Genomic DNA, 60948 nt, shown 5'->3' with positions numbered 1-60948 from the left:
CAGGAAAATTAATGAGAAAAACGTCCATATTTTCAAAATTAAGACTCACTATACTTTTCTACAGCCTTTGCTAACAAATAGACGGGTGTATTTAAACATCCGCAGTGCCTAGATAAAAGGTATAGTGGATAAAACTCAGTTTTGAGTTCTTGGGTGTCCATCTTTTTCATTGTCATTAACTACCTACTTGTATCAATACTCATTCTACATAAAATTAATATTTACAAGTACTAATATCTACAAAAATTGGTTATTTTTTTTATTATAGGGCGACAGTGGCGTTGGATGTGGGAGTTTGCCCTGAAATCAAAGGATTGACGGTTCAAGCCCCGACTCCGACTTTCAGTGTCGTTGTGTCCTTGGGCAAGACACTTCACCAGCATTGTCTACTGATGGTGGTCAGAGGGCCTGGAGGTGCCAGTGTACGGCAGCTCCGCTTCTGTCAGTGAGCCCCAGGGCAGCTGTGGCTCCAATGTAGCTTGCCACCATCAGTGTGTGAGTGTGTGCATGAATGGGTGAATGAATGAATGAATGAATAAAGCACTTTGGTCAAGTCTCCTGACTTGAATAAAGGTGCTATATAAGTACATGCCATTTACCATTTGATAAGTTTTTTTTTTTAATTTGTTATTTCTCATTGATTTCACTGAAGACACCTAGATGACTTGCAGAGACATATAATTTTCTCTTTACCCAATATAAGACAAAATCTAGTTCTGAAAAGAGCGTGAATTATTTACTTATCGTCTTTGATGTTAGTATACTGATGTGTATAATTAACCACAAAAAAATAGAATGTTTTGAATATTCGACTTGAGAGTATTACTGCTGCCACCATCTGTGTTAGAGGGAAAAAAAATGGTAGTGGTCGCCACAGGGGTGGCCAATGAATGGTTAAGGGTGGCTGTGGCCACCCCTGGCCCGCCATCTAGCTCCACCCCTGTCTAGAAACCAACAAATTAAAGAAATATTTATATAGGACTATTTTTAAAATCTGTTTAAAAAAGTCAGGGTTTTCTTTCGGGATTTCTTTCACATTAATAAATGTACAGAAATGTATTTATTTTCTTATTTGTAGCTATATAATTTCCAGAGTTATAATTGTGCAGCACTGTGCATGCATGCAGGATTGGTCATTTTGCACAAAACAATATTAAATAAAAACCATAAACTGACTGCAGCCTGTATGAAGGTTACATCACTTGCAGTGCGAGCAGTAACCACCAGCAGCAGCATCCAGCAGCAGCAGCATAAAGGCCAATTTATACTTCTTACCCATAGCCTCTGCAATTGTCAAATCTGACTCTGTGCCCAACCATACCCCCCATGCAGAAGCTCTGCAACCGTCGTCGAGCACCTCAAAAAAATCTTGACTACACATTGGATCGTCGCAAACCCGCACAGACCTCAAGCGGAAGTGCGCAGACAAAAGCAGCTACTATTGGTCCTTGCTATGCCTTTCCGGCTGACTGTGTGGTCGTCCTTCTCGATTCGGTTATGGGGCGCGCCATTTTTAAAAACCGAGGAGTAATAACAACAATGGATAACCACAACAAAAGGTTGATCGAGGAGGTTCGGAAATACAACCACTTGTACGATGCCTCAGACATGGTGTTTTGGAACATAAACACTCCAGCCATTAAGTTTTCGCGAGTTCTTGAATATGCTCCCCCTAGCGCTTTGGCGGGAAACTGCTGTGTGTCCCTAGAAATTCCAGACCGATATTGCAGAAGCATACCAGCAAAACTGGTTCGCGACCAGAAGCAAGCTACATTTGATGTGCTGCAGAAATAAAAAAATGATAGGGGGGCCAATGATTGGCTAAGGGTGGCCATGGCCACCCCTGGTCCCCCTATTTAGCTCCGCTCCTGTCTAGAAACCAATGAATTTAGAGAAATATATACAAAGGCCTATCTATACAAAGAATCTAATTATTTTATTTTTCAAAGTCGGGGTTTGCTTTAAAGTGATTTCGTTCACATGATGTACAGATATGTATTTATTTCATGTAATTTTCTTATTTGTAGCTGTTTAAATTTCCACAGTTAAAATTGTGCAGCACCGTGCATGCATGCAAGGTTGATCATTTTGCACAAAAGAATATGGAATAAAACCCATAAACTGACTGCAGCCTGTATGAAGGTTACATCACTTGTAGTGCGAGCAGGAACCACCAGCAGCAGCATCCAGCAGCTCAGGAGGAGGGACGCACCAACCCAGCTGGCCATATTGCACAGCAGCTCCGCGCAAATCGGCTGCGTCACATCTAAAGAAATACGCACACACAGCAAGGCTGGAACGCTAAAAGCCAAGGGTTCAAAACGCGCCTCCACTGAGCTGGTGAGTGTTTGCATGCAGGAAAACCAACCCTTTTTTTTTTTCTTCAAATAAAACATCTAATAATCATAATGCAGCTGGTCCTTTTCATGGCGATTCCACTCTTGCGCTTTTGTTGCTCTCTGCCTTTTCCTCCTGGCCGCACAAAGCGCCTGACATCATGCCTAATCCTTTCTGTATTTTTTTAAATTATTTTCCATAACATTTCTCTATAATCATCCCTGACCGTGAAAACCAGCATTTCCTTTTTAGCATTAACAAGATCTAATTTACTGCCTTTTTTAATGTGCAGCGAAAAATGGTGAAACTGGGGAATAATTTCGCCGAGAAAAATAACGGGAAGGTGATTTCTGAGGATGGCTTTGACACCATCCCTCTCATCACACCGTTAGATGCCAGCCAGTTGCAGTTCCCCCCACCTGATAAGGTAAAATATAGAATTAAAATAAAGTATTTTACATATTTTCTGATATTTCAGTAATGTTTGGAAACCATTATTTCCTCACAAGATGCCCTTCTACTGCTGTGTGTGTGTGTGTCATGTGTTTGACCAGGTGGTTGTGAAGACAAAGGCAGATTATGATGGTGAGAACAAGAAAGGAAAGCTACGGTCCCCTAAAATTGCAGAGTTCTCCATAAGCATCATCGAAGGTGTCTCTGAGCGGCTCAAAGTAAGAAGGATGTCTCCTCTGTGGTTCTTCTGCCTCATTTCCTAAATCTCTCCCCACTCCCACTCGCTCACAGGGAAGACAGACGTCTGTCCCCTCCTCCTTCGGCTTGGGACATCTGTCCATCCAGCTGAAGCGTCTTGGTTCAGGCCTCATTAAAGTCCTCATATTGTACAGATACACAGGGAACCATAATGCATAATGATTCACTTAACCCCGCCCTGGGGCTCTCATTAATTCAGCTGCTTCCATGGAGATGGCCTCCACTTCTCTCCCACCTCCCCTTCTCCACCATGCACCGGTTCACACCTTCCAGTGCTACTTTAGTGCAGGGATAGCTGATGAAACAGGTGGAGTTCAGCTAAATCTGCACAGATCGGGGTTATTGAATGATTCATTTTGTTGTTTAAAATCAACAGATGATTCTAGCAGAACCGTGAGCTTCTTTTATGAAGTTTTAACGCTCAGATATTTGGAGGAGAGGCTGAGCTGTGTCTCAGAGAATGGGGCTTTGAACTGCAGCTGGCAAGGCTTTTATCACAGACCGGCTCCTGTTGCTTTACTTTCTGCTGTCTGCTCTGCTTTGCATCTGTAGGATTTGACAGACAGATAAAAGCTACCAGACTAAACAACAGGACCAGCATCACTAACTGCATCAGATACCATAAAAAAAGAAAAAAGAAACATTGTGCAGGAGTATATCATATATTTATCCTGAGTAATAAAAATCGTTTTAACGCCTATAAACAAATGATTTTCCCACTTCTTCTTCTGCAGCCCCGCTATCTAGTAGCTGTTACATAACCCTCCAGAGAGCTGACAGTTGAGCCTCACAGATGGCCACCGAAGCTTCATGCTGGTGGAAATAAACCACATGCATGACATGGAGCGCTAAACAGTTTGTTACCAATACAGTGAAACCACAGTATCCAGAAAAGACGTAAATACATAAAATGAGACCTGCTTTTAAGCATTTATTACAAATAAAATATGAAGTATGGTATTAGCAGCATTTGCCTGTTTCTTAAACCATCAGTCCTGAGCAGCTGCCATGGCTCAGTTGAAAAGAAGCATCCCACAGCATGATGCTGCCACTGATTGCTCTTGTCTCAGCCTGAGGACGGTCAGCAGTTTTCTACCACGCTTAGTGTTTTGCAATGCAGCAAAAAAAGCAACATTTTTAGTCGTATTTGATAAGAGGACTTTCTTTCACATGCTAAGTGTTTTTTCTCTGGTTGTTTTCAAAGACAGAAAGGAGCTTTTTTACAATTCATAACTGGAAATTAATCATATCTTCTATGGTTATAGGGACAAAAATCTAGTCACTTGAACAATTTTGATTTATTGTCTGAGCAGTAACTCAGAATTAGTGATGATGAAAAACTTATAAAAGGGTGATTTTATTTTTTTTGCATTGGCACATTAGTGATATAAATCACGCTTTATGTAACTTCTGTCCTGAAGAAACCTATTATAAACCTGTATTTCTAAGAGAACTGTAGTATTGTGGGTCTATGATTGCTTCATGAATTCACAGCTACCTAAAAACGAGTGTTTTAATTCTCAATTTGACTGTAATCGTGCTATTAACACAAAATATTGTGATACAATTTTAAGGCCATATTGCCCAGCCCTACTGTTAAACAATTATCTGACCTCTTGACAATTATTAAGGAGTATTAAAGTAAAGGAGTCTGAAAATCACTTTCCGATTTTAATGAAAATGAAAAGCATGTCATTATTTTCTTTTTGTTGGTCTGCTACATAAAATCCTAAAAAGGTTAACAAGATGAAAGCGTTGATTTATTCATACTTTTAATTTTCCATCATTGTCCTTTAAGAGTCTGTTTCAATATTACCTTTGATGTTATGAGACCAAACAGCCTATCATAGATATGAATGCTGAAATTGTAAAAAGATGGGAAGAAAGTACATATATGGTAAAAATGCTTGAGTGTTATCTTGAGATTTCTAAAGGACAGTGTGACTGATCCTTGACATGTGCAGCTGATGGTTTGGGCCCATTCTTAGAACTTATATTGCTTTTTTCTTTCTCCTTTTGCATGAGAAAATAACACAATAATAACAAACGTAATAACACAATTTTAATCTAAACAAAAAGAAATACATAAAGAAAACATTAACAATGGATAGGAAGTGAAATTAGCGGTAATACAAGGGCTTCATCTGATCTAAAGGCCTGGCTGCTGTGTTCACCGATTCACTAATGAATCGGTGAACACATGCACATGTTGGCTGATACATAAAAAATGCTAATATCGGCTGGACAATATATCCGTCTATCTCTACTGTGATCATCCCGGTGCGTTTTTTTATCAACCTTAGGCTCGGAATAACTTATGCTGAAGCTGCAGAAAGAATCCTATCCCACTCAGAAAGACCCTAATCAAAGGTGCCGCAAATGACAAGTTCAAAACCTTTGAAAGAGTGTCACAAAATTGCAGAAGACTTATTAATTGTAAAAAAAAGAAGGCTTTTGAACTTTCCATGGTAGCAGTGATCAATTGTAGTGCTCAGATGACAAAGAAAATCGAAAAAAATCTAAATAATAGTGAAAGCTGCTGGAAAGTACTTTAAAGTGTGAAATTTAAACTGGGGAACTTGGAGACTGGCAGAGTAACATAGAGACAAATTAGAAATTATGAGAACAAATTTGATTATGTATTTTATTATGTTGTGTTAAATTATATAGTTCGGAAAGCTATGATTAAATTTTTTTGGGGGGATGAGTCTTGTTTCCTTGTTTTACCCCTTTAACAGTTGGTGACGGTAAGGCACTTTGATTAGTTTGCCAACCGCCATAAAACAGTACAACAAGAAGAAGGAGACTGTTTTTACAAACATTTGTGAAGGAATGTGTCGCTCTCATGGTGGAGTGGAACAGTAAACGGATGCCACCTGTGCAATATTACACTTCAGAAGAAAATGGATGTGTTTGGTAAGGACACCAATCAGCCAAGAAGTGGTAGGTTACGTAAACTGATAGAGCAGGATCAGCTGAAGCCTATAGTGTGAAGAGGGCGCTAACTTTCTACAGTGTTAATCGCTACACACCTCCAGCCATCATGTGACCTTGAGATTAGCTGGAGAACGGTGAGCAGAGAGCTCCATGGAAAGGGTTTGCATTGAGGAGCAGCTGCATCCAAGCAATACATCACATTTAATGGAAAGTGTTGAATGCAGTAAAGTGTCACTGGAATGCAGAGCAGTGACAAATCACACTTCTCCATCTGGGAATCTGATGGGTAATTCTGTTTTTGGTTGCTAGTAAAACGGTTGTTGTTTGACAGCTTTGTGCCAAGTGTAAAGTTTGGTGGAGGAGGGGTTATGGTTGGTTTTCAGGAGTTGGTTTTGGGCCCTTAGTTGCAGTGAAAGGAAATTTGAATGCTTCAGCATACCAAGACATTTTGGACATGTTCCTACTCCCACCTTTGTGGGAACAGTTTGCAGCGGCTTCTTCATCTTCCAACATGAAGACAGGGAAGGCAGAGACTGGTGTGGGTTAACTAGCCTGACCTTCACAGAGTCATGACCTCAACCTCATAGAATTCAATTCAATTCAATTCAGTTTATTTATATAGCGCCAAATTCACAACACATGTCATCTCAAGGCACTTTACAGTTCAACCAGATCATACAGTCAAATTGATACAAAGTTTTCTATCTAAGGAAAACCAGTTGATTGCATTGACTCATTGACTCAAATACAATCCCCCACACTAAGCATGCTTGTAGCGACAGTGGAGAGGAAAAACTCCCTTTTAACAGGAAGAAACCTCCAGCAGAACCAGGCTCAGTGTGACTGGGGTTCAAGGAGACAGAAGCAGAGAATCAAAAAGTAGCTGTAAAAGGCGGCCCCGTCCAGGAAACACGCAGCCAGGCAGACGAGCTCCAAGGCAGCTCCCATGCCAGAGGACGAAGAGAGCACATCCACTCAGTCACGGTCAGAGAAACAGGACCACACTGGAAAACAGGCCGATCTCCAACATCTATAAACAAGGGTGTTAATAGAAGCAGCACAGCTGATGTTTCTTTCCAGGATGACGTCACAGCCAAACAGGAACAGACGAGGCAAAGCTACTCTGAGGAAAAGCAGAGAGAGCAGAAGGTTAGAGATTGAACTAACAGATTCTGCAGAATAGGAGAACAGAGAGAGAATGAAGCAGAATGATGAAATGGGGGTCCCTATGTCCTCCAGAAGTCTAAAACTGTAGCAGCATAACTATAGAGATAGCTCAGAATAACCTTAGCCACCCTAACTATAAGCTTTATCAAAAAGGAAAGTTTTAAGCCTAGCCTTAAAAGTAGAAAGGGTGTCTGCCTCACGGACTAAAACTGGTAGTTGGTTCCACAGGAGAGGACGCTGATAACTAAAAGATCTGCCTCCCATTCTACTTTTAGAAATTCTAGGAACCACTAGTAAACCTGCAGATTGAGAGCGAAGTGCTCTGTTAGGAACATAAGGAACAATCAGATCTCTGATATAAGATGGAGCTTGGCCATTTAAGGCTTTATATGTGAGAAGGAGGATTTTAAATTCTATTCTTGATTTAACAGGAAGCCAATGAAGAGAAGCCAGGATAGGCGAGATATGATCTCTCTTTTTAATTTTCATTAGAACTCTGGCTGCAGCATTTTGGAGCATAGAACACTTTCGGTATGATTAGAGAAGAGACTGAGCCACACCTTCTCAAGTGTGTGACCTCACCAATGCGCTTCTGGAAGAATGGTCAAAAATCCAAATCCCCATAAACACACTTCTAAACCATGCAGCCTCCCTAGAAGACTTGAAGCTGTTACTTAAACTCATATGCAAGTCAAGGTTTTGGGTTGGGTCCAGCCAATCCAAAATCTGTGGAACAGGTTAAAGGTTTTGGTAATGGCAAGGATGGCTTTCAACTTTAAAGAGTTGGAACTCATGGACAAACTAGAACTGTATGTCTGTGGCAATCAATTCTAAATTAAAAATAAAATCTTTTGGTCTAATCTGTACATATCCCTCCTTTCCCAGGTTAAATATACTCTTTCTTTGATTCTTAACCAAGCAGGTAGGAATGTCCTGCGCTGATGAAGGTGTTTCCGTCTCCCTCAGGTGACCCTGCTGGTGATCTGTGCCCTGGCTTTCCTGGTGTGTGTGGTTTTCCTGGTCGTCTATAAGATCTACCAGTATGAGCAGCCGTGTCCTGACAGCTTCGTTTATGTGGTAAAAAAAAATCTTAAAACCTTTTTCTCTGTTTGTTGAATTTTTGTTTGCAAACAATTTGTTTTTATTTATGATCCTGAGTTATTCTTGTAACCTTTGGGTTCAGGCTGAGCCACCAAATGTGAATTTGATTTAGTTTTAAAGTTGGGCAGTGAGATTTATTTCATAGTCCCTCCCATTTTAGGACAGAAATAGTCTAAATGAGTTCTGGTTTAATTTTTTAATTATTCTAACATATGATTTCTGTTGCTTCACTCTGGAGCAGCAAGGCCGCTGCGTGCCGATCGGACTTTACGGCAACTATCCCCCTCAGGGTCCCGGGGGACGTGGGCACCTCTTTACCTTCATCAACCGCTACAACATTGCCAAGCAGACCATCACTCGGTCAGTATCTCCATGGGTGACCATCATGTCTGAGGAGAAGGTAACCCAGCAAGAAATGGAGACGGCCGAGAAGCTGGCCTGAACCTTGATGGGATCAGGAGGCGGCCTTGGAGAAAAAAATGAATAACATGGCTGTGCCATTCAGGCAAAACTCAATTCCAGTCGCTTTATGTGGGTGAAAAAAATTAATAAAAAAATCAAACAACAAAAAATCCATCTCATCTTGCCTGAGGTGCTCTGCTGCCTTGTTGATGTAGTTTGGTCAGCTGATGTGTACAGTAGCTGGAAATCTATGGAAGTTATGAGCATGTTCTCAGCACAGCGAGGCCCAGTTTAATGGATTCACAATTTGTATGAATAGCATATGTTTATTTATTTATTTTCATGACGTAACAGCGTGGCTGACATGTAGAAAAAGGCCACAGAAACATGCGCTCTGTATTTGTACATACACATACATGAAGCAACTCACTTTAGGACTGAGATTGTTCGCCATTTCAGTCCGCGTCGCTTGTTTGAGCGCACAACTCGGACCCAAAAGCAGTCGGTTCACTTTGAATCTCGGCTTCGAGTTCTCACAAAGTTAGTGGCATCGATTTTATCTGTGCAGAAATGTTTTAATGTCATATTGTGAAACGTTCAGCCTTGACCTAACAGAAATGTACCAGCAAAAGAAATATTTTAAACGGTGTTTTCTTTGAGTCCACTCAAACGGACTGATTAATGATTGTTCCCATTATTTATGGACTCCTTATGCTTTTCTTTGCTGGCTAATGTATAGCGAATTCATTACTTTTAATAGCACATTTTTAAAGCTGTTGTATTGACTGTTTTCTTTCAAAGTGAAGACGCTGTAATGTCCGGCGCTGACCATTAATTGCCGTCACCACGGATGATGGCGGTCGGCAGCCATCACAAACCAGTTTTAGCCTGATGTAGTGGAACTATCTGAATTTAGTGGCTTGTGCTGTTGCTTTTCTTTTTTACCCCCCACCCCATCTTCTCTGTATTTGCATTTTGACTTGAACCGCCCCAATATATGTATCTTATTTTCCAAGCAATGTGATGACTACCATCAAAGTGCATTTGCTACATGAAAATGTATAATGAACAATTGAAATAAAGTGTTTTTATTTCAAACTGATTATCTGGTGAGAGTGCCTTTGTGGCGAGGAGAAAATAAGCCGTTTATAGATGAAGGAATGAAATTTATATATTTGAACCGCTTTAGTGGGGAGTTTCTCTGATCAAAACAGGGTTAACATGAAATTCACAGGCTCAAATATATACATACAGCCACAGCTGTTAGCAAGTTAGTGATAAATTGCTTTTGTAGTCCTTAGAGTTAAGGTTTGTTGTTATCTGGATGATTTAAACATGTCCTATAGTTTGTCCTGCAGGTTTAGGCCTGACTCGGTCCTCTTTCCTTACTCCACCCAGAGAAAAACAGCCCATCAGCATCATACTGCCAACACTATGCTCAAGTGCTGCTTTCTTAGAAAGCAGGACTGATGCAGAAGGAATGAGTTCATGCAGGTGGAGAAGTGCTGTGGATGACAGATGCATTTTAACTCGCTGATGCTGAAAAGCTGCTTGTGAATTTGTACTATGAATACGATAATTTGGTATGTGTGTAACTAAATACGAATCAGTGTATAGGATTGTGAAAATAGACATCTGAGGTTTTTTTGTGTCTAGTAAAGTGCATTTAGAGAACACCTGCTTAAAATCAGTTCTATATAAGTAAACTGAACCTTTTAGTTAGATCGGAAAATAAACTGAATTCTGTATCATAAGTTTGAAAACTGCCTCCTCTAACCTAAAAACCTTTAAAAAAGTAGCATTGAATTTGGATTCTGTTCAATAGGATATTGTTTTACATATATTAAGTTATTTAAAAAGATACAGTCTTTAAGATATGGAAAAGAAATAGATAAAAAAAAAAAAATCCTGATTATTTAATGTCACTTGTAGTGAAAATTAAATTCAAATGTTCTTTAAAAAAAAAAAAAAAACGTTTGTAAGAATGACATTAATATACTACAGTTAAAGATGCTTAGAAATGATTATTAGAGTTTATAATTCGGTAAAATCAAATATTGATTTTGAATTTTTGTCATAAATTAATCTAAGTTCTCTTTTATTTATTATTACTTTAGTCATTTTTCATTTATTTTACTGACAGCTGATTGCTTTCTGTTGTTAAAGGAAGGGTATGTAAACCTTCTATATTCAAAATCATTAGTTGGTGCTTAATCATTTTAAGCCACTATTAAGAGGCACAGTAGAGGCTCTAAAGAGCTGGTTTACTCCCGCTCACTCCATAGTAATGTATCAATCTGTTCACCGAGAACAGAGACACTGGTTACCCATTATCTTCCAGTTTAAGATAGACTAGGCCTTAGTGGTTACTGGTTTGCTTTCTTAACCTCCTAAACTGATCCTTTCATATTATTTAATGGTGAAAGTTTGGGTCCAGTGGATGAAACAGTTTCAACAATACACTGATAACAGAAAAATAAAATAGTTTTTTGGGATATAAAGTGAGATAAAAAATATTTGGAAAGGCTCTAAGAATTAATTTTGGGTCGCCAGACCCCCCGTACCACAAACTGTTCAATATTTATGCCATTAGACTTGAAAACAAGAGCTGTGGCGACTGATAACGTGGATGAGACAAACTGACAAAGGGACAGATTAAAATTCTTTGCTCTTTCCCAAAGTTTGGGTATAGTGGATGAAACGGTTTCAACAGGACACTGATAACAGAAAAATAAAATAGTTTTTTGGGATATAAAGTGAGATAACAAATATTTGGAAAGGCTCTGACGTTGACTCAAAGGCTGTTAATGCTGGGTGACAAAGATAGGTTAGGCCTGATTGCAAGATGAACGTGTAATGATGCTGAATAGCTGGGTAATCAGCGACACCCGGTGGCTAACTGTAGAACTTCACGTTCTTGAACAAAAAAACAAAACAGACCTGGTTTATAGAAAAAAAACTAAAATCCAGCCAAGGGTACTTGTTTGAAATAAAACTGGTGTTTATGTAGATTTGCATTAATTTGAAACACAGACATTTTATCATGTAGCAGGATTAGAAAAAACACAAAAAAAAAACCTGTTATATTCTAACAGTTTTTTTTGTGCAGGAAATATCTATCCAATAATCCCCAGATTGCATTTAATATGGAGACAGAGCTCAGTCCACAGAAGATAACTCATCTATCAAAGCTCCTCTTAAAGCATCAGACAGAGAAAATTACATCTGCAGAACAGACAGTGCGTTTGCTCTACTTAAACACAATCTTCATGAGGAACGACTTGTCCGCCAAGTGAAGCAGAGCGGGCTGAACGTTCCGTCCAAATGCTGTCATCACGTCAAACAACAACAGTACACTTTAGTCCTTTCATGGAGCCCTGTTAGCTGTCGTACCAGTCCAGAAATAAGAGAGAGAAGGAGCACATGACGAGGAAGAAGAGGATCCACACTCGGAAGCCAGCATTGTTTTTGATTGCCTTGGAAAACAGAACAAAATAAAGTTACTCTAGTTATATTTTCCTCCAGCACATAAAACACAAAGTATAAGATTAAATCTACCTCTCGGATATCCTCATTTCCTTCTTTGACGTTCTCTGTCGCTCCCACCACCAGCTGGTTAATATTATCTATGTCGCTCTCCTGTTTCAGGAAGCCAAGCGGATGGTAGCTTTATGCACAGGTGCATTTAAAGAGACAGAATGAGAGAATAAAAAAACATAACATCTTACTTGTTGGAGCACTTTTTCAGCAAAGATCTCTTGAAGTCGTGAAATCTCAACCACTTTTCCTTCAATTTGCCTGGTGGGTTTAAAAGGTAAGAATTAGAGACATGCAGTGTAATTCATATATAGTCTTTCCATTGTAAATTTCAGGATTAGGTAGCTTTCATCCATCTCAAATCACCCTAAATTAAAGTTTCCTTTTTCTGTTTTTAATGTAAAATGACTGTGTTCACATGTTAAATGTCCTGTTTTCTCCTGAGCTGAACCACCTGTTGAGTTCAGCAGAAAAAACTGACCTTACTTCATCCACCAGGCTGTTCATCTCACTGACCAATCTCTGGTTTTCTTGTTCAAACTGGATGGAAACAAAAAACACATCCACAATTATTTAAATCACATAAATTAAACACAAAGTTATGAACGTTCCTCGTCGTCTAAAAGGTAAACTTCCAAACCAATACAGCTGACTATTTCTGCAATAAAAAATAAAATTCACCCAGTTATGTTTTCAACTTTCTGTTCATTTTAATCTTATTACAGATGTTTTTTTTTTGTTTTTTGATATAATAGAATTGCTTTACATTCATATGACACCTGAAACCCATACAACTCTAACGTTTATATTCCTTTAGCTGGAACCAGAATGCTGCCCACCATCTGGATCTCCTCAGGAGAAAGCTCGTCCTCCACTCTGCCCTCCTCCCAATGGTTGATCCCGTTGACCCGAACTTCTGATACAGCCTTCTCTAAAACACAATAATTAAAAAAATTACTCAACATTAGAGCCATGCAATTAGTTTCAGCTTCAGCAAACCTAAATTGCTAAATATATTCGCAAAATATAATTTTCAAGCTATGTTTGTGTAATAAATCAAAGTAAGGCAGTATCATCTTCAATTTTTAATTAAACTCAATAAAATTAGATTAACTTCTAATATCTTCTTATTTCTCCTATTATTTAATATCAACTGTAATCCTGTAGGTTATGCTTATTAGTTATTATTTTATGTAAATGAGGGGAAGTTAATTTCCAACTCAGTTCCTCTTATCTGATCGAGTTTCTATGATTCAATTAAAATCTCTAAATAAAAAGAAGGATAAACTGCATTAAACGAATCAATATTTTCTTTAAAACATTAATGATAAATGTTTAAAGCCACACATAATACATCTTGAAGCAGTTGGTAATTGCATCTTAGTAAATTAGAAAAACACTAAAAGTTTCAGTAATTAATTTAAAGTAAAACAAATTTAAAGTTCCTTTAAAAAAAGCCTATGATGGATTTATTCTCAGTGTTTATTTTTATTTATGTTAATAATAATAATAATAATAAGCTGGATCTTTGAGCTCTTACTTTAAATCAAATTGAGGTCTTGGAAGTTTTTTTTAATAAATAAAGGCTTTTCTTTACAATCCTGTTAAGCTCGGGTCCAGCTGTTAGCACCTCTGTTGCTTGTGCACCTTTAACTACCACATTTTTTTCCTTCCACTCAACCTTTCCTAAAACAAGCTTGTGTTAATCCCTCCAAAACTAAAAAAAACAAAACTGCATTAAATTATAAAATCTTAATGGGTTTTCTAATTTATTGGGACGTACTTCTAAAGGCCTTCTCCCTGCAATCACCAAGCTAAGATAGTTGCTCTCTCCGCTCTTTGGAGCAGATCTCTGTGTTTCAGTTGGAGTTTGTTTTTCACCCTGTGGCTCAGTTCTCTCCATACAATCAGGATGTGATTTTGATTTGGATCTCTGCTAAACCTAAAAGAATCTCTACGGCCATCCTGCAGCATTTCACAGGTAAAGAATCCCATCTAAGGCTGTATTAGAAGAATCTTTTTGACAACTGGAATCAACAACTAGGGGGGATGAAGAATTAAGAGGTCTCCAGAAGCCTGCCGATGGAAAAACTTTGCGTTAGGAACAGTAGAAAAGGGATAAGAGGAAGAAATATCCTTGTTATCAATTAAGAAAATGATGTGGTAAAGTTTAACACTCAGCCTTTTTAAGTTACCTTAAAAAAAAGAAAGACAATTACATTCTTGTGACAATGAATAAAGGTTGCATATCCACTTTTCTTTCCTTTAAAGGCTTTAATCACATAAATCAGTAGATGAAGTTCAGATTGTGTCTTTGACCTAAACTTTCCTGCTGCTCACACTGTAAACAGATCCTAAATACAACACTGGCCTGTAGATAGATGAACAATATGGGTTTAGGTTATTTCAACCTCCACAAAGCGTGATGTTATCACAGCATGGTATCTCACCCCCGTCTTTGAGGATTTTGAGCCCTGGTTCTCTCTAACTTACCAGGACTTTCCTCCTTAACCACTTTCTCCTCTGCAGGCTCCAACTCCACGGTTTTCTTCACTTTACCAGGATGCTCTGGTGTCAATCTAGATCTGAAACCATTATATTTGGATTGCTTAAAGTTAGAATCCCTTAAATCTCAAGTTGGTCAATGTTTTTTGAACGAAGCACACATATACTCACAGCCTCTTCTTGTCCACCATTCTCTTGACTCTAATGGCTCTCTGCTCAGAGTAAAGCTTACACACTCCTAAAATCAAATTCCAAACACAAACATGATATAAACATGCAGGTTTGTTGCTAGGATCAGGGTTCAGTGACTTGAGGTGGGCTATGAAGCAATGAAACAGTTACAGAAAATTACCTTTCAGATACATCTCAATGAGGTCCAGAACCAAAACCCGGTGCTCCTTAATCTGAGCTGATGCCGCCTGCTTCTCCACTGTGATAAAAAAAATATCTTTATGCATGGACAAATACTAGCCTGGGTGCCATTCCGAACTTAGTCCCGCCCACAAAGTTTGAGGTCGGGGAAGTTCGGTCTGGCTCTGCTCCATAGTAGCGCGAGTATTATCGCCCACTGTCAGGCGATCCAATTAAATTGTCAGGGCGGGGTTTATACGATGATGGACAGATGACAAACAGTAACGTAATCAACCACGTGACCAATGCGCGCTTGGGTGACAACAATAATGGCTGCCGCTGGAGAGTTTAGGTGAGTAGATTCTGCTATTAGGTCTGTTCTAGAAGATATCGACAGCAAATTAATTTTAAAAGAGGAACAGAGAAACGCGATCAAGTCTCATATTCTTATTATAGGCGTGCAACTGCACGCTTTGATTTTTGTGGACAACAACTATGCCTCGCTTAACATACGTCACGCACTCCGTTGCTCTTATTGGTTGTAGATCTATCCAATTGAGTGCAGAGGCATTTTTTTTCCTGGTTCGTTCGAAACACGCCCCATAATCACAGCTCTATGGAGCAGTATCAGACTCATATTCTGCCTAGAATTGAGTCGGACTACGTCAGGCTAGACAAATACAGGGACTGTGTCCGAACGTCCACCCTAAATCAGTGATCCTCAATCACTATACAGAACAGGGTCTATATAGAGGACTTTATAGTGAACTCAGTTAACTGACCGTTTGGGACATCACTACTTTTTACTTCGCGTTGGCCACGTAATGCTGCGCCTTTGTCATCTTTGTTAGTTACAACAAATCCCATGATGCTTTGCGAGGAGAGCTCTTGTAAAGCATTCTGGGATATATCAGCTTGTCTATTGGCCATCAATGATCACTACTTTTCAAGGGACATTTTGGGAAATTTTGATTCTACTACATTCTCATCCACTAGATGTTCGGTAACTCATTTAAAATGGCGTAACCACTATATAGTGTCCTATGTAGTGATTAGTGTGGACATTCGGACACAGCCATGGGCTGTTAAAAAATGTAAAGGAACAAAAACATGCATTTAAAATAGGGCTGCAACTAACGATTATTTTGCAAATCAATTAATCTGTCGATTATTTTTTTCGATTAACCGAAAGCCCTGGGAAAATAGGAGAGCCCTATTCAACATCATCCATCTTATGTTTTATAACAGCAAAATTTAATAAAGAAAATTTAACTGAAGATTGGAAAGATTCAAAACAAAAACAACCTTGTTTTACTCAGAGAAGAGAAAAAAATAGCTGAAGAAAATGACCCCATTCCATTGAGACGCTTCTAATCGACTGGTCTCTAACATCGGTCTGGGGAACATTTGACTTGAGTTTTCTTGCATTTTCAGCTCATTTCGAGTTCACCACATCTTTTCACTAAGACTCAACCAAAAACATCCCATTCCTTAACTCTGAGTCAGTCCTCTGTGTGTTGGGTTATTGTCAAGTTGCAGAGTTCAGCTCTACTATAGCTTTAATTCTAATACAGAATATCTCATTTTTCTTTAAGAACCCTCTGATGTACAGAATAATTCATAGCACCAATTGTTTACATTTACATCTGCAATAACATACTTTCACTGTAATATGCAATTATCTTCCACTGCACTTTAATTTATATAACTTCTGTCCAAACTCTATTTATTCATTATATAGTAAAACCCATCTGTATATTATACTATTGTACATAACTGTAAAAACCTTTTTTTATAGTAATATCCACCTGTATATTATATTCGGTACATATGCAGCTGTAAATTTAGTTCATAACACTAGTGATCTATATATTATATTCATTATTTATAATAGTATTCATCTCTATACTTATTCAGTAGAAACCCATGTCCTGTATTTATGGAACCATTATTTATCCTGCACTTCCTGCTTATGCACTTCTGGTTAGACCTAAACTGCATTTCATTGCCTTGTACCTGTACCTGTGTAATGACAATAAAGTTGAATCTAATCTAATCTAATAGTGGATTATATGGAGGTGAGCTGCTAGGCTCAGCTGTAGCAAACTATCGGTAAATCATGACACTTCCACCTCCATGTTTCATAGTTGGTATAAAGGGAGTTCTAGTTGAAAAATCTATATTTGCTTTGTGTCAAAAAATGTCAAGATAAACTTGCTTAGTCAGTCAGATTTGACATGTTGAGCACTAGTTTCAATAAGTGACCTTTCACAACTAATATCAGACTCACAAGCGGCTACAATCTTTGTCTTGTCACCCTTACTGCTCTGTGGATCTCCCGGCGGTGTTCAGCCCAACATCAGTCAGAAAAAGAAAATTAATCTTTAAAGATTAAACAGAGCAAACTTCCTTCAAAGGGCTGAATAATAACTATATGTGCCGGATGTTATATAACTGTGTTAATTTAGCCAACTTAGGGGTAAACAAATACAGGATTTCCTACTTATCATAACCAGAAATAGCTTATGTTTTGTTTTCAACTTTTTTATAGAAGAAATTCTGTAGAAGAACTAAATCAAACAGAAACCTTCATTGCGAAGCTCCTTGATGGCTTCAGAACAGGTCCTCATGAAGATCTGAGCATCCTGGTCAATCTGGTCCCGTTCGCTGTCGGTCATACGGCTAAGATCTGTTGAGATAAGACTACAATAAAAACAAAACATATTCAATCATGGGATCAGAAAACTATCTAAAACATTACAATAATAAACTATCCCTCTAGAAAACGAGAGTTGCACACATTCATACCCAAACAAATACATTTAAAGACTTCCATCGCAGCCACAGAGGGAAAACATAATAAAATCTAAGAGAAAACACAGAAACATATTGCACAGACTAAAAGTGCTTATAGGTATAGTGGAGGATTTTTGCACATTTCTGAAAAGACCCGCCCTCTCCACTTTAAGAAACAATAGCCCATCCCTGCACCTGCTCCCGAGAGGGAACGTCTTTTAAACATTTGCGAGAGCAAACTCGAGCCCATTTCTCCTCGTGCACACTCTGTTTATAAGTTGCTGTTTGCGTCGCCCATACAAGCTTGCTTTCCAAAAGAAGATTTGTAATTTTTCCACAATGTCAGACTCACCACAGGTAAGTGAAAATGGAGACGAGCACAAAGGACGGCCTTACGTCAACTTATCACCAGAATGATTGACAATTAGGGGGACCACTTATTTAGATGATCCAAAAAAAAAGACTTTCTTATTGGATTGATTTCACCTTCTAATATACTTGTGCTGCTCCATAACAACAAGCCCAAAGGCCCAAGAACACCACAAGTTGTAAATAAAGACGGATGCAAAGCTAGACAAGAGAAAAAGAAGATGAATCAAATCTAAAGATTCATTAAGTTACTTGGTTTCATTCATTTGCTCTGGTAGAGCAAAGAGTAAAGGCTAATGCATGAAACAACCCTAACAAATAGGCAATTGTAATATGATTTTGATCCAGAATGCTGTCTAAAGGAACATTATTCCACCTACATGTGTTTCCTTCTTCCTTATAGACAACAGTGAGCTAAGCGAGTATTTCTTACAGATAAACAACTGAGAAGGTAAAAGTGTTCCTGGTTTGGCTCAATTGATGGCAAACTAAATAGAAATCTTACCAACAGTGGATGTTTGCAGCTATAAAGAGTTTTGCATCATTTCATATTTCTGTTTTTAAATTGTAAATCCTGGAATCAGTACAACTCTTTTATTATATTCCTTCACAGTGTTCAAAAACTTTATTTACAGGATCTATACAGGAATTATAAGTCTAATTTAATGATCTTAGAACAAACTACCCATGACTCTCATATATATATATATATATATATATATAAAACATGGCAAAATCCTTCATCTTTACCGCAGACAGGCTGCAGCAATGTCCCAAATTCCTCGTTTTTCAGCCACTTTTGTTGAAATATGCATTTTTCCTCATTCTCTAGCCTTTTCTCTGCCTGAAGCTTCTTTACCGAACATACAACTTTACGATCAAACGGAAGCAGTTCCGCGCAAACACGTGGAACATGATAGACACGTGGAACTGAAAACAAAATTTTTTTTTTTTTTAATAAAGCATTTTTAATGGCACGATAATCCCATTTAATGAATTTTAATACCAATTAAGACCTTAATTTAAAAACATAATAATTTAATGACTTTTAATGATTTTTAATGACCTGCGGAAACCCTGATTTAAACTATTAAATTGGAGGTAAAACCATGAATTGAGGAACGGTTAATGGCTTGAGATAAAAGAAACGGATCCTTATTTCTTTAACTTCGGCTGAAAGCTGCAGCACTAAAGCAACTTCCATTTCTACATACGTTTGGTAATGCTTTTGGCTGAGAAATTATCAACATATCTCTTAGAAGAGGACTACCCTCCACACTCAACAAAACAGAAAGCCTTTGAGCAAAGGAAAGGCTGGATTAGTCGCTGGGCGTGATTTGTTCTACACTTGGTTGAAGCTCAATTATTCCGGACAATTAGACTGGAGCCTGCCACAACAGACCACCCTCCTCGCTGCTGACCTTTTGCCAGCACTCACCGCTATCAGTACACACAGACACACACACACACACTAACAGGAGACATACGGCTTTATTTACATACACGTAACCTTTATTTCTCACTCAGTAACATTAAATGAGAATAAACTTTCTGTTATTGCTCATTTGAAATTATTTCTATACCCCAAATTCCAGAGCAATTAAAGGCAATTATTTATCAGTTTCTTCAAAAACAGGTGTTTAAACAATGCCATCAACACACATTTAAGCAAATTTTTGATAAAATCATGGGTTTTTCAGCCTCTGAAAGGAACAATTCACAACACTGGGGGTAAATAAAAGAACACCTGAAAAAGTCACCATCTCAGGCACACAGCTTCATCTGGTGACTTCATAGGAAAATTAAAGAGAAATCCGGAACTCAACATTTCCAATTCATAGTTAGGGACTATCTTAATGGAGTAATCATACCACACAGGGTTCTATGTCCTAGAGATGAACGTGTTTTAGTGAACGTCATGGCTATACACAATGTTTGTTTTCACAAACAGGTCCTGTAGCAACATGTGCTGAAAGGCCTCTCAGAGAGAAAAGGCAATGCTTTAAAGAAGAGGGCTTCAAGGCTGGGGTCAGGACCCTTTTAGGATCTGTGGATTTTTGGCTAATTAATTATTTAAAATGGCAAACACATTCCTCATTGCCTCTTAAAAGCAAACACTATTTGTACAGGTTTATATTCTGGAAGGGAAGAGACAGACAGACAGACAGACAGACAGACAGACAGACAGACAGACAGACAGACAGACAGATCCATCCTCGCTCTATATCCATTCCCCTATCTGACTGAATAACAAGGAAGACCTCTACTTTAATGCAATACGATAAAGAAAGACTACAGCTTTAAAATACATTTAAAGATAAAGGACTTATTACTTAATTTCCTGTGGTTTGATAAAACAAAAAATGAAGCGTTTGATATCAGATCGTTATCATAATCTGGAGGGGAAACGGAAGGAACATACCCTGATAAACCAGACTAAATGTGAGATTAAATGTGTAATTTAGTCTGGCCTCGATGAATGAGACATCGGAAGATTGTTGATGAGAACAACCCGTTGTCTTTCAAAACCGCTATCTGCGCCTACTGGCCTATGCTCTGACCAATGTGCGCAACTAACTGTGACGTAGTAAGCGTGACAGAAAGCTGGTGGGGTAGTGTAGACAAACAGCCTGTCAGTAAAACGGCGAATACGTCCTTCTTAAAAATCAATGAGCGTACAGCCTCTTCCTGCTCACGTTTCAACGAAAACCCCAAGTCTAATCCTTCCAAAACTGATTCCAAAGCTGAGTCAAACGAGAACTGTTCAATAGTTGTCGCCATCTTCCTTGTTGTGTGCAGCTTTGTCGTCCTGCCCTCATCCAAAAATTCAAAACACATCTCTGCGTTGTGAGGCATTGATCGAGGCTAGACCAAACACGAAGGCAAAAATTATTTTGGCCGCTGGCATGTGGGGCTAGTTTACTAGGCTAGGAGGAACAGGCAAAACTGAAGAAACCTTCCCAATCATAAAGTACAGGACTTTCCTTTACAAAGAAGAAAGGTTAACTTGAAACTGTGAAGCAACATCTGAAAAAAGACGTGAATGGAAGTCAAAGCTTTAGCACCAATGGGTCTATAAAACCCATATTTAAGATTAAATTAGTTAAGAAGTGGTGGGAGGACACTAAAGTCAACGTTTGGAGACGCCATTACAAACCGTTGGTCTCTGTTTTCTATAAAACAAAGGGGAAGATTTGCAATCGACTCATACCAGGAGGAATTGGTTAAGATTCCAGGAAACTTTAGTGAGAAGCTTTTGGAGGGACACCCTATATATTTGTTAGAATTGCCTTTAAACAAAATGATAGGAGTCAAACTTTAAGTCATTATTCTGACTAATTTTCATGACATTTATAGATCTGGTTGTAAACCTAACTAAATACAGCAGTTTATTCTGATTCAATGTCAGACAGTGAGAGAAGGATTTGTTTTTGTTTTTTGTCTAATCAGCAGCCGACCTCTTCAGGGGTCAGCTTAGGGATGCTTTAATTGACTGCAGAAGCTTACCTTCCGGCGCTCACGTAGTCCTTTCGGTGTTCTAGCAGAAAGTCTTTGAGCTTACTGATGTTCGTTATCTGCCAAGACAAAGGGAAAAAAGAAGCATTGATAGACCTCAGTACCTCCGTGTCAATAAGCCTCTTTGAACCGTGCCCAGATTTGCTTCAGAGGGAGTTTTTTCTCATCCCAAAGGGAGCGATTTTCTCCAGGCTACATTCAGACAGAGCTAGAGTAAAGCATCATTCAGTATACATCCAGGACCTGACAGGTAACCTAATTCAGTGCATCTGACGTCTGTTTGACTTCCCAATATTTACTCACAGCAACTCATCAATTCCTGAATATGAAAAAAACGCAAACCAGCAATTTCCTCAATTAACAGCTCTCATAAATAAAAACATGAGCCTCTGCATACATAGCACTGACAGAGCGATCACTAATAAGAATTTAAAATTATGATCCATTTATCACAGAGAAAATGTCTGGGTTTATGTATGTGTGTGTGTGTGTGTATATATACAGGGAAACCAGAGGAAACTTGCTTCACGCCAATATTTGCTGTTGCAATTTTGGTTAAATATTAAAAAAGACAAAATTGCTTCCCTCGTCCGCAGAGCTCCCCTGGCAGGGTGAGAGTGGGTTTGAATGCACACACAGTGGGCTCTGTTGGGTCCAGAATACAACAAGCGCTGGATTGAAAAATGACACAATGAGTTTGACTGTGACAGCAGCCACGGAGCGGTTGGTGGGGAGGGTTGTATGGACAGCGTGACGGCGCTGTCCCCAGCCTTCAGACTTCTCACTCTAACAACCTCAATTATCAAATTGCCTTGGCTGCTAGAAGTAACCTGGCACCTACGTTTAATTGAGGCTCTGAACATTCATTCCTCGCGACACTCTGACTCGGAGAGGATTTATTAAAGCCGACGTCTGTGAAAAGAAAACGTTTACCCCAATCCGGACAGAAAGAAACAGACAGGGGTTAACGAATTTGTTTGCTTAGAAAGATAACAGTGATATAAGGTTGTTCGGCTGGGGGAGGGGGGCACGCTAACACAGGCAGGGACAGCTAAGGTGGCCTATCCTTGTAGTAGCACCATTATTTGAGGTCAGAAGCTAATTGTAGCTCGGTGCCACACAGCTCAGAGGGGGTTCAAGGAGAACAGAGCATTTCCTGTGGCTCAAATTGTCAGCTTGTAGCTTTTCTCAGCGGATGAGAGGAAGGCTCATTTCTTTAACCAAAGAGCCTGACGGCATAAAGCAGGCCACTTCTGCTCCAGGATTTACTGCCCTTTAAGGTTGTTTTAGTAAAAGAAGTTTATTGTCTGGATAGTTTGAGTGTTCACTTGCACAACCATTAGTCAACTGAGGAGCAGAAATAAATTTTAAGGCAAACTGTAATCAGTTATCAATGGCGGTTAGTTTTTCTAAATTACATATTTCCATTCACTCTAAAAGCAACAAGCCATAAATTCAGTGTTGACTTTATATTTATTAAATGTAGAGTTAGGATCTAGATTTAGGTATAAAGTAATGTTTTCATTTTACCAACATATTCTTTCAGATAGAGTAATATTTTCAAGAGGTCCATCCAGAGCCCCTACATGAACCTGATATATATTGCTGATTTTGCAGGTTTGCCCACTTACAAAGAATGCAGCAATCTACAAATTTAATCATATGTACATTCTAACAGTGAGAGACAGAATCCCAAAGAAAATTCCAGAAACTCACATCATATAAATTTTGAATTTATAAAAATTGATAACCATCTGATGAGGAAAAACAAGTATATGACCCCCTCCCAAACAGCAAGTATTCTGGCTCAACAAGCCAGTTAGCCTTTCTTTAAGACACAGCCCCAATCCCAACCAATTATCTACATCAAATACACCTGCCTCACCTCGTTAACTGTATAAGAGAAACCTATCAACACCCAAACAACCAGCATCCAACATCACCACCATGGGCAAGACCAAAGAGCTTTCTACGGACATCAGGGACAAGATTGTTGATCTGCACAAGGCTGGGATGGGCTACAAGAGAATCGGAAAGCAACTTGGAGAGAAAAGATCAACTGTCGGTGCAGTTATCAGGAAATGGAAGAAGCACCACAACACCGCCAACCTCCCTCGGTCTGGGCCTCCACACAAGATCTCTCCTCGTGGGGTGTCCCTGATCATGCGAACGGTGAGGAATCATCCCAAAACCACAAGGGGGGAACTGATGGATCAACTGAAGGCAGCTGGGACCACAGTTACAAAAGAAACGGTTGGTAACACACTACGCCATCATGGATTGAAATCCTGCAGCACACGCAAGGACCCCTGCTCAAGAAGAAACATGTACAGGCCCGCATGAAGTTTCAGCAAGACACCGACCCTAAGCACACCGCCAAAGCAACAAAAGAGTGGCTGAAGAAGAAGCACATCAAGGTTCTGGAGTGGTCTAGCCAGTCTCCAGACCTGAATCCAATTGAAAATCTTTGGAGGGAGCTTAAAATTCGAGTTGACATGCGACAACCTCGGAACCTGAAAGATTTGGAGACTGTCTGCAGGGAGGAGTGGGCCAACATGTGCTGGCCAATAATGGCTTTTCTACAAAATATTAACATGCTGTTTGGTAGGGGGTCAAATACTTATTTTTCCTCATCAGATGGTTATCAATTTTTCAAAATTCATATGATGTGAATTTCTGGAATTTTCTTTGGGATTCTGTCTCTCACTGTTAGAATGTACATATGATTAAAATTGTAGATTGTTGCATTCTTTGTAAGTGGGCAAACCTGCAAAATCAGCAAGGGGTCAAATACTTATTTCCCCCACTGTAGATGCTAAAAATGATGGTGATGAAGAGGACACCTCCCTATGTTTAAGCTCATCAAGAAAAAAAATGGGAAAACTCCCACTGAAAAAATGGTCAGCAATTAAAAAGAAGGCTCCACTGATTATTTAGAAATACATCAACAATGATGGCATTTTTATAAATTCAAAACTAACACCAGTTTGACATTATTATTATACATTAAATATACATTATACATATACAATATACATTATTATACCATAAACATATTTCCTGCTTGAAATAAAAATAAAAAGGTAAAAGCTTGGGGGTTTACTCAGTACTTTCACTAATATTTAATGGAAACCACAGACTATATGTAACGATAAATGACTTGCTGTTTTAATTCTGACTACTTTTTTATTAGAAATATTTGTTATAACTGGTTAAATTCCTTTATTTAAATTGGTTTATAGATTTATTTTTTGCATAGCTTTGAGTAAACATCAAGCCTCCTTTATCCTTGCCATTATAAGGAAGTCCTCCCTCTATATTTCTCAATCCAATTTTTGCAATGCCTCACTGCCACTGATAGTAAAACTGTCCCAGGGTATAATGCTGCCACCACCATGCTGGACAGGTACAGTATGCTCGCTTTTTAACAGTCTTCTAATCCCCTCTGGCCATAACACCTTCCTTCTTAAAATAAACTACATATTGATGATTAAAGCAGAAACATTTTCTAAGAAATTGAAGGCAAAGCTTTAGGAATAGATGCTTTTTTACCTTGGTCATCTCCCAGTCTGCGATAATGTTAAAGTAGTGTCATCGTTGTCGGTGACAATATTAACGCCAGAATTTAAAATTTTCTATCAAACTTGAGCCTTGGTAGTTCCCTGGTTGTTCTTGATTTACATTAAAGCCTGGTCCAAACAAGGAACCGGCAAATCTAAAAAACAAAATCTATCATTCATGCTAAGAAAATTGGTCACATAAACAGACAGAACAATTTTTCTGTAAACAAAAGTCATGTGACTTCTCTAAAACCTTCGAAGGGTCATCTACCCCCAAACACAGTGGAGGTGAATGTATATATTTGAACCAGCAGGTAAAAATTACAACTCTGTTTAAAGAACAGAAAACATGTAATCAATCAAAATCTCTGCGTCCTGATTTTTTTTAAAGGTTGAAGTTGTTATTTGTAGTATTTCTCTAGTTTTATAAAGAACCAACATGAACATGAGTCTAAGAAAAGTAACTGGAGGTGTAAACAATCATCTTCCTTAACAAATAAATAGTATTTAAAAAAACATCAGCAAGCTTTTGGATTTCCATGATGTTTTTTGCATTGCACAAGACGGAAAATACAACTTTATTATGATATGACAAATTAACTTCAACAGTAAACCCTGCTTTCAGTTTACAGAAAGCAGAAGTTCTTCTTGATGTGAAGGCGGAGAGCTGTAGTGCCGTTTTTAAACCAGCAGGAAGTGCTAAGTCCTCAGTGTTGAGACTTGCTGAATCAGAATTCAAACAAGCAAGCACAGACCATGTGCATTAGTTTTTGTGTGTGTTGCATGGAAGGCAGGGAGTATGAAGCCTGCTGCTCTGGGGGCTGAGCAGTCTCCTATGTGTATACATTGGAGCTCAGATTCCCGAGCACGACCTCGAGGGTTTGCAGGGGGTCAGAGGGATCAATTGCTCTTGTAACATAAGACCTTAAAGAGCAAGTAATTCCTCAACAATGAGGAAAGGGGTGGCCTTCTGCATGTGGCTCACAATATATGTGTGCAGCTAAGCGTATGTAACCGTACGTGTGTTTGGGTGCAGCCGAAAGATGGTGGGTGTGAGGCAGGGCTCGCAGTGGAGGCAGAAGGAGACAGTCTGCCGGGCTATATCTAATCTCGTCATCATCAAAGACCCCCACTTTACCTCCTCACTTTCTCCTGCCATACTGCTCCCCCTCCAGCCCTGACTGAGCCCAAACAAACCATCAGGAGGGATTATTATGAGGAAGAAAAGAGAAAAGGCTTAGCAAGCAGATTTCCAAAGAGCCTGAATGACCTTTTGGTTTTATTTAATGCAGGTAACTGACAGAATCTGGCGATGACCGCACAGCTTTGGTTTAAGATCCTTACTGCCTGTCCTGACCGTGGGCTATCCGTCCTGATGCCACGCCATGTTGTGTTTAAATATGCCATGGCATTTTGCAGGGAGACGCGCTTTAGACTGGGCCACATGTTGACTTTATTATCATGTTTATGTCTGACTAACAAATGGGCTGAGTATGTTCTTCTCAAGTGTACTTGGTTAGAGGGCTTCAGTCAGTTTGATAAACAAACAAAATGTAAACTGAATTATGGTTGTTGGCTTATTCATAAGTGGTGAAATTAATCTTTTTGGATGCAAATTGAAACTGTGTCATTGTAATACTACTAAAATGAATTCATTAGATTAATAAAGGCAGAGGGATAAGCGTACCTCTAATCATGGATTAGTCTTTCAATTTACCTTTATTCTAATAAGGAGTCTGATGTATTTTGAGGGTGCTATGATTGAATGATAGATTGCATTCACCAGTTTATTTTTCACCAGTTAAAAAAATTACATTACAAGTTCAATAATTAGTATTGTACAAGTAAAATGTGTCCCTGATATGAAGATTTATGCTTAAATGGCCTGAACACAAACATAGTCAAATCAAAATAAAAAACAAAAGCTATTTGCTGTTAGGGCAAAATTATTCAAATTATTGTTTAAAAGGTTTGCTTGCTTTGCTTTTATAACATGTATTTATCATAGAGTGACCATATTTTGACGTACATGAAAGGAGGACACTTGACTCACCGAAATATCCCGACTTAGTGTCTGGGTGGGGTTGGTGATGAAGCTCCAGTTAGCTTGAAAGAAGCCATCTTTTGAGGTGGGAGGTTTGAAAAGTGATATTTCTGACTACAACTTCTCCAATAATAAGATTAGTTAGTGTTGCAGTGCTTACACATAACTTTGGTTTCAAAATAACTTCCAATCGAAAAAACCACTGTCATTCATCAGTTGAAAAAATCTCTTTTCTCAAGTTAACCTTGATCTGAACATCGTCAAATGCTGTCAAGCAATTGGCATTTGGCCTTAGACCAATTTTAATCCAAACTTAATTAGTGCTTATTTTTAGCATCTCCCCTTCATAAATTTAAGGTGTGCTTATGTCGTAAAAGTACCCAAACATCAACAAAAATTAAACGGAATATCAGGTTATCTGCAAGTTTTAGCAATTCATACAGTTTGATATTTTTTAATGCTTGTTATGACTGAGATTTAAGACCAACCTAGGTCATCAAAAATTATTTGAAAGTAATAGTTGCAACTTTCTCACTAAAGACAATTTATTTCTCAAGAATAATACTTCCTATCTAAAGTGGTGCAGGATAAACCTATTTATTTTACTGAAATAAAACACTGAATAAAAAAGACGGCTTTATAAATCTTGATGTGTTCAAATTATATAAATATAGACTTTGGGTTTTGATGCAAACATTGATAACAAAGGATTTTGTAACAATAGAAATAGTAGGTTAAAGTCAAGCAAGATGGAGCTCAGGCATTGCCAGATCCTAGTAGCTCTTTCAGAGTTTAACCAATGGAGCAAAAAGAAGGTGAACTTTGGTTAAGTTTCTGAGCGTCGGTGTCAACTTAAGGAAGCAAAGTGGATCAGAAGCCACACAGAGGTTACTGCTTTCCTTCCAAACTGGTAAGGGTAAATGTTTTGTTTGGTTAGCATTAGCAGACCTGGCAAGTGCCTGAGAAACAGTACAGAAGGAAAGCAATGAGGGCGATCACACTACTTACAACCACACTGTAGTCAATGTTAGGTTGTGTTAGGACCCAATATAACAAGAAAGTTAACTTCTATTACCTAAAGGAACAACTAAAAAAATAAGGAACAGAAAGTTTTCATAGTGAATATCAGTGTTTTTTAGCCTTGCCTCTCTCACACACAATTTAACTCCTGTAAAGTAATCTGAATTTATGCAATATACTTGTACAATTAGCCAATGCTTATTTCAGTCCAGATTCAGATTAAAACATAAGAAAGATAAGGATAAAAAAGCTTTAATCATGATTATTTAGAATGCATGTTCCTAGTGAGGGTGGTACATTGGAAAAACTTAAATGAAAATCTCAATGGATTTCTTGAACAGTTTTTCTCTACCATTAATTCTCAAGTGCTCTATGATGATAATCAGCTGAACAACCGAGGCAAGACAAAGAATTTAAAATGGCTTAAGAACAGTTTTTTTTTTACCTTAATGTAGCTGAGGGTAATAAATGTTACATCCTTTACAAGGGAAAAATCTAGAAAATGTCCGTTTTAAGTAGAAATGTTTGTATAAACCGAACTTCTAAAGCAGCAAAGAAACTTCTGCTTTAAGACTAGCAGACAAGAAATATCTTCACCTCAGTTGGACACAAAACCAAACAATACTCTTACCTTTAAATTAAACATTGTATGCTACAGTTTAAGAGACTGTATTGTTGATTTTTAACATTTTTAAAGAACAGAACCTATAAATAATTTTAAGTGTTATAGTCTGACAAGATAAATTACTATATATATATATATGGTTAACATCGAGCCCTGATATATATATATACCGTATATATATATATATATATATATATATATATATATATATATATATATATATATATATATATATTAGGGCTGCAACAACGAATCGATAAAATCGATAAAAATCGACTTTTAAAAGCGTTGGCAACGAATTTAATCATTCGATTAGTTGTGTCGCGCGATTAATGCGTCATCCGCCGCCGCCGTCATCCCGGGGAAGAAAAAAAAATATGGCGGAGCGAGTCAGCGCCGCAGTTGCAGTGTTGCCAACTCAGCGACTTTTCAGACCCCTCCAGCGACTATTTTTTTAAAAAGCGACTAGCGACAAATCTGGCGACTTTTTACGATGTCACTGGCGGCTTTTGGGGACTCTTACGTGAAAGCATGTATCGTTCCTACTCTTGTCCTCCAGCGGCAGCTGCTGCCGTGGGGCGCCTCCCCCATCCCAACGCCTTTCTCCCTCTCCCACAAGAATCCCTCTCAGCGCTGCAGTCCGAGCCGCAGGATTTTAGTGAGGAGTTTACCCTCAGCGTCCAGACTGCAAATGAAGCGCGCATGCCCCGGGATTGACGGCGCAAATTGATCACAATAATTAAAATAGCCTGCGCTTTGTAAAGTGAAAAAAGTCGTAACATGCAACTTTTGTAAAAACAAATAAACATGGCACGGAAGCACCACTGTTATGACGCAGCACCTGAAAAGAAAACATGTTGGAGCCTTCAATGGCAGTGAAGATAGCTGATCAGCAGGATGAGTAACCATGTTTGTTTCATTTTAAAGTGGGGAAACGTAACGTTAGTTTCTCAGGTAGCTCATCTGATGCTTTCCTTAGCTTGTTAGTAGGTTACAGACAGTGATAAGGTTGGCTTCTTATTTTACTTTTAATTTCATTTGAATTAGCTTAAGCAGCGTTTATATTTTCTTTATAAATAAATTAATTTGCAAATTATGAGGGCAAGGCTTTTAAAGTTTAAATCTTCTGGCAAAGATAAAGTAAAGAAGATCCTGCAATTTATGGAAGTAAAGCAGAATAAAATCCAGCAAGATCAGTAATATGTCAATTAATTATATGCCACATTCCCATGTAAATATCTGTCTTTGGAGGATGTGTTTTTTAGCACCCCTAGTTCTCTCATTTTTATTCCAAATACAATTTATAATTTGAATCACAGGGCTATTTTTATCTCCATGGTTCAGTATTTTCTCAAGTAGCAACTTTAACTGCTATACTTTCCTGTCTTAAAAGGCAGAACTCTTCTAGTCTAAAAAAAACTCATTTGTTGAAATGGGGGGGCCTATTGTTTGAACCCCTTAGGGGCTTTAAAAAACAAAAATGCCTGTCTCTTTTTGCGCTTTATGAAACAAAGTACCCTATATTTTGTGGATGTACAGCTACATTTCTCATGTAAGTTTGCGTAGTTTTAAAACAAACATTTAATTTTTCATATTGCACCAGTACAGTTAATGAGCAACCTGTACTTGTGTGCTTGTTTGTTCTGCATAAAATGTTTATTTTGGAATAAAGAGGTTAATATAAAAAAAATATTTTGTGTCCGATTCATCGATTAATCGAAAAAATAATCGGCCGATTCATCGATTTTCAAAATAATCGTTAGTTGCAGCCCTAATATATATATATATATATATATATATATATATATATATATATATATATATATATATACGGTATATATATATATATCAGGGCTCGATGTTAACCATTGCCCGATCTCCCGGGGCAAGTACTTTTTATTGTTGGGAGAGTACAAATTTCATTGCATTTGCCCGCCGGGCGAGTGCAGTGATCACAAAAAAAAAATTATCACACAAAATTACTTTAAAATCACCAACTTTAGCTGAAAACTACCCAGCCGGTGCCATTTTTGTTGTTTTGTACACATTCTCGTGTGATTTGAAAAAGACGCGAGATTTTCCGCCAGATGGCATGATTTTTGTCAACCTAGCGGTAATTTTGATGTAGTTACCAAAACGACAAACAAGCTAGAAAGCGCCATCATATAGCAGTCTTCTGTACAGTGGTCATACATTAAAAAAAATTTAATTACGGTAATTTTTTTTACTCTCAGACATTGGAGAGGTGCATTTAAATGTTATAGAGCTAAACATGTTAAATTGGTGACCTGTTATGTTATTCTTATTGTCTTGTTGCTGCATTTATTTTGTCAGGGAAAACTAATCCTGAGTCAGTTAAAAGTCAGGGAATTCTGAAATTATGTAAGACTGTGGAAACCCTGTATAAAATAACTGTATAATGATTCTCTAGAAAAGTCACATTATATTAATAGTATTATCTTGTATAAACATACTGTGACTCTAAAATAAGTTATTCATTTGTGACATTGACTTCTATCTTATCTGATTTATCTGAAGGTTTTAACCTGTCAAGTTTTTTTTTTAGATTTTTAACATTACGATTTGTATTTTTCCCAAGCACACAACAGTTTAAAGCAAAGATTAGTTTGAAAAGAATGTGCAGGAAGGATTGAAAGGCATGTTAACAGGAAATGTAGGCTTGAGTTCATTATCTGAGGCATGCATATACACACCAGGAACTTGTAAAATTAAAAAATACTGAATTACAAAAAACATTTAAAAAACAAACATGTTTCATTGATATATATACAAAAATGAATATTAGGAACTATATTTATCAAACATTATACTGGGCAATTAAAAATTGTTTCTGGGCAAATGAAATGTGAAAGTCGGGCAAGTGGTAAAAATCCTTAACGTCAACCCCTGTATTTTATATATATATATATATATATATATATATATATATATATATATATATATATATATATATATACACTCACCAGCCACTTTATTAGGTACACCTGTCCAACTGCTCGTTAACACTTAATTTCTAAGCAGCCAATCACATGGTGGCAACTCAGTGCATTTAGGCATGTAGACATGGTCAAGACAATCTCCTGCAGTTCAAACCGAGCATCAGTATGGGGAAGAAAGGTGATTTGAGTGACTTTGAACGTGGCATGATTGTTGGTGCCAGAAGGGCTGGTCTGAGTATTTCAGAAACTGCTGATCTACTGGGATTTTCACACACAACCATCTCTAGGGTTTACAGAGAATGGTCCGAAAAAGAAAAAACATCCAGTGAGCGGCAGTTCTGTGGGCGGAAATGCCTTGTTGATGCCAGAGGTCAGAGGAGAATGGCCAGACTGGTTTGAGCTGATAGAAGGGCAACAGTGACTCAAATAACCACCCGTTACAACCAAGGTGGGCAGAAGAGCATCTCTGAACGCACAGTACGTCGAACTTTGAGGCAGATGAGCTACAGCAGCAGAAGACCACACCGGGTGCCACTCCTTTCAGCTAAGAACAGGAAACTGAGGCTACAATTTGCACAAGCTCATCGAAATTGGACAATAGAAGATTGGAAAAACGTTGCCTGGGCTGATGAGTCTGGATTTTTGCTGCGACATTTGGATGGTAGGGTCAGAATTTGGCGTCTACAACATGAAAGCATGGATCCATCCTGCCTTGTATCAACAGTTCAGGCTGGTGGTGGTGGTGTCATGGTGTGGGGAATATTTTCTTGGCACTCTTTGGGCCCCTTGGTACCAATTGAGCATCATTGCAACGCCACAGCCTACCTGAGTATTGTTGCTGACCATGTCCATCCCTTTATGACCACAATGTACCCAACTTCTGATGGCTACTTTCAGCAGGATAATGTGCCATGTCATAAAGCTGGAATCATCTCAGACTGGTTTCTTGAACATGACAGTGAGTTCACTGTACTCAAATGGCCTCCACAGTCACCAGATCTCAATCCAATAGAGCATCTTTGGGATGTGGTGGAACGGGAGATTCGCATCATGGATGTGTAGCCGACAAATCCGCGGCAACTGTGTGATGCCATCATGTCAATAGCATGGGGTACCTAATAAAGTGGCCCTAAGAGTATATATATATATATATATATATATATATATATATATATATATTGTATATCATATGGTACAGATGATGAATGAGAGTAACAAAATAATGATTAACCAGAAAGGCTAAAAACAGATCTGCTGTTTACATTTTATATTTATTTGTACTATCTAATAAAAGCCCAAGTCTACCAGTCTTGCTCTGCGGAGTCTTTGATGTAATCCTTTTAATAAAACAAAAACCAAACAGATTGAACTGAAACAGCAGATCCATAAAACCATCATGTAGATTGTGTGGAAAAATTACAAATTAATAGGATGAGTCATGAGAAATACCCTTATACACCCCTTGATTAGACAGCTACATTATCCATGTTAAACCTCCATAGATGGCAGCCCTGAGGATTAAATCCTTTAAAGGAAAAGTCCGGTCATACTCAAAATTAAAACTTCTGAAAGTATTTCAAATATGAAATTATCACATACTGTTCAATAAAAGATAAGTGTTTTTAATTAAGAGTGATTTTGAATGTGCCTTACAGGAGACATCCATGTTTGTCAAAGATCACTACTTTGTGACGTTATAGTGCGGTATCGGCTGTTGATCAAGTCCCAGTGCTGTATCTGGTGTTTGTCACAACGCGCTATTATCCAAGTCATCTTGAAAAGATTCTTCTTCCAAATGTTGGCTACATATTACGTGTTTTTTCTCTGGCCAGAAGTTCGATGGCAAATCAAATCCTCCCTCTTCAAGTTGGCAATCCAACGACGAAACCGTGGAGGATCAGGGATTGGAAAGGTGAAATAACAAATTTACCCTATGTATGCATTCCAACATCCAGCTGCCATGCACGAGGCCATTGTCACTTTAACTATAGCTCACGCAAATTTCAATGCTGAACTCCTCTTGAAATCTTCAATAATTGTTGTTGATTGCAGATGTGTCTAGTAGCTCCCATTGATTTTGCCTGTGAAGCGGGGAGAATGGCGCTAGGCTTACCGCACCGTGACGTCACTGCTGGAAGATATCAGGAGTGAGGTGTTACTATATTTGGGCAAAAATGGCCGGTCAGTGATTTGCAAAGAAAATTGTTGTTTTTATTTTTTTTACTGATTAATGCTACATTCATTAAATCACAGCAAACATAATAGTTTTAGGTATAGATAGTTATCCATTGATCATTCCTTACTGACCGGACTTTTTCTTTAAAATGAACCCAACATTTTCCTGTGGTTCTCTTAACAATAACCTTCCCTTTTTTATTCACACAAAGTGCAAATATTCTGACACAGCAACAAAAGCTGTTATTAAATGACAGCTTTATAACTGGTGTCATTTAGAATCATAAGTCATATATATTTATTTTTCTTTTAATCCAATAACCTATTAGCTGTTACGTTTAGGGTTGGGCATCTTTTTACTTTTGAATAATTCCAGTTTGGATTCCTTGTTTAGATTCCAGCTGAAATGCTCTGGACTTCTCAATAAAATGTAATTCCTTGGATGTCTAATTTTGTGTAAATATTTCTAAAATTATTACATAATTTTACATGATGTCAAAACTACACACACAGTACACACAAAATTGGTGGCACCCCTAATTTAATGAATGAAAATCAAACAGTATTCATAGAAATAACTTGAATCTGACAAGTGAAAAAGTGAATGTAGTAATAAATAAAAGTTCTATGAAAATGAACAAATCAAAGTCAGACTTGGCTTTTCAACCATACCTTACTGAATTTCCCTTCAGCGATTAATAAAGTATAACTGAACTGAATTTAACAGAATGATGCTCCTTAAACTTGAAACCCATCTTTAATCTGTTTAGAAGTTTTTCTGGGCTCTTGTGTCAATATTCATATTATCAGTCTCCTTTATTTGTCATCAGTTTTCATCATCAGGTTTGCAACAGTCCCATGGATCCTAATTTTCTGTATAACATGTGCAGCTGTAGTCATAGGAGCATCAAGCTGCTGTGAGATGGTCTTATAGCCTTTACCTTTAACATGCTTGTCTATAATTTTATTTTTAATCTCCTGAGGAAACTTTTTCTTTCTTTCCTCTGGTCCATGTTGAGTGTGGTACACACCATGTCACCAAACAGCTGCCTGTAGCTGATTATATCCCTTTATATAGCACACCTTGACATAACATGTCCCTTTGGTCACATTATTTTCAGTCTTTTCCAGGGGTATCATCTTTTCTGTGACCATTGTGGGTCATTCTTTGGATAAATGAGTGCTATCAACAATCTTTTCCACATGTGCAGATTTACACTTTCCTATGGAGCTTTCTTTTAAAAACCTAATTGAAAAACATTTGCATATACCTTTTTTGAATTATGTAATTTATTAGATAAAAAATAATAATTTTATTTCTCTTTGAGATTAATACATGATTTTTAAAAATTGAATTGAACTGAGTTTGATGAAATGCAGTGATACAGGATGAGAGTTAGAGCTGGAGGATCTATCGATTATCTATTCCCGATGGCAAACATCAATTAGCTTCCTGTTTTGTTACATTTTATGGACATGCATTAATTCAATAATATATAAGAAAATATTATTTGTTTATGCAGTCAGTGTTTAGAAATTGTTAAAATTTATAACACTATTTTTTTTATTTAGCATATTGTAAAAAATGTAGCTCTTCCCGTTATCAAAGCTTGATATAAAAGACAAACTGAGGTCTTGAAGAATATGGCCGCTAATCAATAACTTGCTAATAGATCGATAAGATCATTTAACTTTAGATTAACTTAGTATTTGGTAACTTGCTTCCTTACTGTTCATGTTTGGACATTTGACTATATGAATCCCTTAAACCCTTTAATAAAAATGTATTTCTTTAGGAGCCAATTTGTAAAAGAAATGATCTACTGTCATAAATTTGAAAGTTTGACACAGAGCTAATATATTTCTAGGACTGCAGCTGTCCATCATTTTAATATATCAACAAACCTAAATATACAAGTGTTTAGTTAAAGAATTTAGCATTTTAAATCTATTATAAATTGCAAAAACATAAAGAATTGCTCAGAAATGTCACTTTAGGAGTGTTTTTTTGATAAAAATGATTAAAATACTATGATGAGTTTTTTTTATAGATTTTAAATGTCTAGTACATACTTCTTGTGCAGCTTTGGCTTAATAACTGCTCTAAAAGGCATGTTTTAAAGTTTGTAAACTAGAGTAAACCCTTATTTGGCCATTCAATTAAGCAAAGAATATTTCATTAATATATATGTATAATATTTAATTTATCGATGAATCTGATGATTTCATACTGATTGAGTAAAATTACAGCCTTTCCTATGGTTTTCTGACTGTATATTGACATGATGCCCTTTGGTGGCAACAATTGTAGCTTGGATGAAAAAAAAAAGTTTTGCATGCAGGTATTTTTTTCCTTCCACTGATACAACATATGTTTAATCAAAGTGAAAAGTATATGTTTTTTTAAATAGCGACACTGTAATAGAGATTAATTTAGTAACACATCTTACATCTTTACAGATGTGTAATCTAAACGAGTCTTAAATCTAAACGTACTTTAGTCTCCCAGTTTTGCTGGAAACATCAAAAATAGTCTTTTCTCACAAATTTGTATTTTAAACAATAAAGTTAGGTTTAACATCCAAATATTCGGATTTCATGTTCACAGATTCTGTTTAGTGAGGCAATAATTATTTGATCATACTTGAACCGACATCAAATCATCCTTAAAAAATGTTAAGTAAACTAGATTGATGGAAATGTTTCAAAAGTATAAGTATGCTGTTTTAGTATAGATGGAAGAGGATAGTATCACAGAATACTTTTAAGAGCTGGCTGCTGGCCACACTTTTCAGTGTTTCAAAGTAAACACGTGAGGAGGAACAGCAATACTGACGGCACAGTGGGGAGCCCAGCGCTGTTTTCTACACCCAATTTAGCAATTCCAGAGTGACCTCCACTATTTAAAGTTGAGAAGGGCAACATGCTGTGGGGAGGGACGAGGTGAGCGGTGAAACGGAGATCACAGCGTTCCACTGCGGCCCCTGTGAGCTAAAAGAATCCTCTGACAAAACCTCGTAATACCAAAACTGGCTCTCTCATTAGCCAATCACAACAGGTTTTTTGAAATCACTTTGAAAGGAGCAACATTTCCTCTCTTGCTGTGCTGAATCCAGAGTAAAAAAAAAAAGGGAAAGTCTCATAAGACCACTGTGTATTTGTCAACTTTGATGTTTCCTTTCTATTTCTGTGAGCCTTCAGTGGGAACCTCTGGATGGAGAGTTATGCATGTCTTGAAGGGCACCCACATCTGTTGTGCATTAGGTGCCGGCCGTCAACATTGTTACTGGGGACCTAATTTAATATTTTCTCTGTTTTGATCTTCCACCTTTAATCACTGGCTCTTGGGAGGATCAGCTTTCCTCAAAAATTGTTTGAGAGCCGAAAGAAAATGTTATTGTAGAATGTTTATGGAATCATGCATGGGAAGAGACGACTCAGGCAAGAAAAAAAAAAAAAAAGAAACGCTGCACATGTCAAGCAGGACAGAGAAGAGTAGAAAGGTGAATAGGGGTAAGGTGGCTGAAAACCACCACATAACTTAAAGCAGTGAAGACATTCCAGACTAGCAATTTCAATTTCGCCCTGAACCTTCCACTAAGATGATCAGAGATGGTATCTGATCCGAGAAGCAGACAGCAGGATGAGGAGTTGGTTGGGTCGGTGGCTGCAATAGGCAGGCACCACAGGATAGGTTCAGGTTTCTTTGGAAGCAGCAGCGGTGCTTTTATTAAAACTCCATTTCCAATATCAATATAGCAGAACATAACAAAAACCTGACTGTGCAGAGCTGAAGCAGAGGGGCTCATGTTGGCCTCAAAGTGATGGTCGAAGCTGCAGAGAGCAGCTGGACCAACTCTGACTACAAAGGGACAAGTGAAGTGGTTCTTCATAAATGGCTTCGAAGACATCTTTGTTTGTTATGCACATTTGAGGACAAGCAGCAAAAGAAAGACAAATGGAAAAGAGTCTTTAGCTGTGAACTCACCTTACTGCCCACTGTAAACAATGAAGGCAGTTTACACCAAATTAAGATTTAATCAAATCTCTAGTTTTAGGTATAAGCCCAACACACAGTACCAGTTCACAATGTATTATAAAGCTCCTGGGAAACAAAATGCATGAATGACTCTTGTTTATGTTCCGAATGCACAAAAAAAAAAAGAAAAACAGGTTCTGATGTCATTCTTTTTTTTAAGATGTTAGAAGAATTGTTTGACTAACAGGTTTTGTAGGGACAGAGCACTATCCCACCTGGAACTGTTCACAGTCAAATAACAGGCTGAAAGAAACGCTGTAGACTTATCATTTTTACAAGTGAAAATGTTTGAGGTCATTATTAACACAGAACGTCATGATGAGGAATCTAAAAGAGGGCTTAGAAAGTCTTAGAAATATTAATTTCATTTAAAACAACAGTTGAATAGACTACAAGCTAGGGATGCACGATATTGGGATTTTGGCCGATATCCGATATGCCAATATTTTAAAACTCATGTAGCCGATAACCGATATCGATGTTAAAGCTGAACAAAAATAAGTAGTCATTGAAAATAGCAGTTTTGTTATCCATTTCTGACACCTAATAATAAATAATATACTCAAATATATTTTCATATAGTGATATCAAATTGATTTTTAAAAACACGGTATCGTACTCGTACTCGTCGTCTCCCGCCTTATCCGGAACCAGGTCGCGGGGGCAGCAGACTAAGCAGAGACTCCCAGATTTCCCTCTCCGCAGACACCTCCTCCAGCTCAGCTGGGGGAAGCCCTAGGCGCTCCCAGGCCAGCCGACAGACGTAGTCTCTCCAGCGTGTCCTGGGTCGTCCCCTGGGCCTCCTCCCGGTGGGACGTGCCTGGAACAACTCCCGAGGGAGGCGTCCACGGGGCATTCGAAGAAGATGTCCGAGCCACCTCAACTGACTCCTCTCGATGTGGAGGAGAACCGGCTCTACACTGAGCCTCACCCTATCTCTAAGGGAGAGCCCAGCCACCCTGCGGAGGAAGCTCATTTCAGCCGCTTGTATCCGAGATCTCGTTCTTTCGGTCATGATCCAAATTTCATGACCATAGGTTAGGGTAGGAACGTAGACCGAACGGTAAATTGAGAGCTTTGCCTTTTCGCTCAGCTCTCTCTTCACCACGACAGACCGGTGCAGCGTCCACATTATTGCAGCAGCCGCACCGATCCGTCTATCGATCTCCCGCTCCATTCTTCCCTCACTCGTGAACAGGACCCCAAGATACTTGAACTCCTCCACTTGAGGCAGGGACTCTCCTCCGACCTGAAGGGGACAAGCCACCTTTTTCCGGTCGAGAACCATGGCCTCGGACTTGGAGGAGTTGATTTACATCCCGGCCGCTTCACACTCGGCTGCGAACCGCCCCAGCGCACGCTGTAGGTCTTGGCAGGAGGGAGCCAGCAGAACTACATCATCCGCAAAAAGCAGGGACGAGATCCGCTGTTCCCCAAACCAGACCCCCTCCGGTCCTTGGCTGCCCCTAGAAATCCTGTCCATAAAAGTTATGAACAGGACCGGTGACAGAGGGCAGCCCTGTCGGAGTCCAACATGCACCGGGAACAGGTCCGACTTAATGCCGGCAATGCGAACCAGGCTCCTGCTCCGCTTGTACAGAGAACGGATGGCCCCTAATAAAGGGCCCCGACTCCATACTCCTGGAGCACCCCCCACAGGGCAGCACGAGGGACACGGTCGAATGCCTTCTCCAAGTCCACAAAACACATGTGGACTGGTTTGGCAAATGCAGTATCGATCTATTTTACTTTCAAAATCCCGTGAAATTTCATCGTTCTGTTACAATCTCTCGTGATATTTTGCAAATTCTTGTGAGATTTTGTTCGTAAAATAGATCGATACCGCGTCAATATATCAACATATAAAAAATATGGCAAAATTTTGTGAATTTTCGGGGGATTTCGTAGCATAACAATGACATATAGCAATATTTCATTAGTAAAAGAGATTGATATGGTGTTTTTAAATGGCAATATATCAGCATATGAAGATATTGTGATATTTTAATGTATCAATATTTTTTCCTTCGTCTTTAGAAGTTTTTAAGTCTGTAAAAAAGAAGTTTTTGAGGAAGAAGAAGTAGTATTATCATTCTTAAAATAATATATATAGATAACATTATAATGATTGTTATGTTTTATGTATCAGAGAGAATAGCAAAGCTCAAATAAAAAAAAAATTGGTAGTGAGTGAATGGAGATTTATCAGATAGCACAACATCCGGAGAACATTTTGTTCAAAGAGGACTTATTTAAGGACAACAAAATATATATGAGCTCCAGGAGCAGAGTATCAAAGGAAAAGCCTTTGGGTGTTATGCTAGCCTGACCTTGGTCTCCTCTGTCAGCTGATTAAAACTTGTAAAAAATTTAATGAAAAGAAAGAGCCAGTATGAGTTAAATATGGAAGTAATTGACACATAAATGACCATTTACCAACCAGTCTAATCATTGGTATCTATTGGTATTACTGTATCAGACCATAAGATCCTACAAGATCCCACTCCTGTTCCCAGTGTTCAAGCAGCTTCTAAGCGTAAACAGAACATGCAGCAAAAGACCAGTTTGTCCCTGCAGTAGCTGGCTTCTAAGTTCCCAAATTCATCCTACTTTGCCCCATTAAAATTTACAGGAACTAACTTTATTATCTGGCTCTTTTATCTATCCGAATCAGTGCCAGTGCTGTGCCATATTTGAACATATGTGAATAGTTGTTTAAATTTGTAATGGTGCGTTCACACCGAAGGGGGTGAAGATGGGGATTTTCACGAGCCCAACAGGAAATTCCCTATGCTTGCATTTCAGATCCAGTGTTTACACCTGCATCTGGGCCAACCATTGGATTAATCTATCAATTATTTTTCAGATTAATCGATTAATAATTACATAGCGAAAAGTTCTTTAAAGAAGACTGCTTACGAAATTAAACTAAAACTTTTCCACTTCAGGATTTTTGGATAGAACATATTGACAGATGAAAAAGATTTTTCTCCTAAATTAAAAATGTTTACACATTTTTTTCTTGTTCACAATTTTGGTATAATTTCTTCACAAGGTGGGTTGCTTTATTTTTTTTATTTGGCAAAATCTTCATTTGATTTGTGTTTATCTGACTGTGTTAATTATTATTCCCCCACTAAATGAAAAAGAAATTATTTATTTTTATCTAGAGACTATTAATAACAGGAGGAGAAAAGCAGCTTCAGACAAGCCGAGCGTGTGGTGACGTCACGAGTACGCTTCTGTTCCAATTGACCCAGATTTATGCTACGTGCTCCAGTTCTCACAGAGTCCAGACTTTCCTGGGTTCTTCTCAAGAACACACTTGGTGAGGACACGAGTCCGAACTCATGTTCTTATGAATTGAAACCAACCAAACCAACCAATGCGCAGAAGGTGACCCTCTAAGACTCACCCCTTTCTCATTTGCATAATGAGGCAGAAATGCATACAGAAATGTAAAAACGATGGGCAGAAATAAATAGCACTGAAGAAATAAATGGGTAAAAAAATACAAAGGCAGAATAATACTTACAAAAATATTATCACATGCACATCAATAATTATGTGCATGTGCAATATTTATTTATGTTAAGATAAATACTTAAAATAAATAAATACAGTTGAAGATTAAAACAGACAATAGAAAAGAGATATATACATTTATGTCTCACTGTATAATTTAATTTCCACATACATATATTTGTTTATTGTATTTTTGGGGGCAATTAATTGTATGCTTATTTATTTATTGAGAATTTATTTATTTCTGTATTTATCTTTAAATACGGCACAGTTGGTCCTCCATATAATACTGCTTATGTAGTGGACATTAGTATCTGCTAACGCCACTTCTCTTTTAGAGTGGTTTAAACATTTTCAACCAAGATATTTTCCTTCTTGTTATTTTTTATCCAAAGTATAAAAACGGAGATATATCTTTGGGGTTTATTTTAGGTTTGCCTTAAACAACGGAGATGGTTCTAAATCATGTTATAACTTCAGTGGGGGGAAAAAACGTAGCAGAGGCTCTTAATTGGAAACAGCTGACACCAACTGCATTAATAACTTAACTGTAAATACGCATATTTTCTTACACTCATTAGACACAAACAGCTGCTTTAACCAAGGCTGCAGGACCGGGTTTCATTACAGTGGTCATGTTCTTCGCTCCACCTGGATGAACAGCAGATGCTAAAGCTAAAACTAGCTTTGTGAACACTCACCACTTCTTTGGCTCTTAGCGAGAAGCCGCTCTTCGGTCGGCTCTTCTTAAAAATCTCATCTTTGACAGAGTCCACGCTTATTCCTATAGCTTTGTTCCTTGTCTTTACTGTCTTCACGCTGGCTTTGAACAGTGATGTTATATCCACAGCCATGTCTAAGCAGCTGCAGGGCTGTAAACAAACCGACACGTCATCGGGTAGTGAGGTCATCATCCTGCGACGATTCAATTCAGTGAAGAATCATATGGAAAGGATTAGGTTGTTAAGTGTCTAGACTCTAGTCTAGAGGATGTTTTTTTAACATACAACGCTACTTATCTTAAAGTGCCTTAATGGAATACTTAATTTATGTTATATTAAAAGACATTCATATTTGAGACGTTAAAATCTGGTTTATTACACTAATCCCAATAACCACTATGAAAAAATTTACTACTAAATTTACTAAATTTACTTTATCCTAAATAAATCCGTAGATCATTTCAAGTTGAGACAGAGAACTGTCGTCTGTGTGAGGCAGCAAATTCAGCCAAATGATTATCCTACAATTTAAACTTTATATTCATAAATGAATATTCAAATCAGTTAATATAATTCTTCTGTTTGTCAATTACCTAAGACTTACACAGATTTATTTTTTCATTTTTGTATACACGAGTGTAAACAAAAATACATTTCTTTAGACAATTTCATTTTTTAAAGTTCTGCCTTGTAAACAGTAATAAATACATTAAAACAATTGTAATATAAACATATGACTATATTTACAGTTCTAACATTACATTTTTTAAAAATAAATAAAATAACCCATTTTACACAACATTCAGCAATCTAATGGCACTGGGGAAGAATCTGTTATGGAATCTACTGGACCTGGAGCGGATTCTTCGAAGCCTCTTCCCAGAGGGCAGCAGGGAGAACAGTCCATGGTGGGGGTGTGAGAGGTCATTTATGATGTTACAAGCTCGGGACACCCAGCGCTGGGATGAAATGTCTTTTATGGAGGGAAGAGGAGCCTAGATATTTATCTGTTGTTCTTACTACTCTTATGGTTATGCAGCCTCCACACCACACAGTGGGACAGCTGATCAGAACCCTCTCTATGGTGCTTCTGTAGAAGGTGGTGAGGATGGGTGGGCGCAGGTGAGCTCTCCTCTGCAGGAAGTACAGGTGCCTCTGTGCCCTTTTGACCAGTGGGTTGGCGTTTACATTCCAGTAGTTGGTGTCTGTGATGTGCATCCCCAGGAATTTGGTGCTGTTGACCATCTCTAGAGCTGAGCTGTTGATGAGCAGTGGAGCGTGGTTAGGCCGGTTCTTCCTGAAGTCAATGATGATGTCCTTCATCTTCTCCACGTTCAGGATCAGGCTGTTATCTTTGCACCAGCCCACCAGCTGCTCCATCTCATCTCTGTAATCCTGGTCGTTGTCGTCTCTGATAAGGCCCACCACCACCGTGGTGTCGTCTGCAAAATTCACGATGTGATTGGTGGTGAACCTGGGGACGCAGTCATGTGTCATCAGGGTGAACAGCAGCGGCCTCAGGACGCAGCCCTGAGGGGAGCCTGTGCTTAGGCTGATGACATCAGAGGTGTTCTGTCCGCCCTGTACTGACTAAGGCCTATTGGTGATGAAGTCTAGCAGCCAATTACAGAGGGGTGTATTAAGGCCCAACTGTTCCAGTTTGCCCATCAGATGCTGTGGGATGATAGAACAGCATCCGCACGCGAGTGTTCTTCTCCTCCAGGTGTGCCAGGCTCAGGTGGAGAGCAGTGGAGATGGCGTCCTCAGTGGAGCGGATCCATCAGTAGGCGAACTGGAACGGGTCAAATGTTGGCAGCAGACTGGAGACGATGTGTTCTTTAACCAGCCTTTCGAAGCACTTTATCATGATTGGAGGCAGTGCGACAGGCCCGTAATCATTGAGTGAGTTGACCTGAGGCTTCTTTGGTACTGGAATAATGGTGTCAGACTTGAAGCATGCTGGCACAACGGATTGGTCCAGCGAGATGTTAAAAATGTCTGTGAGGACACCAGCTGATCTGCACACCCCTTATACACCCGCTCAGATATGTTATCAGGCCCTGGGGCCTTCCTCAGTTTGAATCTTCTGAGTTTTCCTCACTTCAGCTAGGTCCAGGTTTAGTGCCTCCTCCCCCTGGTGTGGAACAGCTTTCACTGCTGGAGTGCTGTTTAGTGCCTCAAATCTTCCAAAGAAGTTGTCCAGTTCATTTAGGAAGTCAGTGTTTGCTGCATCCTCCGGGGGGGAGGGTGTGTTTTAGTCTGCGATCATTCGAATGTCTTTCCACATCCTCCTGGTGTTGCAGTCGGTGTGGAAAATATCCTGGATTTTCTGGCTGTGGTTCTGCTTCACTGATCTGATGGCACGGTTTAAGTTGGCACGCGCTGTTCTTAGTGCCTCTTTATCACCAGATTTGACAGCTGAGTTCCGTGCTTTCAGAAATTTCCCAATTATCCTTATATTTATTATATTTTTTAACTATAAAAAAATGAAATACTTAAGTTTATTGTTGAGAGAAATACCTTGTTGGTTAGCTTCTTTATGCACAACTCCTACTTCACCAAGAATGCCAAAACATGTACCGGTAATAAAAAAAAAAGAAATTCAAGGTGTCAAAGTCTAGTTTGCAGAAAGTAAATAATATCTAATCTGATAGCTTTTGCAGCTGTCTAACTGATGTCCAACTGATGTGGATCAAATGTATCCTGTTTGTTTAACTGACATAAAAATAAATTAGCCAAGAATGTATACATCTTAATATAGTTGTTTTTCTTGTATCCTGCCTAGATGTATGCCTCTTGTTATACAAGTATCTGAGTGCTGTTTTCACTTTGAGGGTTTATAAAGGGAAGAAAACATGCTCCTTCATTTTTTTATGTCATACTTCAGCCTTTTAGGTGATCAAATAAAACAAAACGTTTTTAAATGATTAATGCATTTATTAAGGTTGAAAACATTATTCCAGCAAACCTAATCAGTGGTTTTGCAACTGATCGGCTGCCCAAAGTGATTTCCATAGTTAAAGGCCCGTTTAGGTTATGCCAAATAAGCTTAGATGGATTATTCCATCCCAAAACCTGAAATTGGATTTTCATTTGAGCCATGCTGCATACAAGTGCACTTAAGCTCAAGTTTTCTAATAGAGGACAGAGTCTTTGGTTTCATTTACCAGAAATTAAAGCAGTCCCAGATCATGATTATACAGCCACCATGTTTGATTGTTAGAATTATGTTTTTCTGTAACACTGTGTCATTTTAAAACCAAAAACGCAATGGGAATCCCAATTTTAGGAAGTAATATTTTTATCTGGTCAGTCTACAAAATATCTTTGTGTCAAACTTTTCTCTGTGTGTGGATGCTAAGACAATAGCCTAGAAATAGCTTTAAACCTTTCCAGGCTGATAGAAATTCATGACTCTTTGCCATCTATTTTTAAATTTGTTTAGATTGGGTGGTGATGATGAGTTACCTCTGCTCCTGAGGTTTTCAGGTTGTTCATTTGTCATTACAATGGTCATCTATTCCTATCAGTGTTAACACCAAGGAAGAGTTTAAGGAACCAGCATTTTACAGATTTACAGATTCCTTCACTTTACTTCTGTATTGAAATTTTGAAACTTTTATGTATACACATATACCAGTGAAGGCTTTCATAAAAATTAAGGCTTGCTTATGTCAGCACAAACAAAGCTTGAAGTCTGCCTTTATGAACAATCTAGACATTTTTGTTTCCAATATTCCTTATAAATCTGTTTATTTGTAAGTGACTGAGGTTGGCACCAAGAAATAAGCAACGAGGGCCCAGGGTGTGGAATAAAACCTGTTATTTGCTGTGTGGTTTGCTCATTTCCTTTGTTCGTGTTGTGCCAGACTCTATTACAGCTGTGTGGAGAAACTGTCCCTCCTTTCTTTACTTTCCTTTTCTTTCCTTTCCTGCAATTTCAGCATTAACAGCTTGCTCTTTTCTCATACTAAGCTTTGAATGTGGGAAAAAAAAGCCTGAAACCCATGAATGCTGCATCAAGATTTTCTGATACATTTGTTCTCAAATCACTATCATCATAAAAGTTTCTGTATTAGTGGACACATTTTATGAACCTTGAGGTCTATTTCACTGTAAAGTTTTAACATATCCTAAAGCTTTTTATTTTATCTGAAGTAAGACAGTTTAAAGGCTGTCAAAATACACTTTTCCCCCCTCTGCAGATATTGTAACTCAGATTGAAATGTTCTGTGCATTTTTACTCACTATGTTTAAACACCTAAACAGACCAGTTTATTCTGTTTTTGTGTTGATTGGTCAGAACTAGTAACTCAGCTGCTCTTACTATTTATAAAACAGATATTTAGAAACATTTGGTTTGATATTGACTTTGTTGTTTCCAATAGCTTGTTTAAAGTAATGTTAATGAACTGTTCCCTAATGCATCAGATAAATGACAGCAACTCAGTCAAGAAGTGGCAGCAGGGGCGGATTTACCATTAGGCAAAACTAGGCAGTTGCCTAGGGGCCCCATGTTCCGGAGGGGCCCCATAAAACTCCTTTTACATATATGGTTAATACAGCTATTACATATTTGTGACATTAATTATGTTTTTGATAAAAATACTTTTGCTAAAACGCCATCAGAATGTTAATGGGTCTGTTCTATCTGTTGTCTTCTTAATTCAGAGGGACCCATGCCTGTCTACAGTATGCCTAGTGCCCCAGATATCCTAAATCCACCACTGAGTGGCAGGCCACATAAACTGACAGAGCAGGCTCAGGAGATGTGCATGTTGCAGAGAGGAGAACTTTCTGCAGCGTCAATCCCTAGACTCCTGTAAACTTCATGTGGCCTTCAGGGTTTGCATAATGGAGCAGCTGCATCCAAGCAATACATCACCAAGTGTAACATAACGCGTCAGATGCAACAGAGTCTCTGGAGTGACAATTCGGGCTTCTTCAAAGGACGTCTGAATCTGATGGAAGAGGCGTGGCTCAGTGTTGCTAGAAAAACAATTCTTGTCTGACTGCATATTCCCAAGTGTTAGGATTGGGGAAGGGGGGATCGAATTATGATGGATGGTTGATTCTCAGGAGTTGGGCTTGTCCCCTTCGTTCCTTTAAAGGTTTGCATCCTCACTACCAACTCGTAAAATATTGATGTATGGTACCCCGCTCATCATTTATTGATATGGTGAGTGCATGACGGATTGCAGCAGGAACTCTGTAAAATGTCTCTGTATTGCAAAGTAAAAAGACCTAAGAGTAACCGATCCCTTACCCCAAACTCCAAATCTAAATAAACACGCATTCATGTTACCATAAACTCCTTAAGCTACAAAGTATAGATTTGTAGGCTCAAATAAAAAAAATAAATGGTCATGTGCATGCGTGACACAAAGTCTGCTACCTGTCATTTATGAAGAGAGGGGTATTCCGGTCGCTTCACTATGTGACACGTAGGGAGCTTTGGCTAAGTGTCAGTATTTGATGAGTTGAGAGTTAGAATTTGTTGGCATACCAAGACATTTTGGATAAGACGCTGCTCCCAACTTTGTTGGAACAGTGTGGAGTTGCCCCTTCCTCTTCTAACATGACTGTGCATCAGTGCACAAAGGAAGGTCCATAGCCATCCAAGACATGGATGGCAGGATGAACTTGACTGACCTACACAATGTCCTGACATCAACCTAATAGAACACTTTTGGGATGGATTAGAGAGGAGACTGAGAGCAAGATTGTCGCTTCCAACATTAATGTGCGAACTCACCAATGCGATTCTGGAAAAATGGTTAAAAAAAAAATGGTAATAAACACGCCTCTAAACAATGTGGACATCTTGAAGCTGTTCTAGCTGCAAAGGCTGGACCAACCCCTTATCAAACTCCCATGGATTAGGAACGGGATGTCACTTAAGCTCATATATGAGTCAACTTTGACTTATACAACCTTTGTTTTCATTTTGTATGCAAAGAGTGTATACAAAACTAAATTTCTTTTTGTACAGCTCTCATGACATTTCCATTTATTTAGTGCAGCAGTGATCAAATGTAAACAGTGTGGGAGAAAAAACCATGGTGCAAAAAACGTATTGATATGTAAGTCAAGGCAGGTGAACAAATCCTTTTGGCAGAATAGTGTATGTTCCAATTTTTTTACCTTGTGTGACATCATCTGTGAAGACTCCCTTTATCATATAAAGCATTTTTGAAAAGTAAGGTTTTCTTAGTGAAAAACTGTGAATTTGCTAAAGGTCAGTATAATATGGCTTTATACATCTGGTTATATCTATGTAATGTTGACCTTAAGGGGTTGTTTTACTCCCTGGTTGTTTTTTTCTCTTATTTTTTGGTTCTAAATCACAATTACTCACAATAGTGTTGGGATGATTGTATTTTAGCCCTTAAGGTTATCGGAGGAAATGTGCATATCAAATCTCTTCTTCTGACATGTTTTTCTAAAATATATTCCATTTCATCACGGCCAAATAGACAAGAACCACAATGAAAAGAGAAAATTGTTTTTCTGTAAGGCCCATTTTCAATAGTTTATCTTTTTTCTTGTAATTTTCTATTTAGGAATGTTTTTGTTCAGAAACTTGTTTAAATTTGCCTTCACCTGCACTTTTCTTTCTGGTTTTGTATATTTGGGAAATCCTTCAAATATACAAATTTGTCAGTCTGTGTGTGTCATTTGATTATCTGTGATCAGTCCAGATAGCAATAACAGGTACAGTAGAGAAACTTGATCCCAAGGGATACCTTGGACAAAGGGAATATTTTCTTCTCGTTAGTTTTTGATCTGCCCTGGGATCTTATCCCAGTGGCGTGTGCTCAGTCCCCAGAAAACACCTAAGGATTAGTTATGCAGACAAACACTTGATCCTTTTGTCCTCTCCTGCTACATAGAAACATTACTTATAAGCGATACACCTAGATTCTTAAACTTCTCTGAGACAGAGATTGAGCCCTGTGTCAGAGTAACATTTAATGATTTTCTGGTTTAGAACCATAAGCTGACTCATCTGCAAACAGCTTAATGCAGAGAAGGTCATGGCCTGACAACATGGCTACACCTTCCCAAACCAGACGTCAGTTTCTCCATTACTATGATTTGAGGTGATTTCCATGAAACCCACAAACAGGATTAGGAACAAGACTATCCCAGGCAGAGTCCAACTCAAACCAAAGAGGTTAGAGTCTGAGACAAGAATTTGGACAAGACTCTTGCCTTGGATCAGATAGGCCTTAAAATAGACCCAGGTACCCAAGATTCCTAAAACAGCCCCAACAAATATGGGAAACAATTTTAAGTCTTCTATAGATTCACAAAGAATAGTATGGTCTGAAGAAGCATACTCTTATGACCACCTTTTGCAAGGTTAACAGGACAAATTTCTAAATCTGAGATATGAAGATCCGTTGTCGTAGCCAACTCTCCAGAAAAGAAGTCTTCAATACTGGGCTTCACAAAGGTACTGTAGTGGGATTGGTAGATTTTGTTTGTACTCTGCGGACATTTCTCTTTGCTTTCATCACCTTAACCAAGTGTGGTGGGTATTTATATTTAAAATTTATCCAATTGGCCTTCAAAGTCAATACATTGTATAATCAACTTTTGCTTTACTTACAGTTGGATGTAAAGTCTATGGATTTTTTCAAACATTCACCCTAAACCCTAAATCCCTCAGTCACTATATAGAGTGGGGACTATATAGTGGACTTTGTTGTGAACTCAGTTAACTGACAGTTCAGGCAGATAATCACAAATTTTCTCCCCCCATTGATCATGTAACTCTGCCTCTCAGCATAGTGCCTGCGCCATCTTTGTTATTTCTCCTCACCACAAAAAAATCCTACGATGCTTTGTATGGAGAAACCCTTGTAAAGCATTATGGGTTATATCTGCTCATTTAGTGACCATGTAAGATCACTACTTTTCAAGGTTCATTGCTGGAAATTTTGAGCCCACTACTTTTTCATCCACTAGACATTCGGACACTCATCTAAAATGGCGTAAGAACTGTATAGTGCCCTATATAGGGATTATGGTGGACATTCTGACACAGCCTATGTCTAAGTCTTTGTCTCTACTATCTTACCTTACCTGAGCCCAATTAGGTTGGATAAACCTTGTTCTAAAAGTATCACTGTTCAGCTTTTTAAACAGATTCATAGTTGGGTTTAGGTCTGACTAGGACATTCCAACACATTAGATATACTCAAACTAAACCATTTTATCGTAGCTCTGACTATACGTTTAGCCTCATTATCCTGTCGTAAGTGGACACTTGCAACAGCTTGATGTTACCGGCAGTCTCAAGATTTTCTTCCATGATTTTCCAGCTTTTAGCTCCATCTATTGTCCCATCAACTTTGACCAACTTCCTTGCCCCATTTGAAAAAAAAAGCCTCACCACAGCATGATGTTGCCACCACCACACATGCAATTAATGTGTTTAGGGTGTACATTCATTGATGTAATGTGAGATTGTTTTAAATACAAACATTTAGATATCAACAAACCTTTCTTAAAGTTTTATTTTTGCAATAAATGTTCCATCCATCCATCCTCTTCCACTTATCCGGGGTCGGGTCGCGGGGGTAGCAGCTTCAGTAGGGAGGCCCAGACGTCCTTCTCCCCAGCCACTTGGGGTGATGTACAGAATCGGTTACAAAGGGCAACCTTGGCGGAGTCCAACCCTCACTGGAAATGAGTCCGACTTACTGCCGGCAATGCGGACCAGGCTCTGACAGCGGTCATACAGAGACCTAACAGCTTTTATTAAAGGGCCTGGTACTCCATACTCCTGGAGTATGCCCCCCAAGGACCCCCTGGGGGACACAGTTGAATGCCTTCTCCAGATCCACAAAACACATGTAGACTGGTTGGGCAAACTCCCATGCAGCCTCCAGAATCCTGCTGAGGGTGTAGAGCTGATCCAGTGTTCCACGGCCAGGACGTGGCTCTTGGAACAATAAATGTTCCATTATATTAAACTCCAACAGAGCACAATGACATTTAAAGCTACTAACAGAGGTGTAAAAAGTGATCAAATTCTTACTTTAGTAGTTCTCTAGTAGTACTCTAACTCTACATTTTATTCAGTACAAAAGTAAAATGAAGTATTTGTCCTAAAATCAAGTTCTTGTCTTAAATTATACAAAACAATCTTTAAATACTTAAAAAAAACACACAAAAGCATTCATCTTCCTCCTTTACTGGGTTTGTAAAGAAAACATAAAAAAGTTTTAGATTTAAATCTCAGATAGGACAGTATCAATTAAACCGAACAGAACTCCCACATGAGCAGCTGAATATATTTAGAGGGCTTGTTTTGACAGCTTTAAAATCAAAATAAAACCTAATCCTTATGTCCATTTCAAAAATCTAGTAATAGGGAGATGGGTAGGAATGTCTTGCATCTTAGAATCTAATATTTCATCTTTAATATTTGCTAACCCCCTGTCATCACAGATGTAGCTACTAGTGTTTTTTTTATAAACAAACTGGGCTCCAAATGGACAGATTCTCTCACACTTTTGATTTCCATCCTGTTTTGTGGCTGCTATGTCCCGTTTTTACTGATATCTATAAAAGTAACGACTCAATTTTGTGATGGTAAGGAATAGAGAGTGGGCTTCAGATATATGTGTTTAAATGTACGGAGTAATCTCAAAACATCTCAAAAGAAAGATAAGAACAGAGTAAAATGCAGATACCACAAAAATAAACCTACTCAAGAAAAGTAACAAAGTAGTTTTACTTCGTTACTGGACACCACTATCTGCTCAATGACAAAATGTGAGAAAAGATGACAAGGTAATAATGCATTTTTAAAGCTCAATGTGTTTCTGACAGCCAGAAAAACGTGTCTGTCACAGCAACCTAACTTCTCAGTGTGTTATCGCAGAATGTTGCATTCCTCATTAGCATTCTTAGATACTATCTATCAGGGCAGCAGACTAAGCATCTGTGACGGTATCCATTCCCACTGTCCCTGACAGATGAGTCATGTTTTCTAGTGTCCTCTGGGCAGTCCACTTAACTCTCTGAAAAGAAGCCTTTACTCTCCACTTTCTCTTTGTTTGGACTTTTATCAGACCTGTCAGTCTTCATTCTTTATCTTCACACGACTCGTCTACTGGCTGTTTGACGCTGGCTCATTTATATCAAAGGCTCTTGTTTTTAGGCCAGAGGGCACATCCCTTGTCTGAATTAGCCAAATGCTCATACCTCTGAGAAAAAATTAATAAATTGGGGTCAGTAGCACTAGTTCTAGTAGCGACTTCCATCTTGCAATGTTTTCTTTCCATCTCAGAGTAATCATTCAAGTTTTGACCATTATTTGGCACAGTGTTGTCTGAAGCCTGAACTAATCACACCATTATGACCCAGGTAGGACACAGTCATATTTGCAACATCTACTGGTTTGCAGGAATTTCATGCAGCCTGAGCTGATGGTGATTAATTACAAGGGAGGGAGTTTCTGTCTTTGTGATTGACGTTAACGTACCACTCCCTGCAGGGTTTACAAATGAGCCTCTGAACACGTCCCAAATCTTAAAAAAGATATGCTTCTGTCTTTTGGACCGTCTGGTAGTGAAATGATTTGACACCATCTGGCAGATGGCAACAGTTAGAATCAATGCCATAGATTTAAATAACGTCATCCAGTTTGATTTGGTTGGCATTAACAAAGTAAACACAAAGGTTTTTTAACAGCCCTAAAGAAAATTGCTGCCAGAGCAACATATTGTGTCATGCATTAATCATCTAAAAGTCTTCTTTTTCCTTATGATGTCACTTAAATCAAATTAGCTATAAAATTCAATATGTATTATAGCTAACAAATGGTGATTAGGCTCATGAATAAGCCTGTTGTGCACTTATCATATACATGTGTGTGACTTTGTGTCATTAAGAAATTTGCTTTTTCCCCTCGGTACTCTGTGCACGAGTTTGCATGTCTGAGAATATTCAGATGTTAATCCATTTTTTTTTTCATAATAATCCGGATCCACTTCTGCATATGAATCATACACATCTCATGCAAGGTCATGCACATGTGAATTTTCTGGAAAACTAATCATGTAGAATTAATGCAGCATAGCTGCTTGTACCAACAAAGAGGTACTCATAGGTTAAGTACAGATGCTAGATTCACAAATTGGATTTTTCCATTGTGTAGTTACAAACCCTTAACTTTATTTAGAGTAGAAAGGGCAGTACCAATTACCAGCAAGCTTCAGGCACAATTTTCTGCTCAAGGGATTAACCACAGTTTATGCTTTTATTTCCCTGGCAAGGTGACCGCAAAGGGAAGGAAAGTTTCTGAAAGGCAAGGTTGCAAATAAAATGACTCTTTACTTGGACTGCACCCATCAGTGTTATTATTGTGTGATATTTTATTTACTCTATGCACGCAAAATGTCTTTTGGGTTCTGGTTTATGCGGATTTCAAATATAATACCACCAGGGCCACATGAAGACAGTCATGATTTAAGCATTATGGACATGCTTGACTTGATACTTTCCACAGCAGTCTTTAGAAAAGGACAGCAATTGCCCCAACCAATGAAAGGGGATCCTCTTTGTAATTAAAGCCAGTAGAAAATTGGATCATTTTTTGCCTGGACAGCTTTCACATTCCAGCTTAATGTGCCATTGGAAGCTTTTGAAGTTGCTGTCCTGGCAGTCCTAAATTATACCTTTCATCAGCCAATCATAAGAAAATGGCAACCCGACAGTCCCAATCACAACTTACTTTTTAGTTGGAGTCCGTATAATCAAGAGCGAGTGCAAAATTCCTCCAGCAAATCAGCTATGAATGCTTGGCTTGCAAGTGCTTTATTATAACCCATAAAATGGTTTCCGTATAAAATCAAAATGAAACTTTTCCTTCATTGACCAAAAATTCATCATATGTAATTATCTCTTTGCTTTTCTTTGGTTCAAATAATTACCTTTCCAGTGAACCATGTGTAAAGCTGCTTGTTCGAATCTAAATCTGAAGTCTCTCTTGATGCAAACTGTCTTTTAAGCAGGAGACTGAAACAGATCCTGGAAGAACATTTTCATGTTAGCCTTATGATCTTGGGACGTTTTGCTGTGGCAACTGCAACATTACGGATCAAGGTTGTGGGGATGAAGTGTGCTAAATACCAATAGGAAAGTCCTGGAAGAAAATAAGAAAAAGGATCACTTGAATGAAACAGAATGAGGTTTCTGCACAATTAAACAATCCAGAGGGTACAATCTTTCACATGTAAAATTTGTTTGTGTGTGTAATGGAAAAATGTTGTTGCCTGCTAAACTCTAATGACTGTCATGAGACTTTAGCAACCAACAACATTTTCCATTACACACACACACACACACAAACCACATGTTTTACTTATTTCAATTAAAAAATGAATGAGTATTTTAAAAACCCAGTGCCACTCAAAAGTATTTCCACACTGTAGCACAACTGCAAATGCAACAAGATACAGCTGTCCACCGAATCTGAGTGGAGAGCCGCACACATCCACATTTCAGGTGGGAACATTTGTTGAAACCACAACAACAGTCATTTACAAATTGGAGTAATTGTTGAAAAAAAAAAGAAAAAAAGGTTAACAGACCTCCAGTTAAAATTTTGCAACAAGCCATGTAAAGGACACAGCAAATAGAAGAAGACAGAGAGACCAAAACATTACTTTATCTGTTTATTCGAACTTCTATTTAGGGTGAACTTCATATCGCTGTTGTCAGAACAGAGGACAAAGTACTCAAGGCAAAAAGACAGTCATATATTTCAAAAAGTGTTTATCAAAAGAAATGGATCTGCAGTAACAGTAAGGATGTCTAAGGCCGGAACCTCTGGTCTTATAGTTCAGGCTGTCCCCAGAGGACGAGGTAGGTTCCAGCCGGTCGCGGTGGGCGCCACCCAGAGAGTCCCAGACACTGAAGTCCCGGAGGATGGAGAACATGTAGGAGAACAGATCCGAGCTGATAAAGGAAGGCAGAGTAATTCAGAGAGCGAAGCCAAAGCTGGTGTCGAGGACATGCTCAGAATTCAGAACCAGGAGATCAGAAGTCCGAAGATTTTCCGTAGGTAAATCCAGAACGGTGACTGGAATCGTTCCAAGATCGGTTAACAGATAGAATCCAACAGGAATCAGAAGACAGGTCAGGTAAACAGATAGGAACAGGGACAGGAAGACTCAGTGGTCCAAAGACAGATAGGTCAGGATCAGGCAATACGTAACATTAAGGAACGCTAGCACACTCTTACCCATGGCTCAAGAATAATCTGGCACTGATGACTGGTTAGAGGGTTGGTTAAACAGAGGCAGAAGCAGGTGGATCAGATGAAAGGTAATGAGAAACTGGGGACAGTTAGGCAGGTGAATGAAATGAGTAACCCAGCCAGTCATCAGCGTCAAGATCATGACATAGTGTCGTTATTAAAGGGCCTAAATCAAGGTATCAAATCAAACAACCACTTTACCCTTCCAGGGAGGGTTGATATGAGGTAGAGGACAATGTTTTGGGTTCAAGGTTAAGACCAGGTGGCTTTTTTTTAGCAGCTAATCTGCTCAGAACACCAGCTTTTCTCTTTAAACTAAAGTCGTGGAAATCTGCTTTGTGCCACTGGTCTCAGAATTTGTTCAGGCTTCATAACTGGGGTGGTGTGGCATTGTCTTGAAATGGGTAGCACACAGACAAGAAGAGGTTGCATTGCTTTGAATGGAGGTGTTTTTCCTCAGAGTGAGAAGAAAATAAAAACTCAAAACAAATTAATACCCATGTAGTTCTCTAACAATTATTTCGTCATATGTTTGCCTAAAGGCAACTTTGATAGGCTTAAGAAAGCCTGATTAAAAGCTTTGGATGGCCTAGTTAAAGTCGAGACCTAAATGCAACTTAGATTTAAATCTGGACTAGGTTTTTGAAAGCACACTGACTCATGAGGAGTAAAAATAGACCCTACTATTTAGGATGTTTTTCTTATTTACTTTGAAGCTTCAAACATATTACTCCTTTTATTTTCCAATAATTCTCCACAATCTAATTTATCCATTAAAGTGGTGTGTAATGGGAAATTTAAAAGAAAAATGATTGGAGTAAAATTTAAAGTTATGGTGTATTACTCCTATTCCTGCTAGTTTGGTCTTTCTTGCTGTTTCTCCAAAATTTCTCACTCATAATAAAGGAATGGAGCTGAATGAATATAAACATAAATAAGACTCATTGGCAAAAAAGGGTCATTGTTGCAGGAGAAGTATTACGTTGGGATCTTCTGTTGTTTTTTTAATACATTTTGCAGAAACATAGCAAAACTGGGAAAGATTGGCTGCAAGATAACTAGCCAGCTTTTAAAGTATTTTAAACATTTTTCTAGAACTTCAATCAATAGCTATTATTATGTATAATGAAATATATCTAGTTTACAGCCATGTTATTTTACCTTAACACAAACAGCTCTCCTTAGAGAACCTGAACTGAAACATCAACTAATTTGAGTTCCAGTACTGTTCTCAGCCCAAGTGTTTAGCAAAGGCTGGGATCTTATGTATTTATAAATAGGCAAAAGCAAAACAAAGAAAAAAGATCAAGAGAAAAGCTAAGAGATGACTGAAACCATATGGCAAAGATGAGGCCAAACCCATCTTGTGACCATGTAGCTCATAGCCCCACCCCCAAAATGCTATTGTGTCTCCTGTCAGCGCCCTTCGAGTAAGTCTGCAACTCGAGAAGGTCAGTCGGTGGCTGGAGCCAAGAACGAATTGATTGTGATTTTCAGAAAGTACATGGAGGATCTGAGGAGGAAATGGTTTTGACTCCAAACACTCAATTACATGTAATTACAATAATTCAACCCTGGGGGGGAGATGGTTTATTCCATTTTATTATGAGGTTTGCCCTTTCATGTCTCACTGGGAGGGGCAGAGACAGGGACCATGTGAAACAGATACTCTGCCCCTCACATGACGGCTTTTATCCCTCCATCTTATAGTCTGCAGGGGTTAAACCCATAAGCAATTATTTTTTTCTCAAACTGATCTTGGAATAAAAGCTAGCTTTTTCACATAAACTAAAGATCCATTGTTTTGCAGCAAAGACAGAAACTTCAGAAAGCAGAGCGTCTGAAACAATTTAGATAATTGGAATATTACTGCTCAGGGGGGACAAGGGAAGCAGGGGTGTATTTTAAGGATTCACAGAGGATACAGGAGATTTAAGATAGTAGGACCTGGCACAGAAAAAATCAAGAAACCTACATTTTCCATGTCATTATTCGACATAGTTTGTTTATGTCAGAGTGATTTAATTTGTGTATTCTGGTTAGTTAAACGTGTTAATTCACAGTTAAATCATAATTTAACTAAGACAACATGAAGATTTTTTTTTTTTATCCAAGTCCTCTTTCCACTAGAACTCCTACTTTTTTGTTTTTGTTTTTTGCTACTCATTCTGAAAATGATCAGGACCTTTTTTTTTTTTTAAACTAGCCTAACAAACAACTGCACTACACCTTCTGTCCAGCAGGTGGCGGTAATAAGAACAGTCAACTGGTTTTATCTTTTACTCTTAGAGCCATATAATTAAGTTCTAAAACTCTTTAAACCTCCTTTAATAGACATTAGATTTTATTGATTTCGTTTCACCTGATAATAGTACATGACCCGCTTTAGAGTAATGCAGTTAATGTTTCTGTTTCTTTTGAATCTCTGGAATCATTTTACTCAAATTTATTGTTTACCGAATCATTAAGTGCATGCAATTAGATTTTATGTTCACCTGCATTTTAAAAAGTCCTTAAGTGTAGTTTTGGTGTCATATTTATAGAGCTTTAACTGCATTGTCTGTTACTTTACTATTAGGATAGACTATTAGCATGACCTTAGTGTCATCAAGTGTGTCGCAGTTAAACCAGGTAATAATATCAGCGGGACTTTTCAGACTCTCGTATTACTTTATGGAAGTTTTTCTATGGAAGTCACTCAGCTTAAATGGAAAGACGGAAAAATCCAACTCTATTGGGTGAAGGGAATCAGCTCCATTGATGGTTGCCAGCATGTATGTCTGGTATCTTTACCAGACACACAACCAAACTAGTTACTGCAAGCTATCGGCAAAAGTTATCTAGGAGCACCAGACGCTGTTGTGTGAGTTAGAGAAAGCAGATATTTTTCCCTCATCAGTCGCTTTGACTGAAATTAGAAAGTGACACAACATTATAGAGCATGGGTATGGTTATAAATAAAAAAAATGCTTCAGAAACACAAATTGCTTTATTGACACAATGGATAAGATTCCTGCAAGAATACAGAGTTTTATGATGGTGGCTCAGAGATCTGACAGGCAGAGATGAGAGGAATGTTTGCACAGTTAGAACACAGGAGGTGGGGGTGCAGCCATGTTTTAACCACAGATGCAGGGAGATGACCCACCTTATGAGCTACCAACATTATATGAAGAGAAGCCTCTGGTTTACTGACTAAGATTGATGTTTTTCTTTCAGACTGAATTGTTTGAAGAAGTTAGAAGTTTGAGCCATCTCAAATCAGTTGTTAACAAATTCATCTGGATTTATGCTAAATGAAATCACCCAGAATCTGCAATCCCTACCAGGGCTCGATGTTAACCATTGCCCGATTGCCCGGGGCAAGTACTTTTTATTGTTGGGAGAGTACAAATTTCATTGCATTTGCCCGACAGGCGAGTGCAGTGATCGCAAAAAAAATTGTTTATCACTCAAAATTACTTTAAAATCACCGACTTTAGCTGAAAACGACCCAGCCGGCGCCATTTTTGTTGTTTTGTACACATTCTCGCGTGATTTGAAAAAGACGCGAGATTTTCCGCCAGATTTTGTCAACCTAGCGGTAATTTTGATGTAGTTACCAAAACGACAAACAAGCTAGAAAGCGCTATCATATGGCAGTCTTCAGTATAGAGGTCATAAATTAAAAAATGTTCATAAATTTTTTTTCTCTCAGACATTGGAGAGGTGCATTTAAATGTTATAGAGCTAAACATGTTAAATTGGTGACCTGTTATGTTATTCTTATTGTCTTGTTGCTGCATTTATTTTGTCAGGGAAAACTAATCCTGAGTCAGTTAAAAGTCAGGGAATTCTGAAATTATCTAAGACTGTGGAAACCCTGTATAAAATAACTGTATAATGATTCTCTAGAAAAGTCACATTATATTAATAGTATTATCTTGTATAAACATACTGTGACTCTAAAATAAGTTATTCATTTGTGACATTGACTTCTATCTTGTGATTTATCTTAAGGTTTTAACCGTACAAGTTTTTTTTTAGATTTTTAACATTTACGATTAGTATTTTTCCCAAGCACACAACAGTTTAAAGCAAAGTTTAGTTTGAAAAGAATGTGCAGGAAGGATTGAAAGGCATGTTAACACGGAAATGTAGGCTTTAGTTCATTATCTGAGGCATGCATATACACACCAGGAACCTGTAAAATTAAAAAATACTGAATACATTTAAAAAACAAACATGTTTCATTGATATATATACAAAAATGAATATTAGGAACTATATTTATCAAACATTATACTGGGCAATTAAAAATTGTTTCTGGGCAAATGAAATGTGAAAGTCACTTGCCCTTTGGGTAAGTGGTAAAAATCCTTAACGTCAACCCCTGCCTACTGTTACGTGCTCTTTGTTAGGAATATAATCATTAATGATGTTTGAGTATGTTAATCCCTCATAATACCTGCCTGTTGCACGTCAGAACTCATGTTTTCCCAACTTGTTTATCTAAGTTCCTCTGTCCAGACATACAGTTATCGTTTTTGATTATGTACATAACATAGATCTGAGATTGAAATGGGAACATGGACAGAGTGGATGATTCTTAACAATGAGCTTTCTGTGTTTTTTATATCAGACACTCTGTAATATTTTGATATGGCTGGAGCCATAGATGTCTCCTCATCTGCAAACATGTATGATGTAATAATGTGATGATGTGGCATACTGTAGTTACATAAAATTATTCTTGAATTGGGAATCGTGGCTACTTCACGGGATGTGAGCCTCGTTGGTAAGCACAGCTTTCTGTAACTTAAAGCAACTTCTCTGATTAAGTAAGATTATAATTTCTGTCTAAATCTGTTGTCATGTCTCATGGTTATTTAATACATATACATTATGAAGTGTCATTTAAAGAGTTGGTCCTGAGTTATCTCTTTTAAGGAAAAGAACAGGTGTGAGAAAGCTTCAAGGTGTAAACACAGAGCTTTCCATGACATTATAGAAACTATTTCCTGTGTAAAACTGTAATAATTCAGGAGTATTTGGTTGTTTTTATGTAGAAAATTCATTAGTTTTTGAGATCTTTAGTTATGATGATCCTTCTGACACTGATTTATTCGACAAAAAAAACCCCTAAAATGCAAGCATTTACATTTTCCTCAGTGAGTTTACTTGTTATATTTTTCAGATGCAAAATGCATTTGGAGGATGAGCTGAGTTTGGCAGCTTTCACTGTAGCCTCTACTGTAGAAAAAAACATACCAACTTATTCACCATCAACA

The 60948-nt window shown here is 38.2% G+C and overlaps 2 protein-coding genes across 2 annotated transcripts; one reads left to right on the top strand and one right to left on the bottom strand.

The window, feature by feature from the left end:
* The first annotated feature begins 2181 nt into the window (after window positions 1-2181).
* On the top strand, window positions 2182-9757 carry LOC119780120 (neuronal vesicle trafficking-associated protein 1-like). The gene is made up of 5 exons (XM_038280024.1): window positions 2182-2340; window positions 2630-2764; window positions 2892-3008; window positions 8119-8229; window positions 8495-9757. Exons 2-5 carry the CDS (start codon window positions 2636-2638, stop codon window positions 8693-8695), a joined length of 558 nt encoding a protein of 185 aa, XP_038135952.1. The 5' UTR covers window positions 2182-2340; window positions 2630-2635; the 3' UTR covers window positions 8696-9757.
* A 1875-nt stretch (window positions 9758-11632) lies between these two features.
* stx18 (syntaxin 18) lies at window positions 11633-42577 on the bottom strand. The gene is made up of 11 exons (XM_038280022.1): window positions 42379-42577; window positions 21721-21788; window positions 17636-17751; window positions 15050-15127; window positions 14869-14935; window positions 14686-14777; window positions 13032-13123; window positions 12674-12732; window positions 12384-12453; window positions 12214-12294; window positions 11633-12131 (listed from the first exon to the last, which is right to left on the bottom strand). The coding sequence occupies exons 1-11, from the start codon at window positions 42529-42531 to the stop codon at window positions 12036-12038; spliced, it is 972 nt and encodes a 323-aa protein (XP_038135950.1). The 5' UTR covers window positions 42532-42577; the 3' UTR covers window positions 11633-12035.
* Between the last annotated feature and the right edge of the window lie 18371 nt (window positions 42578-60948).

This window comes from Cyprinodon tularosa, unplaced genomic scaffold, assembly GCF_016077235.1.
Source record: "Cyprinodon tularosa strain WSP-4 unplaced genomic scaffold, ASM1607723v1 ctg155, whole genome shotgun sequence".
In the NCBI taxonomy this organism is placed as follows: domain Eukaryota; kingdom Metazoa; phylum Chordata; class Actinopteri; order Cyprinodontiformes; family Cyprinodontidae; genus Cyprinodon; species Cyprinodon tularosa.
The sequence above is the reverse complement of the archived record's forward strand: the minus strand, read 5'-3'. Positions and strand labels throughout refer to the sequence as shown.

Bases quoted from the DNA above. Each gene is read 5' to 3' on its own strand.
- LOC119780120 (XM_038280024.1), top strand. From the start codon at position 2,636: ATGGTGAAACTGGGGAATAATTTCGCCGAGAAAAATAACGGGAAGGTG. The intron at 2,765-2,891 runs GTAAAATATAGA...GTGTTTGACCAG, and splicing joins AGTTCCCCCCACCTGATAAG to GTGGTTGTGAAGACAAAGGC. The intron at 8,230-8,494 runs GTAAAAAAAAAT...ACTCTGGAGCAG, and splicing joins CTGACAGCTTCGTTTATGTG to CAAGGCCGCTGCGTGCCGAT.
- stx18 (XM_038280022.1), bottom strand. From the start codon at position 42,531: ATGGCTGTGGATATAACATCACTGTTCAAAGCCAGCGTGAAGACAGTA. The intron at 12,733-13,031 runs GTGGGCAGCATT...GTTTCCATCCAG, and splicing joins CTCCTGAGGAGATCCAGATG to TTTGAACAAGAAAACCAGAG. The intron at 12,454-12,673 runs GTCAGTTTTTTC...TAAACCCACCAG, and splicing joins AGCCTGGTGGATGAAGTAAG to GCAAATTGAAGGAAAAGTGG.